A 60,948-nucleotide genomic window follows, 5' to 3' on the forward strand; every position below is an offset into this window, starting at 1 on the left:
TTTTTTTACTTTTGATATTTTTTTACTTTTGATATTTTTTTACTTTTGATATTTTTTTACTTTTGATATTTTTTTACTTTTGATATTTTTTTACTTTTGATATTTTTTTACTTTTGATATTTTTTTACTTTTGATATTTTTTTACTTTTGATATTTTTTTACTTTTAATATTTTTTTACTTTTGATATTTTTTTACTTTTAATATTTTTTTACTTTTGATATCTTTTTACTTTTGATATTTTTTTACTTTTAATATTTTTTTACTTTTGATATTTTTTTACTTTTGATATTTTTTTACTTTTGATATTTTTTTACTTTTAATATTTTTTTACTTTTAATATTTTTTTACTTTTGATATTTTTTTACTTTTAATATTTGTTTACTTTTAATATTTTACTTTTGATATTTTTTTACTTTTGATATTTTTTTACTTTTAATATTTTTTTACTTTTAATATTTTTTTACTTTTGATATTTTTTTACTTTTAATATTTTTTTACTTTTAATATTTTCTTACTTTTAATATTTTTTAACTTTTGATATTTTTTTACTTTTGATATTTTTTTACTTTTAATATTTTTTTACTTTTTATATTTTTTTACTTTTAATATTTTTTTACTTTTAATATTTTTTTACTTTTGATATTTTTTTACTTTTAATATTTTTTTACTTTTAATATTTTTTTACTTTTAATATTTTTTTACTTTTAATATTTTTTTACTTTTAATATTTTTTTACTTTTAATATTTTTCTACTTTTGATATTTTTTTACTTTTGATATTTTTTTACTTTTGATATTTTTTTACTTTTAATATTTTTTTACTTTTAATATTTTTTTACTTTTAATATTTTCTTACTTTTAATATTTTTTTACTTTTGATATTTTTTTACTTTTGATATTTTTTTACTTTTAATATTTTTTTACTTTTAATATTTTTTTACTTTTAATATTTTTTTACTTTTAATATTTTTTACTTTGGATATTTTTTTACTTTTGATATTTTTTTACTTTTGATATTTTTTTACTTTTAATATTTTTTTACTTTTAATATTTTTTTACTTTTAATATTTTTTTTACTTTTGATATTTTTTTACTTTTGATATTTTTTTACTTTTAATATTTTTTTACTTTTAATATTTTTTTACTTTTAATATTTTTTTACTTTTAATATTTTCTTACTTTTAATATTTTTTACTTTTGATATTTTTTTACTTTTGATATTTTTTTACTTTTAATATTTTTTTTACTTTTGATATTTTTTTACTTTTGATATTTTTTACTTTAAATATTTTTTTACTTTTGATATTTTTTTACTTTTGATATTTTTTTACTTTTAATATTTTACTTTTGATATTTTTTTACTTTTAATATTTTTTTACTTTTAATATTTTTTTACTTTTAATATTTTTTTACTTTTAATATTTTTTACTTTTGATATTTTTTTACTTTTGATATTTTTTTACTTTTGATATTTTTTTACTTTTAATATTTTTTTACTTTTAATATTTTTTTACTTTTAATATTTTTTTTACTTTTGATATTTTTTTACTTTTGATTTTTTTTTACTTTTGATATTTTTTTACTTTTGATTTTTTTTTACTTTTAATATTTTTTTACTTTTGATATTTTTTACTTTTGATATTTTTTTACTTTTGATATTTTTTTACTTTTAATATTTTTTTACTTTTAATATTTTACTTTTGATATTTTTTTACTTTTGATATTTTTTTACTATTTGATATTTTTTTACTTTTGATATTTTTTTACTTTTAATATTTTTTTACTTTTGATATTTTTTTACTTTTAATATTTTTTACTTTTAATATTTTTTTACTTTTAATATTTTTTTACTTTTGATATTTTTTTACTTTTGATATTTTTTTACTTTTGATATTTTTTACTTTTGATATTTTTTTACTTTTGATTTTTTTTTACTTTTAATATTTTTTTACTTTTGATATTTTTTACTTTTGATATTTTTTTACTTTTGATATTTTTTACTTTGGATATTTTTTACTTTTGATATTTTTTACTTTTAAAATTTTTTTACTTTTGATATTTTTTACTTTTGATATTTTTTTACTTTTGATATTTTTTTACTTTTGATATTTTTTACTTTTAATATTTTTTTACTTTTGATATTTTTTACTTTTGATATTTTTTTTACTTTTGATATTTTTTACTTTTGATATTTTTTTACTTTTGATATTTTTTACTTTTAATATTTTTTTAGTTTTGATATTTTTTACTTTTAATATTTTTTTACTTTTGATATGTTTTACTTTTAATATTTTTTTACTTTTGATATTTTTTACTTTTAATATTTTTTTACTTTTGATATTTTTTTACTTTTGATATTTTTTTACTTTTGATATTTTTTACTTTTAATATTTTTTTACTTTTGATATTTTTTACTTTTAATATTTTTTTACTTTTGATATTTTTTACTTTTAATATTTTTTTACTTTTGATATTTTTTACTTTTAATATTTTTTTACTTTTGATATTTTTTACTTTTGATATTTTTTTACTTTTGATTTTTTTTTACTTTTGATATTTTTTTACTTTTGATATTTTTTACTTTTGATATTTTTTTACTTTTGATATTTTTTTACTTTTAATATTTTTTTACTTTTAATATTTTTTTACTTTTAATATTTTTTTACTTTTGATATTTTTTTACTTTTGATATTTTTTACTTTTGATATTTTTTTACTTTTGATATTTTTTTACTTTTAATTTTTTTTACTTTTGATATTTTTTTACTTTTGATATTTTTTTACTTTTGATTTTTTTTTACTTTTGATATTTTTTTACTTTTAATATTTTTTTACTTTTGATATTTTTTTACTTTTAATATTTTTTTAATTTTGATATTTTTTTACTTTTGATATTTTGTTACTTTTGATATTTTTTACTTTTGATATTTTTTTACTTTTGATAATTTTTTTACTTTTGATATTTTTTTACTTTTGATATTTTTTACTTTTAATATTTTTTTACTTTTGATATTTTTTACTTTTAATATTTTTTTACTTTTGATATGTTTTACTTTTAATATTTTTTTACTTTTGATATTTTTTACTTTTAATATTTTTTTACTTTTGATATTTTTTTACTTTAGATATTTTTTTACTTTTGATATTTTTTACTTTTAATATTTTTTTACTTTTGATATTTTTTACTTTTAATATTTTTTTACTTTTGATATTTTTTACTTTTAATATTTTTTTACTTTTGATATTTTTTACTTTTAATATTTTTTTACTTTTGATATTTTTTACTTTTGATATTTTTTTACTTTTGATTTTTTTTTACTTTTGATATTTTTTTACTTTTGATATTTTTTACTTTTGATATTTTTTTACTTTTGATATTTTTTTACTTTTAATATTTTTTTACTTTTAATATTTTTTTACTTTTAATATTTTTTTACTTTTGATATTTTTTTACTTTTGATATTTTTTACTTTTGATATTTTTTTACTTTTGATATTTTTTTACTTTTAATTTTTTTTACTTTTGATATTTTTTTACTTTTGATTTTTTTTTACTTTTGATTTTTTTTTACTTTTGATTTTTTTTACTTTTAATATTTTTTTACTTTTGATATTTTTTTACTTTTAATATTTTTTTAATTTTGATATTTTTTACTTTTGATATTTTTTTACTTTTGATATTTTTTTACTTTTAATATTTTTTTACTTTTAATATTTTTTTACTTTTAATATTTTTTTACTTTTGATATTTTTTTACTTTTGATATTTTTTACTTTTGATATTTTTTTACTTTTGATATTTTTTTACTTTTAATATTTTTTTACTTTTGATATTTTTTTACTTTTGATATTTTTTTACTTTTGATATTTTTTTACTTTTGATAATTTTTTTACTTTTGATATTTTTTTACTTTTAATATTTTTTTACTTTTGATATTTTTTTACTTTTAATATTTTTGTAGTTTTAATATTATTTTTTTACTTTTAATATTTTTGTACTTTTAATATTTTTTACTTTTGATATTTTTTTACTTTTAATATTTTTTTACTTTTAATATTTTTTTACTTTTGATATTTTTTTTCTTTTGATATTTTTACTTTTGATATTTTTTACTTTTAATATTTTTTTACTTTTAATATTTTTTTACTTTTAATATTTTTTTACTTTTGATATTTTTTTACTTTTAATATTTTTTTACTTTTAATATTTTTTACTTTTGTATATTTTTTTACTTTAGATATTTTTACTTTTGATATTTTTTTACTTTTAATATTTTTTTACTTTTGATATTTTTTTACTTTTAATATTTTTTTACTTTTAATAGTTTTACTTTTGATATTTTTTACTTTTGATTTTTTTTTACTTTTGATATTTTTTTACTTTTGATATTTTTTTACTTTTGATATTTTTTTACTTTTGATATTTTTTCACTTTTGATATAGTTACTTTTGATATTTTTTTACTTTTGATATTTTTTACTTTTAATATTTTTTACTTTAGATATTTTTTTACTTTTAATATTTTTTTACTTTTGATATTTTTTTACTTTTAATATTTTTTTACTTTTAATATTTTTTTACTTTTGATATTTTTTTACTTTTGATATTTTTTACTTTTGATATTTTTTTACTTTTGATATTTTTTTACTTTTAATTTTTTTTACTTTTGATATTTTTTTACTTTTAATATTTTTTTAATTTTGATATTTTTTACTTTTGATATTTTTTTACTTTTGATATTTTTTTACTTTTAATATTTTTTTACTTTTAATATTTTTTTACTTTTAATATTTTTTTACTTTTGATATTTTTTTACTTTTGATATTTTTTACTTTTGATATTTTTTTACTTTTGATATTTTTTTACTTTTAATATTTTTTTACTTTTGATATTTTTTTACTTTTGATATTTTTTTACTTTTGATATTTTTTTACTTTTGATAATTTTTTTACTTTTGATATTTTTTTACTTTTAATATTTTTTTTACTTTTGATATTTTTTTACTTTTAATATTTTTGTAGTTTTAATATTATTTTTTTACTTTTAATATTTTTGTACTTTTAATATTTTTTACTTTTGATATTTTTTTACTTTTAATATTTTTTTACTTTTAATATTTTTTTACTTTTGATATTTTTTTTCTTTTGATATTTTTACTTTTGATATTTTTTACTTTTAATATTTTTTTACTTTTAATATTTTTTTACTTTTAATATTTTTTTACTTTTGATATTTTTTTACTTTTAATATTTTTTTACTTTTAATATTTTTTACTTTTGATATTTTTTTACTTTGGATATTTTTACTTTTGATATTTTTTTACTTTTAATATTTTTTTACTTTTGATATTTTTTTACTTTTAATATTTTTTTACTTTTAATAGTTTTACTTTTGATATTTTTTACTTTTGATTTTTTTTTACTTTTGATATTTTTTTACTTTTGATATTTTTTTACTTTTGATATTTTTTCACTTTTGATATAGTTACTTTTGATATTTTTTTACTTTTGATATTTTTTACTTTTAATATTTTTTACTTTAGATATTTTTTTACTTTTAATATTTTTTTACTTTTGATATTTTTTTACTTTTAATATTTTTTTACTTTTAATATTTTTTTACTTTTGATATTTTTTTACTTTTAATATGTTTTTACTTTTAATATTTTTTTACTTTTGATATTTTTTTACTTTTAATATTTTTTTACTTTTGATATTTTTTTGCTTTTAATATTTTTTCACTTTTAATATTTTTACTAGTGCCAATTTCACATTTGCTCGTTAAAAGAATTGGTCAAACTATCAGAAAGCATTTTCATTTTTTACCATTGACCATGATTAGCTCCTATTAAAAAACCTAGTCCCACTCCTCGTACCTGAGTAAATGTCTACTAAAATATTAATTTGGAGGGGGGACGGGGTTGGGAGGAAGTAGTCCTGTTTGAAACTAAAGGAATGAGAGCTTAACCCGCACGTCTCGAGTGGTCCTACTTTTCTGTTGTCAACGTGCAATTTTTACCTATTTATTTACTTTTGCTATTTTCACCTGAATGCGTCTATCTCAATATCCTATCCTAATCTGTTTCGAGTAAATAATTTTTTAAAAATCACTGAAACTCGATAGCCAAATATGGTTCAATGAAACCTGCAGGTTGCCAACTCTGTTAAAGAAAGGTTAAGGTTAGTTTTAACTCGGCCAAACAAAAAAGGAATGAAAAGTAAATGAAATGAGGTCTCGATAATCGCTTAAAATTCAAAAAGTTTTAAAAAATACTAGTAGAGAAGCATATCCTATGAATCGTGCGAAAATTTTATGTTCTACCAGTGTTTTGGCCAATTTTCAGCTTTTGAACAATTATAGAGGATCAACAAGGCTGTAACGAGACCGCCATTAACTCAGCAAACTTTACACTACTTTTTTTCTGAAGTAAATAAACGCTTTAAAATAACCTACTCTCTTTTAATAATTACAAGATGCCTCTCCAACCATCGATATCCATGACAAATAATACCCTACCTGAGAATTGTTCCTTCAAACTCTTTAGCTTAACATTCACGGGCAATATGAACCGGAACGAACAAATACATTGAAGACATTGAGAAGGCTGCTGCCAAGAAGGTGGATTCTCTCTATCGTGCTAGAAAACTACTCATAGCTGAGAGTATCCTCTACCTCTACAAGGCCACAATTCGCCAATGCATGGAATATTGTTGCCACATCTGGGCTGGTGCATCTAACACTAGCCCCCCTCTTGGATAGGGTTCACAAAAGAGTCTTCAATCTAATAGGTCCCACTTTGTCAACTAAGCTCTAACCCCTGTCCCATCGCTGTAATGTTGCATTTCTGTGCATGTTTAACAAATATTTTAATGGAATGTGCTCTGATGAACTCGTTGCACTTGTGCCCCCTCGACGTACATATCCTCGGCAAATCCGCTTAGCAACAAAATCTCACCCCTTCACGGTTGAGGTGCCTAAATGCCAGAAAGCGTTATATTCTAATAGTTTATTCCCTTGAACAGCTAGACATTGGAATTCCCTTCCTGCTAATGGCTTCCCTGACTATACTGATATGCAGAAGTTCAAATGTAACATAAACCAGTCTTGTAAATCTTTCCTAGGTATGGTACCAAATAGTAGCCTCTTACGTCCAAGTGTCGATGTAACTTGTTAGGGGTGAACGCGAGTAAAAAAAAAGTTTAATTAAAAATAAACTTATCTATATAGGTAGGAGCAATTTATCTTGCCGTTGGTAACGTTTATTTGTTGTGTATTAATTTTTTTAGTCTGTGTGTGTGTGTGTGTGTGTGTGTGTGTGTGTGTGTGTGTGTGTGTGTGTGTGTGTGTGTGTGTGTGTGTGCGCCTAAGTCGCCCCCTACTGGAAAATGTCAACGGGGCTGCCAAAGTATTTTTTGCCGCCCAAAGTTTTCTTACTCTAAGGCGCCGTTTTTTTTTGGGGGGGGGGTATTTTTTCAAATTCTATTTTCCGATACTTGTGTCACATCATCTAACCGTGGGAGAGAAATAAATATCTTCAAAGATTATGTTCTTGCGATGAAATTACGCCCCGCCTAAGGCCTTATGGAATGGCCTTATGGAATGGCCATAGGCTCCGCCCCATTCGCAGTCACAAACAAAAAACGAGACCCAGGCAATTGATTAGAAGCAAACATGGATTTCCAACCATGGAAAGATTATCTCAACTTGAAAGATCTTTTTTTTTTTTTACTTCGATGGAACAACTAAAATTCCTTATTCTGTTTTTGGTAAATATTACCTTTACGCTACAACAGAACACTGACTACTCTAATTTGGATTTTTAGGGGTATTCGAGGTCGCTGACAATGAGTCTGATAATCAAACCCGTCGTAAATTTACTGTTTGCATTGTATGAACCCCTGGACCCTGGGACTATTTTACGCCATTTCACCGCCTTGAGTAGTGTTTTCTTACATGAGGCGTTCGCGTGCTCCATGCGCGTAGTGAATGACCTTATCACATTCGCGGAGAAATCTAGAGCGGACACTTTTACAAAATACTGTTAGAAACTCACTCAATATATGTTACCGTGACATTGGGTTTCTAACAGTATTTTGTATAATTTGTTTGTTTGAACTCATTTTCCCAAACTAAACGTGTTCAACAGCGAGCGTGCCGCCATTTTTCTTTTTAAAATATATCGATACACACTGATTTTCGAACCGATTACACGTTTTAAAGTGAGTAAAACCACTAAAAACATTTGCAGATAGGTAGAAGAGTAACTTATTTTGTTTTGTTTTTTGTTTGTTTTTTTTTTGTTTTGTTTTTTTTTGTTTTTTTGTTTTTTGACAACGTTTTCGAATCTATGTGTATAGTAAGACAAACCCAAGGATTTTTTTTTATAAAAATAAAATTTTATTAAAAGGAAATAATTCAATTTTTAAACGAAAAAAGTCAATTTGATATAACTTTTTGGGGTTTGTATTACTGTACACATAGATTCGAAAAATTTGTCAAAAAATAAATATATAACAAATAAATGTTATCAAAGGCAAGATAAGTTACTTTTCTACCTAACTGGATATATTTTTCGTGTTTTTATTCAATATAACATATTTATTCAGCTCGAAAACCATACAGTGTTTTACCAATGTATTGGAAAATTCAAGATGGCGCCTGACTCTGTCTTTAATACGGTAAATTGTGGAAAAGGTGTTATAAATAAGAAAAACTAGACAAAATACTATTAAAAACCCGCTCAATATGTTACCGTCACATAGAGTGACATATGTTCAATACAAACCCGAAAAAAACTCTTTTTGGTATTTTTTACACAAGTCCGACTCCATCGTTCATATTGGAAATATCGACTTTTATAGGTTTTCGGGTATGCTTACAACAAATAAACACCCCAACCTCCCTATGTCAAGAACGGCTGCGGCGTACACGCGTGATGCTCCCATAGTGAAATACGCATCGGCTCGGATAGTGTACGCAGCGATCTTCTTGCGATGAAATTACGCCCCGCCCAAGATCGTAAAGGAATGGCCGTAGGCTCCGCCCCATTCGCAGTCACTAACAAAAAACGAACCCCAGAAATATATTTCATTTATAAAACCACAAGCCGATTAATCAATTTATGAAAGAAAACATGGATTTCCAACCATGGAAAGATTATCTCAACTTGAAAGATCTTTTTTTTACTTCGACGGAACAATTACGGTGAGTTAACACACTATATTTATTGATTGCCATTTTTTAAAATTCCTTAACCTATCTAGTTTTTTTTTTTTTTTTTTTTTTTTGACCCCAAACAAGGTAGCACTTCCTCTGGTAACGTAAAGGGCTATTATTTGGGATAATGTCTAACAGGTTCCGCATTGTTAACTAAGCTCCAACTGCTGTCCCATCCCCGCAATGTTGCGTCCCTGTGCCCGTTTTACAGGCATTTCAAAGAAATGTGGCGTTTGTATTACTGTACACATAGATTCGAAAAAGTTGTCAAAAAACAAATAAATGTTATCAAAGGCAAGATAAGTTACTTTTCTACCAAACTGGATATATTTTTCGTGTTTTTATTCAATGTTACATGTTTATTCAGCTCGAAAAGCATACAGTGTTTACCGATGTATTGGAACATTCAAGATGGCGTCTGATTCTTTCTTTAACACGGTCAGTTTGGGAAAAGGTGTTATAAATAAAAAACCGAATAAAATACTGTTAAAAACTCGCTCAATATATGTTACCGTGACATAGGTTGACATATATTCGGCGGGTTTTTAATAGTATTTTATATAGTTTATTATTTATAACACCTTTTCCCAAACTTACGGTGTTAAAGAGGGTGTGAGAGACGCCTTTTCGAGCTGAATAAACATGTTACATTGAATAAAAACACAAAAAAATATATCCAGTTTGGCAGAAAAGTAACTTATCTTGCCTTTGATAACATTTATTTGTTTTATATTTGTTTTTTGACAACTTTTTCGAATCTATGTGTACAGTAATACAAACCCGAAATGTGCTCTGATGAACTCATTACACTTGTGCCCCCACGACACATTCTTAACAAGCCCGCTTAGAAACAAAATCACATCCCTTACCCTTCACTGTTGAGGTCCCTATGTCGCAAAGTCTTTCTGTTCCCTCGACCAGCTAGACTTTGAAATTGCTTCCGGGGTCCCTCCTCCCCGGACCGTACTGACGTAAATAAGTTCAAAGTGTGATATGAAAGCTATCTCGCTGTATATTTGGTCCCTGTACCTCCTTGTTTGAGGTAGAACAACAGTAAAATAAATAAGATTTGGCGGATATTTGTGAAATTGAACCCCCACCCCCACCCTTGATTCCACAACACCTTTTTTGGTAAATTTTTACGACGTGCCCCAGCAATAAACACCCCAATCTCCCCATGTTAAGAATGGCTGTCGGAATAACAACCCCCCCCCACATCAACCTCAAAAGCCGTTCTAAATATGGGATGGTTGGGAGTGTTTATACTACGCTGGGGCAGATCCTAAAAAATACCCCTTTTTCTTTTCACGTTTGGGAAAAAATATGACTTTAATCGTCGGGGATCAATTTTTCAATTATAACGTTCTACTAGTTGAACACCCACTTTGTGACCATTTCTTTTACGTGACTATTTTCAGTTTTAAGAAGAGGTTTGGGAGGAAACTTTCGGGTTTGTATTACTGTAAACATAGATTCGAAAAAGTTGTCAAAAAAAAAAACAAATATATAACAAATAAATATTATCGAAGGCAAGGATAAGTTAATTTTCTACGTAACTGGATTGGATACGTTTTTAGTGTTTTTATTTAATGTAACATGTTTATTGGAATTTAGGAAAACTCGTCTCCGGAAAACTCGATCCAGGAAAACTCGTCCCCTTTTCTTAGGTAGGAAAACTGGTCTCTTATTGGATAAATATCGATTGAAAACACATTTTATCACCGTTCTTGAAGATATTGTCTTTAAAAGAGAATACACATTCCATAATATTTTTCAAAATATTTGTACTTTTTACTGTTGTTTAAAAAAAATTAAATTGAGTTTTCTTCATTTTTGTTTTCGGTACTCCTTGGGCGTTGAGTTCCAAGGCGACCAGCAGAAAAATTTAATGTGTAAATGTTTACACCGACCAATAAATTTTTTTTTTTTTTTTTTTTTTTCGAGGTCGCTGACAACGAATCTGATATTCAAACCCGTCGCAATTTTACCGTTTGCATGGTATTAACTCCTGAACCCTCGCATTATTTATGTTACATTATGGGTAATCTCCAAAAATACCGTTAGGGCTTACAACATGGCCGCCAGAAGAGTCAACAAAAAACTGCGAATAAAATATATAAAACTCGTAATTTCTGTTTTTAAAGTGGGTTGTCAATTTTCTTTATGAAATATACTTCCAAAATAAACTATTACAGTCGTTTAAAACATAATAGAAGTATTATTTTTTATTTTTTAAAAACAATGTTTACAAAATGTCTACGCACGTTCGTAGACATTTTGTAAACATTGTTTTTAAAAAATAAAAAATGGGTTTGTATTACTGTACACATAGATTCGAAAAAGTTGTCAAAGAACAAATATGTAACAAATAAATGTTATCAAAGGCAAGATAAGTTACTTTTCTACTAAACTGAATATATTTTTTGTGTTTTTATTCAATGTAACATGTTTATTCAGCTCGAAAAACATGCAGTGTTTTCTGATGTATTGGAAAATTCAAAATGGCGCCAGACTCTATCTTTATTTAACACAGTAAGTTTGGGAAAAGGTGTTATAAATAATAAACTAGACAAAATACTATTAAAAAACCACATAATATATTTCAACCTATGTCACGGTAACATATATTGAGAGAATTTCTAACAGTATTCTGTCTAGTTTATTATTCATAACACCTTTTCCAGAACTTACCGTGTTAAAGAGAGAGTCTGGCGCCATTTTGAATTTTCCAATTACATCGGTAAACACTATGCTTTTCGAGCTGAATAAACATGTTACATTGAATAAAAACATGAAATTATATTCAGTTTGGTAGAAAAGTAACTTATCTTGCCTTTCATAACATTTAGTTGTTATATATTTGTTTTTTGACAACTTTTTCGAATGTGCACAGTAATACAAACCCATTTGTTCTATATATGCTTTGCGAGAACTTTTTCGAATCTATGTGTACAGTAAATTAAACCCTTATTTTCTTGGGGGCGAGAGCTCGTTTTAAATCTATATCTACCTCAGCATTTTCTTTAATTTATTTATTTTTTAGCAATTATCGAGACTCCTAAGTCGTGATCCTCTTACGTCGGACATTTTTTGTTCATAAGTAACACTCGACATCACTTTCTTTTGTTTTTTTTTTAAATTAAATAGACTATTTAAAATAAGTTGAAACACCAAAAACTTTCAAAGTTACGTAGAAAACGAGGTACTCATTGGGCGTTGAGTTCCATGGCGACAAGCAAAAAAATTTAACAGGTAAATGTTTACTTTAACTACAACAGAACACCGACAAATAAAATTTGGATTTTTTTTTTACGGTTATCGGTGTCGCTGACAACGAATCTGATATTCAAACACGGCGCAAATTTACCGTTTGCAAACCCCTGAACCCTCGCACTATTATGTGCCAACTCACACCGCCATCTAACGGTATTTTTGGAGATTACCGAAAAATGAACCACATTTTGTTTTTGAAAACTTTCTTGTTATTTTAAATGTCTGCTAAAAAATCCTTCCGCGACGTGACAAGTCACCTCACTATGCGCTTCCGTAACATAAACGATGGCGGTGTGAGTCAGGGGGGGGGGGGTGGTAATCTCCAAAAATACCGTTAGGGCTTACAACATGGCCGCCAGAAGAGTCAACAAAAAACTGCGAATAAAATATATAAAACTCGTAATTTCTGTTTTTAAAGTGGGTTGTCAATTTTCTTTATGAAATATACTTCCAAAATAAACTATTACAGTCGTTTAAAACATAAAAGAAGTATTATTTTTTAGGATTTGTATTACTGTACACATAGATTCGAAAAAGTTGTCAAAAAACAAATATATAACAAATAAATTTTATCAAAGGCAAGATAAGTTACTTTTCTACCAAACTGAATATAATTTGCGTGTTTTTATTCAATGTAACATGTTCATTCAGCTCGAAAAGCATAGTGTTTACCGATGTATTGGAAAATTCAAAATGGCGGCCGACTCTCTCTTTAACACGGTAAGTTCTGGAAAAGGTGTTATAAATAATAAACTAGACAAACTACTGTTAGAAATTCTCTCAATATATGTTACCGTGACATAAGTTGACATATATTCTGTGTTTTTTTAATAGTATTTTGTCTAGTTTATTATTTATAACACTTTTCCCAAACTTACCGTGTTAAAGAAGAGTCGGTCGCCATTTTGAATTTTCCAATACATCCGTAAAGACTGCATGTTTTACGAGCTTATAAACATGTTACATTAAGTAAAAACACAAAAATATACCCAGTTTGGTAGAAAAGTAACTTATCTTGCCTTTGATAACATTTATTTGTTATATATTTGTTGTTGTTTTTTTTTTGGGGGGGGGGGGGGGTTTATAACTTTTTCGAATCTATGTGTACAGTAATACAAACCACGTCTGTCTATTGTAATCTCACTGAACCATATTTGTATATCGAGTTTCAGTGTTTTGTATTTATTTTTTAATTATTTACTCGAAACAGACTGGATAGAATATTAAGATATATCTTCGCATTATTACTGCTTTTTTAGTATTATTAGACTGGAGTCGCATTGAGGAGAGCTGAAAAAAAAATAGAAGATTCTATGTTATTAGCAATAAAGATAGTTGTCCGTTACCACCGGAGTCGATATGTCTAGAAATCGCCAACTCAAACCTTGAACGGTCATTTCAAGTCTTTTACCGTCTAAGTGCCAAGTGTTTTGAACCTCCGTCGAACACATGAACTTATTTGCCTTTGATGTGATTCCAATTCTAACGTCAATGCGCGATGTCTATTTTATCATTTCCTTGTTAAGCAAACGCAGTTTGAGTGTTTTTTTTTTGTTGTTGTTTTTTTATTGAGATTACTTTTTCTTATTTTATTTTTCCTTAATATGAAACATTTAATAAAACAAATAAGTTAAAAACACTAAACCCACAACTTTCAAGAAAAAAACTACTTGGTTAAATTTAGTGAATTTTTTTATAACTTTTATTTATTTATTTATTTATTTATTTATTTATTTTTTTTTTTTACATTTTCACTCCAAACAAGGCACATTGCCACTTTGGTGTAGGGGACTACTATCAGGAGCAGCAACCTGTGGGGCACTATGTTGGGATTTGGGCAGCAAGATGTCGGTTCACGTTACACTTGAACTTCTCCATGTCAGTACAGTTAGGGAAGCAGGGGCCTGGAATGGAATTCCAGAGTCTAGCGGTTCTGGGGAAGAAACTACTGGAATAGAAAGATCTTTTACATCTAGGGATCTCTACTGTGGGGGGGTGATTTAGCTGCCTGTCGGGTTTGTCGAGGGTGTCTACGTCGTGGGGACACAAGTGTCTGCAGTTCGTCAGAGCATTCACCATTAAAATACTTGTAGAACAGGCAGAGGGAATGCAACGTTTCGTCGATGGGACAAAGGATGAAGCTTAGATGCCAGTTCAGGAGTCCTGAACTTCAGGACCTATCAGATTTGCGACTCTCTTTTGAACCTTGTCTAGGAGACAGAGACTAGTAGCAGATACATCAGCCCAAATGTGACAACAATACTCCATACATGGGTGAATGGTGGCCTTATTGAGGTACAGGATACTTTCAGGTGTCAGTAGTTTTCTAGCACGGTAGAGAGAGCCTACCTTTTTCGCAGCGGCGCTGGCAATGTTTTCAATATAATTGTTCCAACTCCTGTTTCCTGTGAACGTTAGGCCAAGCAGTTTGAAAGATGTACTCTCAGACAGGGAGTCACTGGCCATTGCTATTGGTGGCAGAGAAGGTTTCTTGTAATTATTGAAGGAAACCATTTTAGTCTTGGCAGCATTGAATGTGACCATCCATTTATGTCCCCATTCCACTACATAATTTAGGTCATCCTCTAGTGTTTTTGCCATTTCTTTAGATATGTGTTCATTTGTTTTCCTGTCATGTTTGTTATAGAGTGTAGTGTCATCAGCATATATACCATCTCAGAGGCAGTTTTGTCGGGGAGGTCATTAATGAATATTAGGAACAATAGAGGTCCAATGATAGACCCCTGGAGCAGTGTGGGGCACTCCCGCATTTATATCACACTGTTTAGATGTACGACCGTCGAGGACAACCTGGATTTTTCTCTTATCTAAGAAGAATTTAATTATGTTAAGTATTCTACCAGTGATTCCGTATGATTTAATTTTCCTGTCAAAAGCCTTAGATATATCTAGAGCTACCGCTCTGCCCTCCCCCGCTTTTTCCAATGAATGGTATATACGTTCAGAGATTACAGTTAGGATGTCAGCTGTGGAACGGGCTTGTGTAAATCCATATTGTTTGTCAATCAGAAGTTTAGCATCTGTAAGGTGCCGGACTAGAGCATGGTTAATTATGGTCTCAAATATTTTGGCGAAAAGTGAGGGGGCTAATGGGGCGATAATTTGATGGGTCAGTTCTTTCGCCAGAATTCTTGAATACTGGTACCACAGAAGCATTTTTCCAACAGCCTGGAAAGCATGATTCATTAAGGCATTTGTTGTAGAGTTTGGAGAGAACTGGAGCTACTTCGGCTGAGCACTTTTTTAATAGCAGAGCTGGGATGAGATCAGGTCCACATGCTTTGGAAGTGTCAAGGTTTTTTATGATAGCGTGTACCTGATCAGGGGTGATTTTTAGATCGTCTAGCATGGCGTCTGTCTGCAAAGGAAAGTCAGGCAGGGGGTGGTTGGAAGGGTCCAGTGTGGAGTTCGAGGCAAACCGGCTGGCAAGCATATTAGCCTTGTCGGTTGCTGAGCAAACAACCTCATGATTGTTGGTTAGTGGGGGAATTGTTGATTGCCCATTATTTACTACACTGTTGTAGATTTTCCAGAAATCACGAGTTCCTAATTTTTGTACTTCGATGCGTTTTTTAGTGGTTTCAGTAAATTCTCTCTTAGCTGTCGCTATTTCTTTCTTAACGTTACTTCTAGCTTCTATATACTTCTGCCTGTTTGAACTGGACTTATGTCGGTTAAATCTGTGGTATGCATGCTGCCTTTGCACAAGTCAAAGTAAACCATTGGAGAGAGTGGGGCTTGCTATAAAATTTCCATGTGGGAACATGTGCTTCAATTGCTGTTTTGAACCATTCAGTGATCTCATTTGCGCACTGTTCAGCAGGAAGAGAAAAAATATTTCCCCATGGGGCATCTCTGATAAGATCTCTGATGGCTTCCCATTCAGCCTTTTTATAATATCTCGTTGTTTTGAGCACTGGCTCGTCAGTTTTGGGTCTAGAATTTAGGGCGATTTCTACCATTATCACTGCATGGCCAGCGTTCCCGAGTGGGCTGTCAGCATTTGTTATACAATCCTCGGGAACTGTGGTCAGAAACAGATCTAGAAGTGATGCGTGTTCTTGCTGGTCAGGAAAATGGGTTGGAAACGTAACCATTTGTGATAGGGAGTGAGATATAGCAAAACTATGTGTTGTGCTGCCCGCTGCATCTGTGTAAGAATCCAAGCCAGTTTTTGTGGTGAACATTAAAGTCACCAAATATATGTACTTGTGCGCTAGTGTTGAGGGAGAGTGCTGTGTCTATGCTGTCAGAGACTTTGTTTATTATGGTGCAGTCCTGAGTCGAGGGAGAGCGGTAGAGAAAATAAAAGTAGCTAATGTTATGTTGTATGTTTAGTCTAAAGCACATAAAGGCTTGATCGTCCGTTTCTAGGTTTGTTTCTCTTGTCTGGGGGAGGTTGTTACGAATGTAGACTCCAAGTCCGTGCATATGTCTGTCAGAGTCCTTACGGCAGAGTGGGAGATATCCAGGCATGTTAAAGTAGTTAGAGGGGATGGAGGAGTGTAGATTAGTCTCGCTTAGTGCTAAGATATCCGGGGTATTTGTTAGGAGAAATGCTTCAACATCAGCTAAATTAGTTCTAAGCCCACGGATGTTAGTTATTCCATGACGGATACGTATAATATAATTCGGTACTTGGTGACGAGTGTGAACCCTGCGCAAACATTGGTCTATTTAGCCATGAAAAACTTTTTCATGCCAAAAAATAAATAAATAAAAAAGGCCAAAGAAAATGCTAAATTGATTTTAAACTCCAAATTAATCGAGCGTGTTTTCTGTTTTGACTTTTCTTTTTCTTTGAGGAAATTTCATTCATATTTTTATTATGTGCTTGTGGTAATTTTTAGTTTACCGACCCCTCGGCATTCACCTTTAATTTGTCGACTTTTAAAGGTTTTCAGGTACGCTGAGAACGAACATCGCATTTATTTTTTTGCGCAATCACGTAGTTATTCATATTTGAAGACATTCAATATCCAACGTAATCCTTATCATTTTAATGGCGGACATCTTGTTTTCCAATAACGAAAAAACGCCAAAAGAAGCTAAATATGCCACATGTAAGTGGAATCCCCCCCCTCCCTACCACTAGGTGTATCAGAATTTTGGGTGAATTTTTGACACCCCTAACACAAAATTGCAAATAAAATATTAAAAAAAAAAAAAAACGCGTAATTTCTGTTTTTAAAGTGGATTGTTTATTTTCTGTGTGGAATATACTTCCAAAATAAACTATTAAAGTTGTTTAAAAAATAATAGGAATATGGGTTTGTTTTACATAGATTCGAAAAAGTTGTCACAAAACAAATATAGAACAAATAAATGTTATCAAAGGCAAGATAAGTTACTTTTCTAACTAACTGGATATGTTTTTAGTGTTTATATTTAATGTAACATGTTTATTCAGCTCGAAAAACATACAGTGTTTACCGATGTATTGAAAAATTTAAAATGGCGACCGACTCTCTCTCTCTCTCTCTCTCTCCCCCCCCCCGAGACAGTAAGTTTGGGAAAATGAGTTATAAATAAAAACCACTCTAAATACTGTTAAACACCCGCCGAATATATGTCAGCCTATGTCACGGTAACATATATTGAGCGAGTTTCTAACAGTATTTTGTCTGGTTTTTTATTTATAACTAATTTTCCCAAACTTACCGCCTCAAAGAGAGAGTCGGCTACCATTTTAAATTTTCCAATACATCGTATGTTTTTCGACCTGAATAAACATGTTACATTAAATATAAACACTTAAAAACATATCCAGTTTGGTAGAAAAGTAACTTATCTTGCCTTTGATAACATTTATTTATTTGTTATATATTTGTTTTGTGACAACTTTTTCGAATCTATGTGTACAGTAAAACAAACCCATAAATATTATTTAAAAAAAAAACAGTGTTTAAAGTGCCGACGCGCGTTCAACTAGCCATTTTTTAAATTTTTTTTTACGTATGAATTTTACGAGTGAAATTTGTTTCAATTTTTAAACTGTAAAAATCTATCAAAATTTTTCTATTGGTTCAATTTTTACGATATTTTCCGGGTCAATGTGAAATTTTATGCTCTTTCCAATAAACTGAATATAATATTTTAGACAAAGGTTTGTTGTTTTTTTTTAATCCCCCCCCCTCCCATTTCGAAATGTCTATTAAAATTTAAATAATTAATTTATTCACCAAAGTTTATATATCACAAATTGGAGATAATAATAAATAAAATATTCTAATTAAAAAAAAAGAAGAAAAAAAGTGTTTTTTAGAAAGAAAAAAAAAAAAAAAAACACGTTGATTTTTTTTTTTTTTTTTTTTTTTTTTTTTTTTAATGAAAGCTCATGTTATGCTTATATTGTCAAGTAAATACCGGACACTGACGACAATTTTTTCTATTACATTCAATGTTTTCTTTTTTTTTAGATATTAAAAAAAATCATTCGATAATAAAGTAGAAACAAAATATAATAATAAAAAATCTCGTGTATTTCATTAAGCGAATTAAAAAAAAAAAATCGGTTGACTGGATTTTTTGTTTAACGGCAAAAAATTATAAGTTAATGTGTGCTTTATTTTAACTACAGAGGTCCCAAAATACTAATTTTGGTTAACAGCACGCAATAAAAAAGAGACATTAATTATGTCCTTTTGACGAATCTGTATTTGATAATTTGCAAAGTATCAACAACACCGTTTTCAGCTAATGGCGCAAAATGAGTTACGAAAATTCGATTTTCTGCGACGCTTGCTTTAAAAAATCCTTTTATTTTAAAAATACATGGAATATAAAATATAACTATGGACAATTTTTATAAATGAAGAATTGAAGCAGCCATTGCTTAGTTTTTTTTTTTACAGGTAAGTGATTTTTTGGCATTTATATATATATTCATTAGATTTTGGTATCAGTTAAAATTTGTTGAATTTTGTGAAATCTTTTTGGTTAATATTCAGATACGCTACAACAGAACACCGACCACTCTAATTTGTTTTTTAAGGGGTAATCGAGGTCGCTGACAACGAATCTGATAATCAAACCCGTAGCAAATTTACTGTTTGCATGGAACCCACGAATTACTTTCCGCCGTTTACGCTACGCGAGAGCGCGCGGAAACATAAACGACGGTTGTTAAATATGCCTTCATGGAGCAAACTGGCAGTTCACATGGCGTATGAATCATTTGTGCAACATTTGAACTTATACGAAAAAGAAGAAAAGCACTCCAAGTGGAAGGGGGGTAATGTCGATAAGACTTTTTTTTTTTTTTTTTTCATTGGCGAACAATTTAAAATTCGAAGAAAAAATTAAAATAAAAAAAAAAACACATTATAGTACTTTTGGGTTTTTTTTTTTTTTTTTTTTTTTTTTTTTTTTTGTCTTACATAGTTTTTACTATGGTTTACAAAAATATAAGCACCAAACATTTTTGTTTTTTGTACAATTTTTTTTTTTTTGCGGGAGGGGGATTCAATTATAGAACTTGTGTGGCTTAACAGGTGCTTTTGCAGTTTAATTAACCGTTTTTCCGTAAGTAACGCGCCGACATTTACCGATTAGAATAAATTCAAACATTTTTAAATTTTACTGCTTTCTGTTTACATTGGGGGAGGAGGCGGGGTGGTGTTGAGCCCCAATGTATGAGCACGATTTAACATTTTTCAGAGATTTTACTGTTTACATTGATGAGGGGGTTGGGTGTTGGGGCGCGCGCAATATTTTTACTCTTAAATCAGGTGAAAACTTTATTTTATGAAAAATATTTCTTGTCATTTAAAATGTCCGCCATGCAGTATGCACCGTGTAAAACGGCAAGTGACTACGCGCATGCGCATATTTTAGTAAGAAAGTTGAAAAAATTAATATAATTAAGTGAAAAAAATTAATGTAATTAAGAAAGTGAAAAAAAAGATTGTCCGTTTCGATATCGGGAAGCGGAAAAATATCCGGAAGAGTGTGGGGGAGTCATTTCGGCATTGAAGCCGAAAATTGAGTACTCCTTGGGTGTTGAGTTCCATGGCGACCAGCAGAGAAATTTAATGAGTAAAAGTTTACTTTAACTACAACAGAACACAGGTTTTCGGGATCGGACAACGAATCTGATATTCAAACCCGTCGCAAATTTACCGTTTGCATGGTATTAACCCCTGAACCCTCGCACTATTTTGTGCCAACTCCCCGCCATCGTTTATGGTTCGCGGGACACCACACGTCCCCCTTATCACTCCACGTCACTCCATCGTCCCCCCCCCCATGTAAACAGAATTTTTGTGAAAAATTAAACAGTAGTTTTTCTGCTCGGTGTATGTTGGCGCGTTACTTACGGAAAAACGGTAAATTAAACGGCAGAAGCACCTGTTAAATGCTGTATTGTACAAGTTTTATAATTGACCCCCCCCCCCAAAAAAAAGGAAAAATAAAAATGCTTTTGTAGACCCGCTCGTGAAAACTTAATTTTTTAGATCAATTAAAAAAGCATCAAAAACTACGTAACACAGAAAAATGAACCACATTTTGTTTTTGAAAACTTTCTTGTTATTTTAAATGTCTGCTAAAAAATCCTTCCGCGATGTGACAAGTCACCTTACTACGCGCTTTCATGCGCGAACGCATCCTGTAAGAATAGCATAAACGATGGCGGTGAGTTAGCACAAAGTAGTGCGAGGGTTCAGGGGTTAATACCATGCAAACGGTAAATTTGCGACGGGTTTGAATATCAGATTCGTTGTCACTGACCCCGAAAACCTGTGTTCTGTTGTAGTTAAAGTAAACTTTTACTCATTAAATTTCTCTGCTGGTCGCCATGGAACTCAATGCCCAAGGTGTACCGAAAATGTTTTTTTTTGGGGGGGGGGGGCATATGTTTTCGCTCTTTTGGCTCCATTTGACTCTTTTTGGCGTTTTTTCCTAAATGGGAAATAAGATAACCGCCAGCAAAAACAATAGTGATTACGTTATGTTGTGTACTGACTACTGAATGTCTTCAAATATGGATAAACTGCGTGTTTGCGCAAAAAATAAATCCGATATTCGTTATCAGCATACCAGAAAACGTATAAAAGTCGATAAATTAAAGGTGAATGCTGAGGGGTCGGTTAACTAAAAAATACCCATTTAACATTTTTTCATTGTTCTACTGATCAATTTCAACGTCCTAAATTATGTCTTGTAAAATATGCTTATTTTTGCTGTGTCTTTGCTGGTTATCTCCCTTAGATTTAATGATCCGTGGACATAAACGCCTATATATCTATAGGATAATTCTCTCTCCTCTGATCTTAAGCACGTGGTACAATGAATGAAGAGGTGGCTGGTTACTTTTAACGCTCTGATCCCCATCTGGCATTAATTGAAATGGATGGCTCTTGTCTTGGGGAGGCTCCATGTTTTGACAAGCTTCTGGGCTTGACCTTTACTCCTGATCTGAAATGGAACACGTACATCAAATCTGTTGCCAGGGACACTGGGAAGATGGTGGGATCCTTCTACCACTCCAGAAGATATCTCACTACTGATGCAATTCTCTATCTGTATAAAATCCAAGTATGTCCAAGGATGGAGTACTGCTGCCACATCTGAGCAGGAGCTGCTAAAAACAGCCTATCCTGCCTTGACAGAGTACAAAATAGACTTTGTGGTTTAGTGGGGGATGCCCCTTTCTCTTCCCTGCAACCTCTCTCCCACAGAAGAGACGTTGCGAGCCTGTCTTTGTTTTTTTTTTTTTGTTTTTTTGTTTTTTTTGTTTGTTTTTTTTATTACATTTTCACCCCAAACAAGGCAAATTGCCACTTTGGTGTAGGGGGCTACTATCAGGGGCAACAACTACTGGGGTGCTATGTAGGGATTTGGGCAGCAAGGTGTCGGTTCACGTTACACTTGAACTTCTGCACGTCAGTACTGTTGGGGAAGCAGGGACCTGGAATGGAATTCCAGAGTCTTGCGGTTCTGGGGAAGAAACTATTGGAGTAAAAAGATCTTTTACATCTAGGGACCTCTACAGTGTGGGGGTGGGATCTAGTAGCCTGTCGGGTTTGTCGAGGGTGCTCGCGTCGTGGGGGCACAAGTGATTGCAGTTCATCAGAGCATTCACCACTAAAATACTTGTAGAACAGGCAGAGGGATGCAACATTTCGTCGATGGGACAGAGGCTGAAGCTTAGATGCCAGTTCAGGGCCTATCAGATTTGCGACTCTCTTTTGAACCTTGTCAAGGAGCGAGAGACTAGTAGCAGATGCACCAGCCCAGATGTGGCAGCAATACTCCATACATGGGCGAATGGTGGCCTTATAGAGGTACAGGATACTTTCGGGTGTTAGTAGTTTTCTAGCACGGTAGAGAGAGCCTACCTTTCTTGCAGCGGCCCTGGCAATGCCTTCAATGTAATTGTTCCAACTCATGTTTCCTGTGAACGTTAGGCCAAGGAGTTTGAAAGATGGACTCTCAGATAAAAGGTCGTTGGCCATTGCTATTGGTGGTAGAGAGGGTTTCTTGTAATTATTGAATGAAACTAGTTTAGTCTTGGCAGCATTGAACGCGACCAACCACTTTTGTCCCCATTCCACTACAGATTGGAGGTCTTCCTCTAGTGTTTCTGCCATTTCTTTAGAAATGTGTTCATTCGTCTTCCTGTCGTGTCTGCCATAGAGTGTAGTGTCATCAGCATATATACCCATCTCAGAGGCAATGTTGTCGGGGAGGTCATTTATGAATATCAGGAACAATAGAGGTCCAAGGATAGAACCCTGGGGCACTCCCGCATTTATATCATATTGTTTAGATGTGCGACCGTCGAGGACTACCTGGATTTTTCTCTTATCTAAGAAGGATTTAATTATGTTAAGTATTCTACCAGTGATACCGTAAGATCTAATCTTCCTGAGGAGACCCTCATGCCATACCCTGTCAAAAGCCTTAGATATATCTAGAGCTACCGCTCTGCCTTCCCCCGCTTTGTCCAGTGATTGGTATATACGTTCAGAGATCACGGTGAGGATGTCTGCTGTGGAACGGGCTTGTCTAAATCCATATTGTTTGTCAGTCAGTAGTTTAGCATCTGTAAGATGATGGACTAGAGCATGGTTAATTATGGTCTCAAATATTTTGGCAAAAAGTGGGAGGAGGCTAATGGGGCGATAATTTGATGGGTCTGTCCTTTCGCCAGAATTCTTGAATACTGGTACAACAGAAGCAGTTTTCCAACAGCCCGGAAAGCAAGCTTCATTAAGACATTTGTTGTAGAGTTTGGAGAGAACTGGAGCTACTTCGGCTGAGCAATGTTTTATCGTTATTTCCATGGCAGGTGCTTGTCTGAGCTCCAATCTCTGGTCCCCCCTCACCAATCTTTCACGAGAAACACCCGTTTGGCTGAAACTACTGTCAAAAATTTCCCCCACTCTTTATCTGTACCTAAATCCAAATGTAGATTCCATGAGCAAAGCTTCTTTCTTAGAACTGCACTGCCGCTTGCCTGTTTCCCGCCTGACTACAACTTGGACGTCTTCAAGTCCAACATAAACAAACTCCTGACAAAACGCCCCCTTAAGTAAGACACTCTATCAAAACCCCCAATACTAATGATTACTACAATACTATCTCATTGATTACTGTACATGCAATAACCCTTATCCCTGAGTGGCCTTCGGGCCTTGATAAGTGGTGACCCCCATGTAAAAAAAAACACACACACTTATATATATTGAAGAGTTCAGCTCAAATATTTGGGTCTTTTTATTACGACCTCCCCCCCCCCAAGTATTCCTTGGTCGTTGAGTTCCATGGCGACCAGCAGAAAAAATAATGGTCGCTTCTTCTGAAAAAAAGTTTTACTCTTTATGAATATTAAAAGAAAAAAGTTACTAAACATTTATTAATAATTTCTCACTTTTACAAACATTGGTTTTTTTTTTTATTTCTTTTTAAATGAGATCGACTTCTTTTTTTAAATAGTATTTGCGGATGGGTATGCTGACAACAAATATCAGTTAAATTTTGCAAACCCAAAGTTTATTACAAAAACAATTTGTTTTCCCACTATTCAACAATATGTTGTTCATCCGCGCATGTAAATTAAAAATATTTGTAAAAGTTAGAAATTATCAGTAAATGGTTCAGTTATTTTTTATTTTATTTATTTTTTATTTATTTTACATTAGATCCACCTCCACAAATGTTAAGAACGGCTTTCAGAATAAACACCCTCATCCTTTCCATGTTAACAACAGATTTTGGAATAAACCCCATGGGGGGGGGGTGAAAAGATATTTGCAAAATTTAACTGATATTTCTTGTCAGCAAATACTATTTTAAAAAAAAGTTGATAATAAAAGTCATTTAAAAACAAATGTTTGTAAAAGTGAGAAATTATTAATAAATGTTTAGTAACTTTTTTCTTTTAATATTCATAAAGAGTAAAACTTTTTTTCAAAATAAATAAATGTTTGTAAATGTGACAAATAATCATTTAGTTACTACGGCAACGTCAGTAAATAAAAAATGTTACGTGCGGAGGGGGGGGGGACTAAGGGAGCGACCATTAAATTTTTCTGCTTGTCGCCATCGAACTCAATGCTCAAGGAGTACAAAAAATATGGAAAATTTCTTCTTTCCCCTCCACATGTCTATCTTCCATGACCTTAGAAAGATCTTTAAGTTGTAAGCGAGTGCCTACTGTCAATAATTTTGTGTATGTCTCAACAGATCTTCCTACTTTAGTGGTTCTGTGTGTAGCATCCTACAATTCATCATTTTTTCTTCTGTAGCAATGTCCGATATATCGTGTTCTTCTTTCTCTTATTACTGAAGAGATTCTGGGCAACTGACGATACAGAAGGTAGATTTCCATAAAACTTTCAGTCGGCTAAAAGTTATAGTCACATCTATCATTTGAAATAAGGAATTTTTTCCCCAAAATATAATGGATATTGTCACAGACATAACAAGTAAGACATTTATACTTAATACAATTGAATCATTCCTCACATTGTAATAGCCTTCTAAATTACTACATACCTATCCCACACAATGCTTCAAGCAAACTACATATCAGTTTTGAAAGTTATATGTTTTATGTTGTTTTTGTTAAATCTTAATAAATGAGGAATTATTTCGAATTAAAATCCATTTAATATTACGCATGAAAATGTGAGAAAAACACGCTTGAAATGTATCAACATTTTATGTATAAGCCCAATCAACAACAGAAGGCAACTGAATTTGACTTGATGTCATGTGATTTCATTTCAACACATTTTAATTTTCTCATGTTACATGCGCAATAATAACTGGATTTTAATTAATTTATTAATATTTAACAAAAGCAACATAAAACCATGTTTCATACAAATTACAGAATTTTTTCTCCATCCATGATCTTTAACGCTACTTTTTTTTCTTTTTTCAGGTGTTTTACAAAAATTAATTTAAATGAAACAAAGAATGAAAACTGTGTAAGTAAATCTTTTTCATCTAAGGAAACAGGGAGCAAGAGGGAATACCAAAGGCAAGCGGTCCGAGGAAAAAAGCTATTAGAGTAGAAAGTTTTCTGGCATCTACAGTAAAGGGGTGGGATTTTGCTGCTTGGAATTTCACAAAATTTAAGCATTTCTACGCCCATAACTTCAGTTTTGTTATCAAATATTTATTTTCACACACTTTACCACGGCAATAAATACCTTTCACTGTTTTCTTTGTTTATTTTTTGGTGTCTTATTTTGTGAACTGATTTAAATCTTATGATTAATTTATCCGGGGGGGGGGCGCTTTCCATGTGTCTATCTAATATATGAAGTTATCTTGTGGATTTTCAGAGATAGCATCGATAGCAAGTAATCTGATAAATTAATATTTGATTCTTAGTAGCCCATTTTTTTAAGCCTTCTTTTGTGAAAACACTGATAGCTTAATTCCACAAAAGAATTTTCTAAACCCATAATTTCAGTTATGTAATCTTTATTTTTACACATCTTTACTTTTTTATATATTTTTAGGTTATGGAGTTGGAATATATATGGTTTTACTCTGACTCCAAGGATTGCAAAAATTCGGCGCTTATGTCAACAGAAACTCAAATCTAAGGGAGATAACCAGCATAAATATAGCCAAAAATAAGCATATTTTTCAAGGTATAATTTGAAATGCAAAACAAAAAAAATCAGTGGAACAATGAAAGAATTTTAAATGAAAAAATGATTATGCAAATACTGTAGCCGAGTCCCGGAAATTGCCAAAACAGTTTACGAAAACGAAACAAGTTAACGATCTAACTATACCTGAGTGAGGTTAAACCCGGCAATTTCCAAAGCAGTTTTCAAAAATCAAGTTAATTAACGAACTTAAATATAACAATGTTAAGTAACAAAATAAACTTATTGCTTAACATACACAAAAATAAACTTATTAATTAATGTATTACACAAAATAAACTTATTAATTAATGTATTACACAAAAATAAACTTATTAACGTACACAAAAATAAACTTATTAATTAACGTACACAAAAATAAATTTATTAATTAACGTACACAAAACAAAATTAAACAACCTGTTACAATGAAATGATGTTAATTAATCAACAAAAATTAAATAAACTTGTTAATTAATGAAAATAAAAAATCATCTGAAAAGTCATCTCGTGGACTTTCTTTGGGGGGAAAAAGGAGAAGTATCTGATATGATTTTTTTATTTTTGTTGATTAATTCACATCATTTCATTGTAAGAGGTTGTTTACCTTTGTTTTGTGTATATTAATTAATAAGCGTGCCAAATTATACCTTTTGAGTTTCTGTTGACATATGCACCAAAAATTGTCTCTGCCCCCTAGAATTCCAAAGTATATTCGACTGATTCCTTATTTTAAAGACTTTCAATCAAGAATTTGCACAGACTTGAAAAGTTCTTGGATTTTGACTTTTGCCTTAAAAAGGCCTAATTTCTATTATTATTATTATCTTCAAAATCCTTGAAAATCTCGAAGACGTTTTCAAATTAAAAATATCTTGAAAATCATATTCATCTTTAAAGAGTCCTGTTCGAGCAAGGAAAGTTTGTTTTAGCGGAAAGGGTCGTTTTTATTTCGCACTTTTTTTTTTTTTTTTTTTTTTTTTTTTTTTGTCTCTTATTTATAATTTTGAGGGAAAGGGGTAGTAGTGGTCATGCTAAATAAAAATGACTAAAACAAAAAAAAACTTTCCTTGTTTAGTCGGGACTCTTCAAGAGTAAATACATATAGTAAGTATATATATATATATATCTCAAAATAACGAAGATTAAAATATGAAATAAAATGCCAAGCTAAAAGCTAAGTGGTTGACTGTAGTCTAGGGCAACCCAAAAATTCCTTTTCTGTTTAACTGCTACATCGAAATGTAGGGGAGAGCACCATAATATTGTAGTAATATTATTGTTATACCATGTTATTGACATTGTAATAATATTATTGTTATACCATGTTATTGACATTGTAATAATATTATTGTTATACCATGTTATTGACATTGTAATAATATTATTGTTATACCATGTTATTGACATTGTAATAATATTATTGTTATACCATGTTATTGACATTGTAATAATATTATTGTTATACCATGTTATTGACATTGTAATAATATTATTGTTATACCATGTTAATGAGACTAATAATATACGTTACTATAGTTTATTTGTTATTGCCTGGATAGTTTCTAATATCGAAAGTTATCAGTTATGATTGGATAATCTGAATCAAGCATATCAGGAGAATAACTTGCATTTAATTGAAGTGTATAAAAAGAGTTGATTGCCTTACAATTAGCATTTTATTTTTTTATTTTTTTTTTATTTTTTTTTTTTTTCTGTACAAATTTTTAAACTGTGGAGACAAATTAAAGTTAAAACTAAAACTACTTCACTGCATCTAAAGAAACAGAGAGCAGGTGGAGGTAGGTATTTTTGTGGGAATGCCAAGTGTTTTAGTGAAAGCAGAGAGTTGTTCTTTTCAACTGCAAAAATAATTGTGGTGCTAAATGTATACTTTGTCCATTGTCCATTTAGTCCATAATCAAAATTCATGCTTCAGAAATTGATGAGACAATCTTTTTACTTGTAGATTAAAGTAAAGCAAATCCCTAAACTTGTGATGAGAAACTTGGAATCAAATAAAGGAGAAGAAAATGAAAATAAAACAATAATGAAGTAAGTTCTTCTTTTCATTTGAGTCCTCACTGAATAAGTCCCCAGTTATCAAGGCCTAAGGCCACTTGAGGTTAAGAATTAAATAGTTTTAGTTTGATGATGATTAGCGTGAAGAGAAGATCAGAAATAGTGGGTGTGCAAATTAATTAAGATTGAATTTTTAAGAGGACGGCTTATCAAGTATTTGTTTATACGAGACTTGAAGATGACCATTCTGTAGTCGGTTAGGAAGAGGTCTCATTATATCCTTTTCCACAGTTAGGATGCCCTCATTAAGAGATTTAGTTCAAAGAAGTTTTGTTTGGTTTTTAATCAAGAAAGACAGGAAAATTCTATGCTGTGGGTTTTCTACTTTTTATTAGAATTGAATTTTTTTTTCATTAAATCTAGACAAAGTGAAAATTAAATCACTGTTCTCGTATGGATGTGAGTTTAAATTTGATTTTTTATTTTTTTTATTTATTTTTTATTTATTTATTTATTTATTTTTTAAATAAAAAAAAATAAAAATTATATTTCTGTAAACGGTTTATTTCCTGTTTGATTGGATTTTACTTTTCATTCTTCCACTCCTGATTTTTGTTTTTCATTAAAGAATTACGTCCTGCCTGCCCTCAGTATCTTTCTCTTAGTTTTGGTTTGCTTTTCTATCCAGATTGATAAAGGGCTCTTTTAAAGATTCTGTTTAGTCTCTGTGAACCCCAGATGGAAACATCTGATTTAGAATTTCAATCACCACCTTTGAATTTTAAAGGTGAAACTTAATTTAGGGTCTTGACTCAATTTTCCGTATTCTAGACACAGTATTTGAGTTAATGCAGATTATGTTTTTGTTCTTATTTGTTGTCAACAAATTTCCAGAATAATAAAAAAGGATACAGTGATAAAAATCTTAATGCCATTAAACAACTATTTTGATAATGTTTTTTTTTTTTTACCCCCTTCTGCAGTTCTTTTAAAAGTTCATTATCCTTAGCCTAACGCTCTATGAGGAATATCGTCATGAAATTTGGAAACCAATCAGGAAATAGCATTAGTCTCACTTATTATTGAAGTACAAAATAAACTGGTCTATTCCTTTTTTGTTTTAAAAATAAGACATCAACATGATGACTATCAGACACTTGTTTTTGCATATTTTTCGTACATCAACTTTATCAATCAATCTTTTTATGCATGAAAATTATAATTCTAGTTCCATTCTACATCCAATTTAATCAGCAAACTTGCATTACATCTAAAAATGAAACTAATGCATTTAATTATTATTATTATTATTATTATTATTATTATTATTATTCACTAGGAAATTTCACACAAGCTATCATCAAAGAATTCATTTTGAAAACAAATCATAAGACTATTTCTTACAGCATCTGCATGATGTCATTTCTTGCTCACACCATTAGAGCAAGTACTCTCACATCATAATATAGTAATTTCTATCTGAAATAGCCAACGTTGTGCCGTAAATATTTACCTAAAAATCAAGTAAAAACTCATTATCGAAATCCACCTCTAACAATTTATGTAGAGTTTTGGAAATAAAATAATTATTGATTGGAACCATTTGCAAAAGTTAACGCACGAAAAAATAGTCTACCTGTGTTATAAAATGGGGCCCTATGATGACAAGCGAGCAGAAATTAGCTAGTAGATATATTTGATTCCAATATATTTCTAAAATAAATTATTAACTAATGGGCTGCTAAGGGCAGATAGCTGGTGATGACAGACAAGAATTATATAAGGTAGTCCCAAGATATTGCAACATGGCTCAATCCAACCACAATGTTCCAGTGTTGAATCCAGAAATAAAGTCGATTTAAGCTACGAGAAAGTGTCTTGCATTCCATTGATATGCTATCTGCTTTCGGAAAGATGTCTATTCCAGCGTTGATAATCAGATATGCACCATTGCAAGAATCAGCAACATAAATTTAAAAAAAAAAAAAAAAAAAAAAAAACAGGCTAAAACGATGTCCATTTATTTGTGTCATGCACGCCTGAAGTTTTATTTCTGTCACCGCTTGTGTATTTGGACTGGAGTTAGTAATCCATTAAAAGACTAGTTAAACATTCTGTCATTTTAATTTGGAATGTTTAACTGTTAGTCTCTTGCTTCTTGATTGCTCACACATAAGAACATAACATATGATCAAAAAAAAGAATCATACATGCATTATAAAAACATATAAAAACACACATTGAGATGCAGTATATAAAACCAGTGAATAAACACGAATGTGTGGATACATTTGACAGCAAAGTCATACAGTTAACGTTTGCATGAGTGTCACTGATTGTTGTATAATACTTGAAATATATATTTTCAGTCGATTGAGAAAACCACCCATCATTTTCCTGTGTATGTGACCCCCACCCATTCACCCACATTAAAGATATTTTTTTGTACATTAGGTCATCATTCTTTTTAGCACAGCCAAAATAAAACCATATCACACATGTATTCTAAATTTTTATTATAATAAACTGTATTCCGTTTTCAAGTTTTCTCTTTGATGGCAGAATCGTTTTGATAAAATGAATAAAATGTCATTAGTTTTATTTTCAACAATAAACGAACTTGAAATAATTGACAACTAATTTTGTTTTACTTTTCAGATTTTTGCCAAACTTTTATTTTAATGAAAAATCAACGCATGAAAAATTTGTAAGTGAGTCTTTTTCTTTTCTTTTTTTTAATTCCACAAAATTAAAACATTAAAAAAAACCTCATAACTTTGTCGATTTCTATTTTTATGCATTTCTGTCATATCAATGTTTTTAATTGCTTGGTTTGGCAGAGAGATCTTAATTTTTGCTATTATGTATTGAAATGAGAAACATGAATTGTTTTTTTGTTTTGAATTTGTTTATATTTCTACCTCTGACAAAGTTTAGCATTTTGGTGATATCAGATATGGTGTCATGCGTAAACTTGTTCCTTTCAACTGCAAACATAATTGTGGTACTGAATTTACACTTTGTCCATTCCATCAATAATCAAACTTCATGTTTCAAAAATTGAAGATTTTTTAATTTTCCTTGCAGATTAAAGCAGAGCAAATTCCCAACTGTGTGATAAAAGACAAGGAATTCAATAACAGAAAAGAAAAAGAAAATAATCCAAACATAACGTAAGTTCTTTTAATTCTAATTATTTTTCACAGATACATAATTTCGTAATTAGAATTCTCATTAAGTGATTATTTTTGTTTGGAATTTAGTTGATAAGAAAAAGTTTTACTGCAGGATACTTTTGTTATGACATCTTTAATATCTTAAATTATGTCAGCCGAATTTTGGAATTTCAGCCTTGGATACATCAATATTTGATTCAACCTAGCATGTTGGTCTTCTTCTTTCAAAGTTTATTTACAAGACTAAAATCCCTTTTGCTTCAGTTTGTCTAAAAAAAAAATAAATAAACCTTGTTACAATGGCAACAGTTTTACATAATGACTTGAATGAAAAAGTTACAATCCAATTGTCTAATATCTAAATTAGTGTAAATTGTGTACAAAAAAAATGTAATACACTTGAATTTTCACAAGTAGTTTATACGATAAAATTAAATATTTAATAACCTATTTTTGAGTTATCAGTTTTTTTTTTTGTTTTTTTTTTACACAGTGATCACCACTTATCAAGGCCCGGAAGCCACTCAGGGATAAGGGTTATTGCAAGTACATCACGTTAGTGAGGAGATTTTATGAAGTGTTTAATTAGGGGGGCGGTTCATTAGGAATTTGTTAACATTAGACTTGAAGACATCCAAGTTGTAGTCCGGAGGGAAGCAGGCAGACGGAACAGAGTTCCACAGGCGTGCAGTTCTAAGAAAGAAGCTTTGCTCATGAAATCCGCGTTTTGATTTAGGCACAGATATAGAGTGGGGGAAATTTTTCACAGTGGATTCAGCTAGACGGGTGATTTTCGTGAAAGTTTGGCGAGGGGGGACCAGGGATTGGAGTTCAGACGAGCACCTGCCATGAAAATAACGATAAAACAAGGATAGGCTCGCAACGTCTCTTCTGTGGGAGAGGGGTTGCAGGGTAGAGAAAAGGGCATCCCCCACTAAACCACGAAGTCTATTTTGTACTCTGTCAAGGCATGATAGGCTGTTTTTGGCAGCTCCTGCCCAGATATGGCAACAGTATTCCATCCTTGGCCGTACTTGGCTTTTATATAGATAGAGAATTGCATCAGTAGTGAGATATCTTCTGGAGCGGTAGAAGGATCCCACCATCTTTCCAGCGACCTTGGCAACAGACTTGATGTACGTGTTCCATTTCAGATCAGGAGTAAAGGTCAAACCCAGAAGCTTGTCAAAACACGAGGCCTCACCCAGACGAGAGCCATCCATCACAATTGATGCCAGCTGGGGATCAGAGCGTTGATGATGTAAGGATAGGAGTTTGGTTTTAGATGCATTAAAGGTAACTAGCCACATCTTCCCCCACTGAACCACGCGCTCGAGATCAGAGGAGAGAGAATCCGAGAGAACTTTGTCATTTACAGCCTTTGATGTGTTGCCGTAGATGGTCGTGTCATCAGCATAGATGTCAACGAATGATTTAAGTATGTGTTTAGGGAGGTCATTGATGTAGATCAGGAAGAGAGTTGGGCCGAGGATTGACCCCTGAGAGACTCCAGCATTTATATTGCAGGCCTCCGATTTTTGTCCATCTACCACTACTCTTATGAGCCTATCGGAGAGAAATGATTTAATGATTGAGAAAACATTTCCAGTTATACCGTAGCTGGAAATCTTGTGAAGTAGACCCTTATGCCATACTTTGTCAAAGGCCTTTGATATGTCATGAGCAATTGCCCTAGAAAGGAAGCCTTTGTCAAGAGATTCACTAATCCTGTGGGATATAACCGTCAGCACATCTGCAGTAGATCTTGCAGAGCGGAAACCATATTGTGTGTCACTAAGAAGGTTGTTTCTGCTGAGGTGGTTGACTATTTCTCTATTTAATATTGATTCCAGTAACTTACTCATAACACAGAGAAGACTTATTGGTCTGTATTGAGAGGGAGATGACTTATCACCTGAATTCTTAAATACAGGGCAAACTGATGAGGTCTTCCAGGGGGTCGGAAAGCACTTCTCCTTAAGGCAGCGCTTAAATAGTTTCGTAAGTATGGGAGCAAGTTCTGGTTGAAGCTTTTTTAACACTATAATTGAGATGCCATCAGGGCCAGTTGCTTTACTGGAATCTAGGTTTTTTATTAGCTTGGCGACCTCATGCACGGATATTTGTATATTACCTAGCTTGTTCTGTGTTATAGGAGGAAATATGGGGAGTTGATGGCCTTCGTCGCATAGGGTAGAATTAGCTGCAAAGTTCTTTGCAAATAGTTTGGCCTTGTCTGACGCTGACGAGATAACCTCTGGTCCATTGATAATGGTTGGGATAGAACGCACACTTCTGTTCAGGATCCTATTTGTTATTTGCCAAAACTGGTGGGAACCAAGCCGCTGATCAGCTACCTTGGATTTAACAGACTGGGCATATAGCTCTCTTGCATTTTTTATTACTCTTTTACAGTGGTTGCTGGCAGTCCTGAAAGCAGCTTTAGTCTCAGTGCATCTATTACGTTGGTTTACGTGGTTTAGTTTAAACAAAAAGATTGCAGGAATGCGATGCTATGGCATTAATAACAAATTAGTCATGAGATATTTTAACATCTAATTTATTATGTACTGTCTTGCTGGTCATTTTAATTTTTATTTGTTTCAGCTTTTAAAAAATTAAACAGAAAAAAGAAATTCAATTTTTTCTATAAGGGAAACAACTCTTTTTATATTCTTTAATTAAAAGTAAGAATTATTCCCCTTGCTGATTGCATATTAGTAGTAATACCAAACGACATACCGTTTAGCGCTGGACAATGTACATTATGTTACTTAATCCGACCCGTCATAGTTTTTAAATCAGTAATTAATATTCTCCTACGTCAATCAATACAAAACTTGACTGGATTCAAAATAAAATTTTCTTTAAAATGGTGTTTTAATATTTTTCTTGTGATTTGAATATTCCAAGAAATTGCAATTAAATTCCATCTATTAGCAATGAACCTCACCATCATGGCATATCTGCGAACAGTAGATGACTTTTCAAATGCGCGCATTTTAGGTCTATTTATATAAATACATGACACGGAAGTTCTTCTCGTCGATGACGTTTCATATTTTTAAAACAATAAGAGAAAAGAATTGTCTTTATCATCGAATTCAGACAAAACAGCTGTGACTTTCCAGTCAAAAGTGAGAACATCTTGAAGTTGAGGCTTTCTAGTACAAAAATAAATCAAGATAAAAACTTCATTCAAACGGTATGTAATAACCAATCGATTTATTTCTTTTCTTATAAAATTTGAAAAGAATTGGTTAAGAACATTTTACATGCGCATCGATAGAAATGATAGTGGGCGTCAATATTTTTTTTTTTTTTTTGAGTGTTGTACATCACGAGCGACATAAATTCATAAAACGTTTGTTTACAAAGTGGTTTACAGCAATGAGGTATACATTTTTATTTTCATTTTTAATTATTTGATTTTGAATTTAGAAAATATCAGTTTTAGATTTTAAAAAGAAAAAGAATATTTTTGGTAATGTTCTGTTTTAGTGTCAGAAAATTTTTTTTTTTTTTTTCAAAAATATTCAATTCAAACAAAAAATTGAATAGAAGAAAGTTTGGTGTTATGTTACTCTGCTTTTTTTTTTTTCTTCTTTTTTTTTTTAAAGTATTTTCAAGTTAAATTCAAATAATTGTAATCTGTACAAAATTTCCTTTCATTTGATATGCTACAAGCCTTATTTTGTTAATAATTTCTTTGAATCATGTAATGGATTTCCCGGTTGCCATCTTAAATTTTCCACGGTGTAATGATGACAAATGATAATGTCCATCAGAATAATGCATGGTGATAAAGCCTTACATCCCATTTTTTTTAAGCTGTTTTTATGATATTTCCATTTAAAGCCGTTAAAATTAAACTTAATTATGCTAATTAGTTTAATGTACTTCAAACATAATTCTAATCTGTATAAAATTTCCTTTAATTTGATATGCTACAAGTCATATTTTGTTAATAATTTCTTTGAATCGTGTCGTGGTGGCCATTTTGGATTTCCCAGTCGCCATCTTGGATTTTTCATGATGTAATAAAGACAAATGATAATGTCCATCAGAATAATGCTTCATATGACGATACAACCTTATTTACCATTTTTCTTAGCTGTTTTTATGATGTTTCTACTTAAAGCTGTCAAAATGAAACTGATATATGCTATTTTGTTTCTGAATTTTTGAGATGAGGATTGGTTATCCATATTATTTGGATTCATCGGACTACTGTTCTCATCTTGAGTGTTATTTTCACAATGTTTTGGTCAATGTAACTTCCAACCTTTTTCAAGTTGTATCTTGTCGAATTCAAACCGTGGCGCAGTGGTTAGAGTACTTGGAAAAATCAACTGTAAAAAGGGATATTCTCTTAAAGGTTGAAGGTTCAGTCCTCACTGGGCAATCCAAAAATATAATTGCGAATTACTTAGGACCTCTATCCAGCCATGGCTGACAGAACAAGAGCATGCTACTCCCATGAAGTAAATAAAAGGTTCCACTCGAAATTCAATCCAGATTCCTGAGTTTGACAGAAACATTCCTGAATTTGACAAGATACACCTGAAGTAAGTCAGAGGTTATATCAACTGAAATGTTGTGAAAATCACACTCAAGATGAGAACAAGAGTCCAATGAATCCAAATATGATATATGCTAATTAGTCGATAACTTACCAAGTGAGATGATCGTAAACACAGCCATCTGGACCTTCATGTTATGATATGTTCAAAATTTTGTCATAATATCTTAAAAAGATCTGAAGACACAATTTTTTAAAGATGAGTTAATCTGTAAATTGTGCAAATTTCCTGTCTTTTCAGTCACAAGCTTATATGCATTTGAATAGGACTGACTTAAGGCAAAATGTCCAATGAACCATGCATTTGTTGATACTTTGAATGATCATAACTCTGGGCCGATTAAAAAAAAAACTAAAGATAATATTTCTTTGCTCTTTTTAATAATGCTGGATTTGAGTTTATTTGACGGAAAGAAAAAATGGTGTGGTATTGTTAATATTAGCAGGATATGAATTTCTGCTTTTTATTATTTTTTTTACTCAGAAAAAGCAGATTTCTGTTTGAATCAGTAGCGCCTCTCAGTAATGGAAGTTCTCCGCTTTCACTTGATGTCTTTGACTTAATTTTGACTTTCCTACTTAAAACTGAATTTGTTTCACATTTCTGTGCAATGTTGGTTATTTTCCTGTTCACTAATTATCATCTTGTATTATTATCATCAATGCCACTGTTTATTGCAATTCAGTTTGATTTTATCAATTAATTTCAATAATTGTTTCTTTTCTTTTTCTCTTCTCCAGCTTCCCGTGTACATTTTGCCGGAAAAATGGAGAACAAAAATGTATATACTTGTCTCACAGCTTGAAAAATGAGAAAGGCCTTGTGACGTGTCCGATTCTTCAGAAATACGTTTGTCCAAAGTGTCAAGCCACAGGACCATATGCACACACACTTCTCTACTGTCCCCAAAATGATAACTATGAATCACCAGCTGTTGTTCATTTGACCCCCAAAATGAGTTCAGGAGTCAAAAGACGCAATTTTAGACACAGTTGACTCAGAAAATGTATAATTTTTGCAATTCTTATTTTTATGAAGTAAATTTTTATTGATATAAAAACAAACTTTATACTGTTTTAAATTATTTAATAATCTGTTTTTTTTTGTTTTTTTTTTTGTTTTTTTTTGCAGCTTCTGATGGGGGGGGGCATTTTGTGCTAAATTAATACTAATAAAAGTAACTAGGGTGAAGCTTGCCATTCATATGCCACTGTTAAGCACTAGGTTTGCTCAATTCAAATTTATGACTGCCCTTCACTATTGAAAAAAAAAATATCTTGAAAATGCTGGGGAGAGTAATGGCGATTGCCATAAATATAATTTCCCTCTCTCTAAAAGATACTTTCCTTGCATGAATGGGTCTCTCCAATGATGAATCCCCACCCCAAAAAATCAATTGCGATAATTTAAAATTAGGCCGACCTGGCCTAAAAAAATAAAAATGGATAAGATGGCACCTATCTTGGTTGGAAATTAAAAACTGTAAAGAGATTTAAGATTTGAAATGAAATAAATAATGTTTAAAACTACTTGAAAACACTCCAAAATGATGCAGGTATGTTGGAAAGTAACTTTTATTGGCTTTGGTAACATTTATTTGTTGTATAGTTGATTTTTACCACTTTTTCAGATCGCTGTGGATTGTAAAACAACCCCTAAATTTTATTTTGAAAACTTGAATTTTATCTTGAGAAGACGTTGAAAATGGACATTGAAAATCTGTATGAATCCTGCACCCACCTCCCTTCATAAAATAGTCTATTAGGAGTGAACATACTGGCTCTCTCTAGATTAGGAAACTGAGAAAATCATCTTGATAACAAGTTTTAATTACTTAGAAAGAAACTTCTCCAACTCTACTTCTCTTTCTGGAATGAAGATAGACCGTAATTGTAACCAAATTCGAAAATCGAAATATTGAATTTCAATTGAAACCAATGAATTAAGTGTAGCTACTGAATGGTCATGTCACAGTAATAAAAAAATATCCAAAAATTATGATAGAAAATTAATTAATAAAACCCGTTTTCAAAGACAATTAGCAAAAATTAAGTTTTGCTAAATTAACCAAAGATTGTTTTTAGAAAAGATTTGCCCCCCCCTCTCTCTCTCTCTTTTTTTTTTTTTTTTTTTTTTTTTTTTTTTGCAAAGCTCAATTTCCACTAATTGTCTTCAAAAATTATTTTCATTAATAATTAATTTTATACCTTATACCTTATCGTTTTTCATAATTTTGGGATATGTTCATTACTGTGACATGATAATTCAGTAGATATTGATTTTACTTGAAATGTAATATTTTAATTTTCGAATTTCACTATAATAACAGAAGAACCAACAAACCTTGGTGTAGCAAATGAATCAGCGTTGCCAGATATGGGTTACTTCCCTTGAAGTACTATACCAGAAGTCGTAACTATTAATTAAGATATTTTTATTTCAGCTAACATATTTTCTAATTTCCAGAAGCGTTGACAAGGCAAATCAGTTCCTTCATTTTTATTGTTCTTCAGTATTTCTATTATGAAGTGATTCATTGAAATAAAACATGAGAAAAAGGCATTATTAAAAATATACAATAAAAATTAACAAAATTATAAAAAGATAAAAATAACATAATTAGTGTTTATTTGTACTTTTAATAACAAAATTAAAATAAAAAATTTTTTATTTTATTTGAAATTTTATAATAAGTATATGTTTATAAAAGTACAAAAATAAAATTATTAAAGTCAAAATAACAAAATTTCAAACATAAAAAAGTATCCGATACATATTTCAAAATAGTTTTAAAAGATTTTAAAGTAGTTTCAATAATTCTTGAAAAAAAAAGTGCAATCGGTGTTTTCAATAATTCTGTAAAAAAAAATAAATAAATAAAACTAATTTCAATAATTCTTAATTAAAATAAGACCAAAACAACTTTCAATGATTATTAAATAAAAGAGAAAGATTGGACAGATAAATAAAAAAAAGAGTACATACACAGGGGAGATAATATTGTGTCCGAGATGGGTATATGTGATGATACAATGCTCTATAACATGCATGAGAGACGAACAGATGTACACAAATCTGAGACAATATCTGAATCCTTAGAAAATTACCTCCAGACCGTAGTAAAATGGAGACATAAATAAATGGTAACATTTAATGCTAGTAAGACTAAGATGCTCTCTTTTAAAGATTACAAGAAGCCTCTCCAACCACCGATTTGCAAAACAAATACCACCCTACCTGAGAATTCTTCCTTCAAACTCTTTGGCTTAATATTCTCAGGAAATATTAACTGGAGCAAATATATTGAGGACATTGCGAAGGCTGTTGCAAGGAAGATGGGCTCCCTCTATCATGCTAGAAAACTACTCACACCTGAGAGTGTCCTGCACCTTTACAAGGCTAGTTTCTCCCTCTTGGATAAGGTCTAAAAAAGAATCTCCAATCTAATAGGTCCCAATTTGTTAGCAATGTTGCATCCCCGTGACTGTTTTACAAGTATTGGGTTGGTGCAAAAATGAAGTTTTATTATGTATAGGTGAACGTCAAAAAACGACATTATGAAATGTGCTCTGATGAACTTATTCCACTTGTGCCCCTCGATGTATATATCCATGACAAACCCACTTAGCAACAAAATCACACCCCTTCACTGTTGAGGTTTCTAAATACCAGAAAGCTTTCTACTCTAATAGTTTCTTCCTTTGAACAACTAGACTTTGGAATTTCCTCCCTACTACCTGCTTCCCTGACTGTACTGATGCAAAAGTTCAAATGTAATGTAAACCAACATCTTAATCTTTCCAAGACATGGTCCCAAATCGTAGCCCCTTATGTCCAAGTGGCGATATGCCTTTTTTGGAGTGAACGTGAATAATAATTTAAAAAAAAAAAAAAAGGGATCGCTGTGAGAGAAAAAAGCAAATGAGCTGATTTGTCTTGTCACTACTTCCGGTAGCACTATGCTGGAAGTTAGAGGTATGTTAGTGGATTATAACCCTTAATTCTCAGTGTGTGAAAAAAAGTGGACCAGTGAATGACTAGAGATTGAAGGAATTATTAACATTTAGTAGCAATTTCAAATGTTAATAATTTTTAAAGCTTCCACAAAATTAATTATTGTAAAAATAAATGAAACCATCCAGATTAAAAAGAAATTTGACTGACGATTAAGGAAATCTTATAGAAATTTTCACTTTTTTTATTTTTATTTTTTATTCTAAATAAGTTTTTAATTTTTTTTTTTTCAATTGAGAAAATATGTAAATTTCCTCAAGGAACCTGAGGGGTTGGCTTGAAATCTCTGTTAAATTCACCTTCCGCATCCTCGTGTTTACAAAGCCATTTGGCAGAAGTGACGTCAGACAATTTTTAGCTATAGATGACCAAAACCGTATTGAATGTATTTTTTTTTTAAGCAAATATAAAAATACAAAATTATAACCTTTATTTTAAAAATGTTTATGAGCTGTTTTTTTTTTGTTTTTTGTTTTTTAATATTTATGAACAGTTTTTTTTTTTTGTTTTTTTTTTGCAATAGTCAAATGAAATGAGATTTTTAATAGTCATCTGCCAAAATTCCTCTACCGACGTTTACCATAAATGTTTTGTTTTTTCAAATATTTTATGTTTGAAAAAAAAAAAAGAAATCTTGTTTATTACTTATTTGTTGTGTTATTTGACCAAGAGGAGTTTTTTAGTCGCGTGAAAGCGACTCTTAAGTCGGTTGGTCTATCCGTAACACTTTTGTGCTTGGCCTTTTTGGTTAAAATCAAAGGTCTGTTGTTAATAGATGCTGTTCTTAGCTTTTTAAGTTTTTCTTGGCCTTTTGGCCAAGATCAATGTGTAGTATCTATTCTGGCAGATACTGCAAGCAAAGACCATATGTGGGGGATACCTCACATATAAGACCTTCATACCATATGTGGGGGATACCTCACATATAAGACCTTCATACCAATTGTCACTATCCAGCTCCCCTACTCCCCGGGGAGTTGGTCCCCATTTCCCCTTCACTCCTCACATTAAAAATCGGCCTTGTGCCTTATTTGCTCAGTAGGGGAGCAAATAAATACCCTTTTCTTGGCCTTTTGACCAAGATCAAAGTGTAGTATCTGTTCTTACTACACGCTGTACTTATGTTTGTAACTTTGTGATATAAAGTGGGGGATCACTTTTCTGTATTAATTTAATGTAAAATGATCACCCACTTTACAAACAGTCAGTCTCAAAATCATTTTCCAGATCATTCAAGTTGTTTTTGAAGGATTCCAATTATGTTTTAAGCATTCAAGTCATCCTTAAGTTCATTAAAGTTATTCTAAGTCATTTACTTTTTATTTATTTAAGTCATTTGACATTGGGATTTGGTCAGGGTATTCCAATATTGACATTTACCTAACTTTAATTATAAAAGTTGTATTTTTATACTTTATTATTTATAAAAATTACCAACAACTGATGGAAAACAGTTCATAATATATATATATATATATATATATATATATATATATATATATATATATATATATATTTTTATTTTTTTTTTCAATCTTCACCCCAAACAAGGCAAGTGGCACTTTGAAGTAGGGGGCTAGTATCGGGGACATAAGTTGCAGGGGTATTATGACGGGAGATGAGTAGCAGAATGTCTGTTCACATTACATTTGAACTTCTGCATGTCAGTACACTTGGGAACGCAGAATCCCGGAAGGGAGTTCAATGTCTAGCAGTTCTGAGGAAGAAACTATTGATGTAGAAGACTTTCTTACACCTAGACATCTCTACAGTGAATGGGTGGGATTTAGCTGCTTGTCAGGGTATTCACGTCGAGGAAGTACAAGTGTTTGTAGTTTGTCAGAGCATTCACTATTAAAGTACTTGTAGAACAGGCAGAGGGATGCACCATTTCATCGATGAGACAGAGGTTGAAGCCTAGATCACAGTTCAGGACCTATCAGGTTGGCGACTCTCTTTTGAACCCTGTTGAGAGACAAGCAGCAGATGCACCAGCCCAAATATGACAACAGTTCTCCATACATGGGCGAATGGTGGCCTTATAGAGGTACAGGATACTTTCAGGTGTAAGTAGTTTTCTAACACGGTAGAGAGAACCCACCTTCGCAGCAGCCTTGGCAATACTCTCAATGTATCTATTCCAGTTCATGTTCCCTGTAAATATTAGGCCTAGGAGTTTAAAGGAAGTACTTTTGGGTAATGTTTTCTTGGCCATTTCTATTGGTGATAGAGAAGGTTTCCTGCAATTATTGAAGGAAACCAGCTTAGTCTTGGCAGCATTGAATGTGGCCATCCATTTTTGTCCCCATTCCACTACAGATTTGAGGTCATCCTATAGTGTTTCTGTCATTTCCTTAAATATGTGTTAATTTGTTTTCCCCTCATGCCTGTTATAGAGAGTGGTGTCATCAGCAAATATACCCATCTCAGAAACAATTTTATCGATAGGTTCATAAGAGTAGTGGTTGATGGGCAGAAATCAGAGGCCCACAGTATTAATGCTGGAGTCCCTCAGGGGTCCATCCTGGGTCCAACTCTCTTCCTGATCTACATCAATGATCTCCCAAAACACATACTTAAATCATTCGTTGACATCTATGCTGATGACTCGACCATCTATGGCAACAAATCAAAGGCCGTAAATGACAAAGTTCTCTCTAATTCTCTCTCCTCTGATCTTGAGCATGTGGTACAGTGAGGGAAGAGGTGGCTGGTCACTTTTAATGCATCCAAAACCAAGCTTCTATCTTTACATCATCAACGTTCTGATCCCAATCTTGCATCAATTGAAATGAATGGCTCTCGTCTTGGAGAGGCTCCATGTTTTGACAAGCTTCTGGGTTTGACCTTTACTCCTGATCTAAAAAGAACACGTACATCAAATCTGTTGCCAGGAACGCTGGGAAAATGGTGGGATCCTTCTACCGCTCCAGAAGATATCTCACTACTGATGCAATTCTCTATCTTTATAAAAGCCAAGGATGGAGTACTGCTGCCACATCTGGGTAGGAGCTGCTAAAAACAGCCTATCCTGCCTTGACAGAGTACAAAATAGACTTTGTGGTTTAGTGGGGGGTGCCCTTTTCTCTTCCCTGCAACCCCTCTCCCACAGAAGAGACATTACGAGCCTGTCTTTGTTTTATCGTTATTTCCATGGTAAGTGCTCGTCTGAGCTCCAATCTCTGGTCCCCCCTCACCAATCTTTCACGAGAAACACCCGTCTGGCTGAAACTACTGTCAATAATTTTCCCCACTCTTTATCTGTGCCTAAATCCAAACGTAGATTCCATGAGCAAAGCTTCTTTCTTAGAACTGCACGCCAGTGGAACTCTCTGTCGCTTACCTGTTTCCCACCTGACTACAACTTGGACGTCTTCAAGTCCAACATAAACAAACTCCTGACAAACCGCCCCCTTAAGTAAGACACTCTATCAAAACCCCCAATACTAATGATTACTACAATACTATCTCATTGATTACTGTACATGCAATAACCCTTATCCCTGAGTGGCCTTCGGGCCTTGATAAGTGGTGAACCCCATGTAAAAAAAAAAAAAAAAAAAGGTGATTTATGAATATCAAGAATAATAAAGGTCCAAAGATAGCCCCTTGAGGTACTCCTGCATTTATATCATATTGTTTAGATGTACCACTGTCAAGGACAACCTGGATTTTTCTCTTACTTAAGGATTTAATTACATTATGTATTCTTCCTGTGATACCTAAGCATATTATATGGTAAAAAACAGTTCATAAATATATATTTAAAAAAAAACAGTCCATAATATATTTTTATTAAAAAAAAAACTACATGAATTTAAAAAAAAAATGACTTTGTAAACACATTATTATAAAGGTTATAATTTTCTCATAAAAGTTCAAATAAAAACTGTTTGAATAAAACTTCTATTTTTATTTTTTTTGCATTTAAAAAAAAGAAAGAAAAAAGTACTTTCTATACAGTTTTAGTCATCCTTAGCTAAAAATTTGTCTGACGTTACTTCTGCCAAATGGCTTTCTTTGTATGCAGAACCTAAATTTAACCGAAATCTCTAAGCTCAAGAAAGTTAATGCAACCCGACAAGTCTGCATCAAAATTAGTTTGTTAGTTAAACGTAGAAGAATTCATGTAAATAAAACTTTTCTTTTTGCATAAATTGTGTCTAGAATTGTTTTAGGCAATAATTGTTTTCGTTTACAAGAAAAGGACCTCCGAGTTATTGATTATTTTGATTGTGGAGAATAATCCAATAATCTACGCTGAACCTGACACACAGCTGTAGCTGCAAGATGCTCATGTCTGCTGATCAGTGTACCTGTAAAGGAAGAGCGCAAATCTGACTATTGGCAACAAATGGCCAGCATATTAAAGGCATTGCCACACGGACTGAACGTCGTGCAATCTGAGCATCAGTAGTGATTTTCAATGACCACTGAGTGTCTGGTCACATTTGGAAGGGTCCATCACTAGATTAAGATAAAAGGCGCAGCCAAAGGAACTTATAGTTAGACCTGGTTACGTTAATTGGTCCTGTGAATCAGGATTGTGTGACCCCTCCCCACCCCCCCAGACACGGAGCTCTAAAACAACTGCACTTCAAACATATGGACAAATGGTACAAGCACAAACCAGAGACAATACTGGTAAACAAAACTACAAAATTATTTTCGACATGGAGGGACATACAGAAAAATTAATCTGACCAGCAATAACAAGAAGGAAAGAAATTGCCAAATTATAGATTTTGCTGTCCCAGCAAACCACAGGGTTAAGATCAAAGCGACAGAAAACGGAACTTGCTAGAGAACTGAAAAGAATATGAAACAAAGAAAATCAACATAATACCAATAATTGTAGGAGCACTAAGAACAGTCTCAAACAACATGAATAAAATACTAGAAGAAATCAGAATGAAGGGGAAGATTGAAAATTGTACAACAGATCATAATATTAAAAAACTGTGTTGAAATCTTTATTAAAATACTTGATGTGGAAATTAATCCACATGAGCTACAAACGTTAATCGGTCATGTGGAAACTGCAATAGCATCAAAGCAAAAATAGCAGAACCCCATATAGAACCGAGAAAACTGAAACTGCAAAATTGTAAATAAAGCTAACTCTCACTCCCCCCCTCCAAAAAAATTGTAGTGCTAGAATCAACTGGCACCACACCAAATAGTTGTGAAGGGTCAAGGATGGTGGAAAGACTGATGAGAGAAAGTACTAACCAGACCTCCACTGGATGAGTGCAAAGAGAAGTTAGACTAATGGTCATTGTCAGTAAAAAGTCATTGGCAAACGACTGTTGCTATAATGCAAATTCATTTGCAAAAGTTCTCGGAAGAGGTGGATAATACTGGAAATCTGGAGAGACTTTGCTGCTTAGACTCCAGGGAAATGAAACAGTTGCATTTGCAAGTGATTTTTCAAAGTGGTAACTAGAAATAATGAAACGCTTATCTTTTGGCGATTGTATTTCTTTCACTGACAATCTTCCAAATCTACTGAGTGAAAAATGTTTTCAGCTTCTTTTTAATAAAACAGTCAAAGTCAAATTATTTAAACAAAAGGTTTAATATAACAATATACTCTTTTTTAACGAATATTTCAAAAAAACATCTAAAGAAATTCGAATGTTTATATTTTTAAGTCTCAACATAAAATTCGGTGTATACTTCAAATTACGCTTATTTAAAAAATAATCAGAAAAATATTTCTGATGTACTACACACTTATCACAGAATGAAGATGTCATATTCTAAAAATCACGTGGTTTTGGTTAGTAAATGAAAATGTTTAGTTATCAAAGGTCAATTAAAGATAAATTTGTCTGTAGAGCTCTGCCTAATGGGTACAGATAATAATGAGATAAAAATTCGCTGAGGAGAAGGAAATGATTCAACATCCCTAACTGTAAGTGTTTATGTGGAACAAATTTGATTCAAACTTGTGCATCCAGATTGTTAGTGTGACACTGTTTGACTGAGGATTTCCATTCTGAAATAAAAGCTTATTTCTACTTTCAAAAGAACTAAGATAATGGAAGACAGAGGAGATTTACTCGACTTGATCTTCATTTTGAATCACTGACCAGTAATGAAAGGAAGTGATATTGATAATCATTGTTTAATCCTATTTTTTCATACCATTTTATTTTTCATATCTGATCATTGCATATTTCTATATGAACTGCTGTCTCTCTATTTGTGTCATCTGACGTCATGTCTGTTTTTATATTAATTACCACAGTCTAGCAATCTATACCTCGAGTTCAGCAAATTGACCCCCGTTTGACCTTTTATTTCTTGTTATTCTCAGCTAACCATTATATATACTAGCGAGTTCACATGCCTAATATCTAGCATCTATATGTAATTATATCAACTTTACGATGTTGGAACAAGCACAAGAAAAGAGTTGATGGAGTCTAGATCAGGGTTTCTCAATGGGCCCATACCTGCCCCCCCCCTAACGAGTTCTCAAGTGGGCGATGGACAAATTTATATAGGGGGTTCCTGAGATCCTTTAGTGGGGGGGGGGGATAGAAGACTGAGAGCTTCATAACATTACCAGGTGTTTCTCAACCATTTTATTTGAGATTCACAATTCATGTGGAAATTGATTGCATCACATTTTAATTGGAAAAAATAATTCAAGAATCACATCGTAATTTTGACAAAACTTCTTAAGTGTTTCCTAAATCTGATTGATTTCTGATTCACGTTTTTAATGAGTTTATCTCATCTATCTAATGGGTTCTTGGAATCGAAACTGAATGAATGTAGTGAAACGTGGTGATCTGAAACTTTTTTTTTATCAACTATAGAACCAAATATTCCAAAACTTATTGTTGATCATCAACAACAATCTGCACAATGATGGATGATTCCTGCAATTATTATTCTGATTTTTATTTTTATTGATTATTGTATTAGCAATGTTATGATATATGAATTGACCCACTTGATTTATAGTTGTTACTGATCCCATTTGATCAACAGAATTTTATTGAATAATACATCTTTCATCTTCTTTGTCATTATCTCTTATGCATTCGCAGATGTTGGCAAGGCGTGCATGGGTTCACAAGTCTAAAAATAAAATCAAACAAAGAAAACATTGACTTTGAAACTTAATGTCGATAGTATTACAAATCAATAATTGTCTTTTAGTGTTTGCCGAGATGCCAATAGTCAAACAGTTATGGCTAGGTATGATTCACTTGCAGTCTGTGTAGTAATGTTGCAACTGACAAGAGTTGAGTCTAACTACTTGAGTTCTTGTTATTTAGCTGCTGTTAGAAGGTGCTCGGCTCCTAGCACAATTCTTTTTGATTGGCTGAAGTTTGTTATGGGCAAACTATAAAGATTTTAGTGGAATTGACCAATCAGTATTAAGTATTTTAAACAATAAATATCAACTATTTTGCAGAGATTTTTTTCTTCTCTGTTATTACTGCTGCTTAGGTAGGGGTTCCATAATAAAATCTAGGTTGGCAGTATTTTGCGCGAACAGTTGGCAGAGGTGACGGAAATTTTCTGTTTCTATGTCTATTCTTGTAGCCATGTCACTAGTAAAGGTGCTGGACGTAAACGTTTTATCTGGGCTGATGTTATCTGCATGATAGTCAGGGACCCGAACCTTGGATTAACCACTAAGGAGGCTGTCCTATCAGCAGGTACAAAGTACTGGGGCTGCTGTATTGCCATTTGGTGAATGGATTCTGGACCATGCAGTAGCTTCTGGTGGGACCTCTCGATGCCATACTAGTGGGTAATTGTTACGGCTTTACCTTATCATGTCCTACAAAAAAAAAAATTTCTTTGTTTCTTTTTCTCTCTCTTAGTTTCCCCTCTCTGTCCTGCTCTAAGCAAGTCTGACGACCTAGTCCACAAATTCCAAAATTCCATCATGACAAGTTTCAAGAAAAAATACACGATTAAACCCGGATCTCCAACTTCCAACGCAGACCCCCACTACCATGTCTCCTTCTCCAACATCAGGCGTCTACGTTCTAACATTCCAGAGGTTGAAACCCAATTACAGGAGACTAAACCTGACCTTTTATTTTTAAGCGAAACTGGCATTGGACAGGCTATTTCCCTAGGTGAGTTTATGATTAAAGGATACACTAACTTAACTTCTAAATCTGACCTCCAAGATTGCCAAAATCGAGAAGATCCTAATTTACCCTATATGTGCTTCTGGGTTGCACTAGTTCACACTACTGCATTTATATTTACTCTCTGTCGCCCCCCCCACAACAGCAGAGTTACTATCTTTAAAAACATATCTGAGAAAATTGACCACGTCCTATCTGCTTATCCTTCAGCTAACATTCACATATGTGGAGACTTCAATATTCACAGTGTGGAATGGTTGGCCCACTCAAACAAGACCGATGATGAGGGGAGGTTCTGTCATAATTTCTCCATTGCTTATGACCTCACTCAGATTGTTCTTGAACCCACCCGTATGCCCGACAATGACGGCCAGTATGCAAGTCTACTAGACCTTTTTCTCACAACTTGACCTGAACTATGTTCAGTTTCTGTTCTGTCTCCTCTTGGATCTTCCAACCACTCTGTTGTATCAATTAAGATAAAAATGAAATGTAATAAGTCCCCAGACGTACCTCTCCATCGTACAGTATATCAATACACTATGGCTGACTGGAATAGCTTCCGTACATTTATATTAGATCTACTTCTGCTTTCCATGTTTAAAAAGGATGTGTCCTCTATAGTATCAGACCTGACGGAATGGTTAATTGTAGGTAAAGACCGTTTCATACCCTTGAAAAGTTCCAGTAAAAACCTAACAGCCACCTATAGTTCTCTCCAGAATGTGCTGCTGCCATTGCGCACAGAAATCACTTTTTCCACTGCTTCCAACGTAATAGATGTATGGAAACTAAAGCCGCTTTCAGGACTGCCAGCAACCATTGTAAGAAAGTAATAAAGAATGCAAGAGAGTTGTATGTATTTCAATGGACCTGAGGTAATCTCGTCAGCATCAGACAAAGCCAAACTCTTTGCTAAGAACTTTGAAGCTAATTCTACCCTTTGCAACCAAGGCTGCCAACCTCCAATATTTCCTCCTGTATCAGAAAACACGCTATGTGATATACATATATCTGTACTTGATGTTGCCAAGCTAATCAAAAACCTCGATTCCAGTAAAGCAACCGGCCCTGACGGTATTCCAATTATAGTACTCAAAAAACTTCAACCAGAACTAGTGCCCATACTTATGAAACTGTCTAAACGTTGTCTTAAGGAGAATTGCTTCCCATCACCCTGGAAAATCTCATCAGTATGCCCTGTATTTAAGAATTCAGGTGATCACTCATCTCCCTCACAGTACAGGCCAATAAGTCTCCTGTGTGTCATGAGTAAGTTGCTGGAATCTGTGTAAAATAGAGAAGTAATCAACCATCTGAGCAAAAATAACCTTCTTAGAGACACGCAATATGGTTTTCATTCTGCTATATCTACAGCAGATGTGCTTACAGTTATATCTCATAGAATTAGCGAATCTCTTGACGGAGGCAACCTTTCTAGGGCAATTGCTCTTGACATATCAAAGGCCTTTGATAGGGTATGGCATAAAGGTTTACTTCACAAGATCTCCAGCTATGGTATAGCTGGAAATGTCTTCTCAATTATTAAATCATTTCTCTCTGATAGGTTCATAAGAGTAGTAGTTGATGGGCAAAAATCAGAAGCTCACAGTATTAATGCTGGGGTCCCTAAGGGGTCCATCCTGGGCCCAACTCTTCTCCTGATCTACATTAATGATCTTCCACATCACATCCTTACATCATTTGTAGACATTTATGCTGATGACACTAACATCTAAGGTAGCACATCTAAGACAGTAAACGAACAAGTTCTCTCCAATTCTCTCTCCTCTGATCTTGAGCACGTTGTACAATGGGTAAAGGAGTGACTGGTTACCTTTTAATGCATCTAAAACCAAGCTTCTCTCTTTACATCATCAACGCTCTGATCCCCATCTGGCATCAGTTGAAATGAATGGATTTCGTCTGCAGGAGGCCTAAATTTTTGACAAGCTTCTGGGCTTGACCTTTACCCCTGATCTTAAATGGAACAGGTACATCAAATCTGTTGCCAAGGCCGCTCGAAAAATGGTGGGATCCTTCTATCGATCCAGTAGATATCTCACTGCTGATGCAATTCTCTATCTATATAAGAGCCAGGTACGTCCAAGAATAGAATACTGTTGCCACATGTGGGCAGGAGCTACTAGAAAGTTCTTGTCCTGCCTTGATAGAGTTCAAAATATACTTCGTAGTCTCATAGGAGATATCCTTTTCTCTTCCCTGCAACGTCTGTCTCACAGAAGAGATGTTGCAAGTTTGTCTCTGCTGTATCGTTATTTTCATGGAAAGTGTTCAACTGAGCTTCAGTCTATGGTCACCTCTCGCCAAACTTTTACAAGAAACACCCGTCTAGCTGAAAACACTATCAATAATTCCCCCCACTCGTTATCTGTGCCTAAACCTAGACATAGATTCCATGAACAAAGCTTCTTTCTTAGAACTGCATGCCTATGGAATTGTCTTCCGTTTTTCTGCTTTCCAGCTGACTACAATATGGCTGTCTTCAAGTCTAATGTAAACAAGTTCTTGATGAGCCTTCCACTTGTTAAATTTACCGAATTTCCATTACTAATGATTACTATACTGTCCAATTTCTACTGTACACACTTTAACCCTTATCCTCGAGTGGCCTCTTGGCCTTGATAAGTGATGATGCCTATGTAAAAAAAAAATCTAAAACTTCTGTGAGTTTTGTTTTCTTGCTCTCATTTTTCACAATGTCACAAAATGATGACGTCATTTTTTTTGTTAACGTTCATTCATTTTGCAAAAAAAAACAAACATTCCCAATAGATGACGTCATAAAAAGTGTTATGGAACATAGAGTGGAAGGAATAGATCCTTTGTGACATCATGATGCAATTAAAAGGTGATTGATAAGAGAAGTAGTGAGGAAAGGAAAAGGTGAAGTCAGAGAGAACAGAAAGAGGGAGGTAGTAAGAGAGAAATAGCGGGAAACGTATACACAAAAAAATGAATGATTATTATCAAATAAGAAATATATATAAATATAAAAACGTTTCTACAAAGCATTACTTTCAACAAAGCCTTCATCAGATGATGATTCTGGATTCAAATATGGTTTTTGGGGCTGAAGCATCATTATCACTTACCCAGAAGGACCCAGCAGTATCTCACAATACTTTGTTGGACTGTCATCACTGTGTGATCACGATATTCACACTGATGTAGATAGAGCTTTGTCTTTTTATTTTCTTTACGCATTTTTCTTGGCCACAGGGGAGACAACCGAAGCAGCAAAACCGACAAATGTAGGGAAGACAACCAAAGCAGCAAAACCAGCAGCAAATGTAGGCAAATTTGGGCATATTTTATTTGTTTGAAAATATAGGTTCTATTTACTAATTGTCATAAAAATTTTAACCATAGAATAGTATTGTAATCTTCAAAAAACCTGCAAATTTTCGTGTAGTTTCGTCCCATAGAACCAAAGATATGAGTGTTTCAATATTCAATTTGGCAACAAGTATAGATATATCCATATACAGATATACCACTTCTTTGGCAATTTTATGTTCGAAATCTTTGTGACTATTGATCAGAATTTAACAAATGAAGGCTCACTGGAAAGGTAATGACCTAAATTGTGTAGTGAGCTATCTGACATTTGCCCTTAAGGTCGCACCTTTTTGTTCTAAAAAGTGAGGGATCACTTTTCTATGATAATTGAATGTAAAATGAGCACCCACCATTGGTGGGGGTGGGGGGTATATTATTTTTTTTTAGAAGTGGTGTTTATTGTGTCCTGGTAAACCTACATCAAAATCTACCTTTTCTATTGGTTTTCACATGTGCTGAAAATAAATATCACATTCAAATTCTCTGCAATTAAGTATTTTTCCTGGTATTAAGCAAAAATATGCAGTCGCTTGTGTGTACAACAATGGCCACCACTTAAAACATTCTGAATTACATTGCTTAACACCCTAATTTCTAGTTCTGTGGTCTGAAATGTTTAAAAAGTTGTTACAAACCTGCCTTGTGCAACTTGTACAAATCTTGGCGGACTAAAAATGAAGAAAAAAAGAAATAAAAATGGCTGCCTTATCTCTTTTTATACCTACAATGTTACCACCTGATATGCAAATGAGATGCTCCTGGTTGCAGATAAAAGAGGCCTGATTTTTCAGAGAGGGTGTTCATTTTGGAGTTGGATTTTGAAGAAGTAATTCAATCAGCAGAAGTGCTTTTGAAGTTGAGAGAGTAATAGCCGAGAGTTGAGTTTTTGGACAAAGGAATTTTGGCAGCAGTGTGTCAAATCTAACGATTGAGACTTGACTAATTTAACCACACGTTCCACGGATAATAATGAAATGATGAAATTCTCTTTGACTTTGGTTTTCTTATCCATAAGTCTGGATAAAGCATCTGCATGTCTGATTGTAGCAGATGAACAATATCTGAGGAAGAAATCATAATCTAGCAACATAGTAGTCTAGCTTTGCAGGCGGTTAATTTGCAGACTGGGATATGTTTCTTGAATCCAAAAATGCTAATGAGGTTTATGATCTGCAATCAAGTTAAAGCGATACCTATATTGTGAATTTTTTCCCCCACATTATTGCAAATGCTTCCTTATCTATCTGACTATGGTTTCACTTGACCTACAGATTTATTTTTTAAAAGTTGATTTTTAGGGGTAGGCGGCTCTGTTTTGAACGAATATCAAGTTTAAAATTGTTGCCAATAAGTAGGTTTTATAATATTAAGGCCTTTATTATCCAATGCATCCTCTATTGTTTCCACTGGTTACCATGTTTGTTTTTGCATATGCACATTCAATTTTTGCAAGCATGATTCTATTTTTAAAATATATATACGTCGCTCTCCACTTGGGGGTATCACACTGGTAATAGAAAATTATTCCCAATTAGCATTTAGGTAATGCTGTCTGTTCAAAAGTATTACAGGCAAAATAAATAAATGCCATCAACAAAAAGGCAATACATTTATTACTAGCAGGGATTAGCTCAGTGATAGAGTTTCAGGCACCAAATTCTTGCTTTCGGATTTTGCTGTGTGTGTGTGTGTGTGTGTGTGTGTGTGTGTGTGTGTGTGTGTGTGTGTGTGTGTTAACTAGCAAGGAGATGCAATGTTACCCGGGATTGAATGGTGATAAATGAATGCTTCACACTCCCATATTTTTATTGTCATCGAAATCAGTGAAATCACTCATTTTTTAATCAAATTGATTGATTGCCTGCTCTAGTTGGGGACCCATCGCAGTGCACCAGGAGGAAGCTTCACATGCCTCCCTGCAGTGTCTTAGTCCACAATACATTGTAGTCTACATCTCACTGCAGAGAACCTACTGTTGACTTTATAAAATTATTTTTATGTATATAATGGCTTACATTAAAGCTTAAAATGCAAAAGTCAAGTGTCATGGTTCAATTCTGTTTTAAACAGAAACATTCATTTTGAACGCACCCCTGTCATATCAAAAACGTACTGTTGATTTTATATTCCTGGCCTTTCTGCTTGTGCAGTGATAATGGCTTGAATTTAAGTTTAAAATAAAAAAGTCAAGTATCTTGGTGTAGTTGTGCTTTAAACAAGAGCATTCATTTTGACTGCCTCCCTGTCATATCTAAGAACCTACTGTTGATTTTATGTCAGGTCTTTCGGCTTGTGTGGTAATAAAACTTCTCAAATGCATTTTTGATGTTAGGCTGTGTAAGGTGTTAACTTTCGTCAAAATCGTCTGTTCCTTTTTTTATTGGATTATTTCGATTATCGATACTTATCGAAGACATTTCGATACAAAAGCTATCTAAGAACACTGTCAGGCAGATAAAGTACCTTTGTGTGAAATTTCATAAAAATTGGCCCAGCCGTTTTCGAGTCAATAGGGAACGAACTCACACACAATCTTCTTTTTATATAATAATATATATATATGAGAGAGAGAGAGAGAGAGAGAGAGAGACAGACAGAAAGAGAGAGAGAGAGGAACACATTGGTCTTTATTATAGTGAGGATTAATCATAAGTATAACGATTTTGACCCTTCTCCTACCTTTTAAGACATCCAATCTGAAGTGCTGCATGGCTTCTTTGACCTTATTTTTGACCTTTTATGACCTTCATGAATGAAGTAGGTCAACTTTTCATACCCACTGACATTTCCTAGATCAGGTGAGATCTGCATTCCGAGTTTTGCTTACCATGTCCACAACATCTTAGTCTCTCTGCCTATAAACACGCAACAAGATAAGCTGTCACTTTGTGTTATATAAAAGTATCTGTATCTGCTCGGCGTTGGTTGGAAATCGTTTTATTTCCATTTTCGTTTCGCTTTTACTTTTTTTTTTTTTTTAATTATACCGCTTTTAGTGTTTTTTTTTAATAAATTATTACCATTTTTTTTACCACCGTCATTCCAAATAGGCAAGAACGAAGAAGACAATAATGACGCCTAAGGGAACGAACATCGATAAGAAAGGTTAACACCTCATCACTAATTCTACATTGCTAAAAGTCAGTGAAGAGGGAAGCACTCTGGCTCTGCAGAAGATGCCTGTGCAGTCTAGTCGGCATTCTTCAGCAGAAGCGCCTCAGGCGATTAGCAATACGCTAACTTCTTTTCAAACAGAGGAGGCAAAGCTTGGGAGGGTGGACCTCCTAGAACTACACAGACCCAGTATTCTCAAAGGCAGGAATTTGTACAGAATTTTGAATGAGATCTATGCAAGATCGTTCACACTTACTAACTTGCGTACATCTTCCTTCATGGATTAAATAATCGATGAGGGAAGATGTAAGCAAGTTGGTAAGTGTGAACGAGCTTGCATCGCAAGAAAAAGAGAGAAAAATACTCGCGTGATCGGAAGAGAAGCAAAGTGTCCATTGGACATGTGAAAGTCGAGAGCGATTAAGCACTGGCATGGGATTTTTGTTTCTTTCCTGCATTTGGGAATCTCTACAGTAAAGGGGTGGGATTTTGCTGATTATTGGGTTTGTTAGATGTATTTATGCTGAGGGACCACCAGAGCAGAAAGTTCATTGGAGCACATTCCATTAACGTATTCATAAAACAAACACAGGGATGCAACATTACAGTGATAGGACAGGAGCTGGAGATTGGTAGACAGTGTGGATCTTTTTTGAACCTTGTCTAAGAGGAGGTAGGGCTAGTGATACCAGATCTGACGTGATAACAATATTCCATGCATGGGCGAATTGTGGCTTTGTCGGTACAGGATACAGAAATCCCTTACAAATGTCAAAGCGTCAAAATATAACTCATTCAGTTTCTATTTTTGTTAATTATAAACAAAAGAGTAAAATCACAAAATCTTGTGAACTTCCAACACATCACAGAGTTCCAATATGCAGAAGACAACACAGCCGTTAGCCACTTCAAAGATCCATAAACAACTTTATGCAGCCTACGACCGCTTCAGACTCACTGTTAATATCAGGAAATCAAAATTCCTTTGACCTTCCCTGACCATGGTATTAATATTTCTTTATCTATCCACTTCTCAACGTCCTTCTCAAACTGCGACCCTATATATATATATATATATATACATCTCCTGTTAGCATGCTTTTGTAGCAGTTAAACCGATTTGTCAACACAGGTGGTTCTGTGGTTCAGTGCCACTCTACCATCCATTTATCACCATCAAAGTAAGCCCGAAAGTCCTCATTTTCAATCAGACATGGCCATTGGGTTTTGATGGTTGGATGGCATTGCTCCTGGTTGCACTTCTTATCATTCTTGGTACACTCTGATTGCCAAACTTCACCTGGCCTTTAGCAATCGTTTTATCACATTCAGGCCCAGTACCACAATAAGCCTATTCAGTACTGTAATATCTGGTTGTTGCTCCTTACAGTCTTTCATCAGGTGGGGTCTCTGACATCTAAAGCATTTACCAGTAAATCTACGATGTTGGTATCATGAGAAAGTTAAATATGTTGGTATCATTAAAAAGTTAAATATGTTGGTATCATTAGAAAGTTAAATATGTTGGTATCATTAGAAAGTTAAATATGTTGGTATCATTAAAAAGTTAAATATGTTGGTATCATTAAAAAGTTAAATATGTTGGTATCATTAAAAAGTTAAATATGTTGGTATCATTAAAAAGTTTAATATGTTGGTATCATTAGAAAGTTAAATATGTTGGTATCATTAGAAAGTTAAATATGTTGGTATCATTAGAAAGTTAAATATGTTGGTATCATTAGAAAGTTAAATATGTTGGTATCATTAGAAAGTTAAATATGTTGGTATCATTAAAAAGTTAAATATGTTGGTATCATTAAAAAGTTAAATATGTTGGTATCATTAAAAAGTTAAATATGTTGGTATCATTAGAAAGTTAAATATGTTGGTATCATTAAAAAGTTAAATATGTTGGTATCATTAGAAAGTTAAATATGTTGGTATCATTAGAAAGTTAAATATGTTGGTATCATTAGAAAGTTAAATATGTTGGTATCATTAGAAAGTTAAATATGTTGGTATCATTACAAAGTTAAATATGTTGGTATCATTAGAAAGTTAAATATGTTGGTATCATTAAAAAGTTAAATATGTTGGTATCATTAGAAAGTTAAATATGTTGGTATCATTAGAAAGTTAAATATGTTGGTATCATTAAAAAGTTAAATATGTTGGTATCATTAGAAAGTTAAATATGTTGGTATCATTAGAAAGTTAAATATGTTGGTATCATTAGAAAGTTAAATATGTTGGTATCATGAGAAAGTTAAATATGTTGGTATCATTAGAAAGTTAAATATGTTGGTATCATTAGAAAGTTAAATATGTTGGTATCATTAAAAAGTTAAATATGTTGGTATCATTAGAAAGTTAAATATGTTGGTATCATTAGAAAGTTAAATATGTTGGTATCATTAAAAAGTTAAATATGTTGGTATCATTAGAAAGTTAAATATGTTGGTATCATTAGAAAGTTAAATATGTTGGTATCATTAGAAAGTTAAATATGTTGGTATCATTAAAAAGTTAAATATGTTGGTATCATTAAAAAGTTAAATATGTTGGTATCATTAGAAAGTTAAATATGTTGGTATCATTAGAAAGTTAAATATGTTGGTATCATTAAAAAGTTAAATATGTTGGTATCATTAAAAAGTTAAATATGTTGGTATCATTAGAAAGTTAAATATGTTGGTATCATTAGAAAGTTAAATATGTTGGTATCATTAGAAAGTTAAATATGTTGGTATCATTAGAAAGTTAAATATGTTGGTATCATTAGAAAGTTAAATATGTTGGTATCATTAGAAAGTTAAATATGTTGGTATCATTAAAAAGTTAAATATGTTGGTATCATTAAAAAGTTAAATATGTTGGTATCATTAGAAAGTTAAATATGTTGGTATCATTAAAAAGTTAAATATGTTGGTATCATTAGAAAGTTAAATATGTTGGTATCATTAGAAAGTTAAATATGTTGGTATCATGAGAAAGTTAAATATGTTGGTATCATGAGAAAGTTAAATATGTTGGTATCATTAGAAAGTTAAATATGTTGGTATCATTAGAAAGTTAAATATGTTGGTATCATTAGAAAGTTAAATATGTTGGTATCATTAGAAAGTTAAATATGTTGGTATCATTAGAAAGTTAAATATGTTGGTATCATTAGAAAGTTAAATATGTTGGTATCATTAGAAAGTTAAATATGTTGGTATCATTAGAAAGTTAAATATGTTGGTATCATTAGAAAGTTAAATATGTTGGTATCATTAGAAAGTTAAATATGTTGGCATCATTAAAAAGTTAAATATGTTGGTATCATTAGAAAGTTAAATATGTTGGTATCATTAGAAAGTTAAATATGTTGGTATCATTAGAAAGTTAAATATGTTGGTATCATTAAAAAGTTAAATATGTTGGTATCATTAGAAAGTTAAATATGTTGGTATCATTAGAAAGTTAAATATGTTGGTATCATTAAAAAGTTAAATATGTTGGTATCATTAAAAAGTTAAATATGTTGGTATCATTAGAAAGTTAAATATGTTGGTATCATTAGAAAGTTAAATATGTTGGTATCATTAGAAAGTTAAATATGTTGGTATCATTAAAAAGTTAAATATGTTGGTATCATTAGAAAGTTAAATATGTTGGTATCATTAGAAAGTTAAATATGTTGGTATCATTAGAAAGTTAAATATGTTGGTATCATTAGAAAGTTAAATATGTTGGTATCATTAAAAAGTTAAATATGTTGGTATCATTAGAAAGTTAAATATGTTGGTATCATTAGAAAGTTTAATATGTTGGTATCATTAGAAAGTTAAATATGTTGGTATCATTAGAAAGTTTAATATGTTGGTATCATTAGAAAGTTAAATATGTTGGTATCATTAAAAAGTTAAATATGTTGGTATCATTAGAAAGTTAAATATGTTGGCATCATTAGAAAGTAAAGTTGAAAGAAAGAATTCCCAACTGTTATTCTCTCCTTCTCACAATCAAACCCCAGCACACATCTGTCAGAACTTACTTCTGCCAAAGAGACCCCCCCTCTCTCTCTGACACAAAGGCTTTTTATTTAAAAAACCGAATACATCTAATTTGCATATTTCCCCAACTCTCATTACCTCCTACATTCCTGATGAACCGCCCCCTTAAGTAAGACACTTTATCAAATCTGCAATACTAACGATTACTACAGTACTATCCCATTGATTACTGTACACACAATAACCCTTATCCCCGAGTGGCTTCCGGGCCTTGATAAGTGGTGACTTCCATGTAAAAAAAAAAAAACCCTCACATGACCACCAGTCCATAAATAGCAGGAGCAACCATATTTTTTCTTTCTTTATCCCTTTTCTGAAATGGACGGGATGTTGTACAAGGTCAGGTTTGTACTACTTTTTAATCACATTTATTGCGAAAGCCGTTCTTAACATGGGAAGGGGGGATGTTTATTGTGAAAGCCATTCTTAACATGGGAGGGGGGATGTTTATTGCGAAAGCCGTTCTTAAAATGGGAAGGGGGGATGTTTATTGCGAAAGCCGTTTTTAACATGGGAAGGGGGGATGTTTATTGCGAAAACCGTTCTTAACATGGGAAGGGGGGATGTTTATTGCGAAAGCCATTCTTAACATGGGAAGTGGGGGGATGTTTATTGCGAAAGCTGTTCTTAACATGGGAAGGGGGGATGTTTATTGCGAAAGCTGTTCTTAAGATGCGGCAATTCTTTACAGGTAAGTCTTCTTTATTAAAAAAAAAAATTTTTAAGAGCAAACTGGTTGAATTCTTTTTAAGGGGACTTTCTTCAATTACAGGTATTCAGTAAGAATAGTGCACTTGTCGTCTGCTGCAAAACTAGTGCACTTGTCGTCTGCTGCAAAACTAGTGCACTTGTCGTCTGCTGCAAAACTAGTGCACTTGTCGTCTGCTGCAAAACTAGTGCACTTGTCGTCTGCTGCAAAACTAGTGCACTTCTCGTCTGCTGCAAAACTAGTGCACTTGTCGTCTGCTGCAAAACTAGTTCACTTGTCGTCTGCTGCAAAACTAGTGCACTTGTCGTCTGCTGCAAAACTAGTGCACTTGTCGTCTGCTGCAAAACTAGTTCACTTGTCGTCTGCTGCAAAACTAGTGCACTTGTCGTCTGCTGCAAAACTAGTGCACTTGTCGTCTGCTGCAAAACTAGTGCACTTGTCGTCTGCTGCAAAACTAGTGCACTTGTCGTCTGCTGCAAAACTAGTGCACTTGTCGTCTGCTGCAAAACTAGTTCACTTGTCGTCTGCTGCAAAACTAGTGCACTTGTCGTCTGCTGCAAAACTAGTGCACTTGTCGTCTGCTGCAAAACTAGTTCACTTGTCGTCTGCTGCAAAACTTGAACAGCATTTGCACATGCTCCATATGCTTCCTTTCATTAAGGAACATGGAGGACAATTCAAAACACTAGAAAATAACATTGCACACTGAATACATTAATACTAAAAAAACTATGTGTTGACGAAAAATTTAAAGGCGATATTCATTTGTAGCGGGCTGAATTACCCCTAAATATCCTTAAAAAGTCAACATTATAAACGTAGGTATTCGGTTGGACAAGCAGCGCACATTGACTGAAAAGTTTAATAGAATGTTATAATTTAAAAGTGACCCCCCACCCCACCCCACCCACGTTAAAAGTCATTAAATAAACTTAAAAAAAAAAAATTTTCTTGCGAATATGAAAGTTAAGTCTGTTATCGATGATAAGAATTTTACGGCAGGAAGGAAAGCTCATTCAGGTTCGCCCACTACTTGATTAATTTATGTAATTTTTGGAATACGACATATCTAAGGAAATGGCAGAAACACTAGAGGAAGACCTCCAATCTGTAGTGGAATGGGGACAAAAATGGGCGATCACATTCAATGCTGCCAAGACTA

General features: G+C 32.3%; 1 protein-coding gene and 1 pseudogene across 1 annotated transcript; both read left to right on the forward strand.

The window, feature by feature from the left end:
• Positions 1-25,673: 25,673 nt before the first annotated feature.
• On the forward strand, positions 25,674-37,488 carry LOC145294254 (uncharacterized). The gene is made up of 5 exons (XM_080141353.1): positions 25,674-25,946; positions 28,591-28,676; positions 31,302-31,350; positions 31,731-31,816; positions 37,143-37,488. The coding sequence occupies exons 1-5, from the start codon at positions 25,830-25,832 to the stop codon at positions 37,396-37,398; spliced, it is 594 nt and encodes a 197-aa protein (XP_079997479.1). The 5' UTR covers positions 25,674-25,829; the 3' UTR covers positions 37,399-37,488.
• A 3,984-nt stretch (positions 37,489-41,472) lies between these two features.
• Positions 41,473-41,610, forward strand: LOC145294418 (U2 spliceosomal RNA; annotated as a pseudogene).
• Positions 41,611-60,948: the final 19,338 nt, after the last annotated feature.

Source organism: Euprymna scolopes, chromosome 15 (assembly GCF_053919585.1).
Source record: "Euprymna scolopes isolate OS-2025 chromosome 15, ASM5391958v1, whole genome shotgun sequence".
NCBI lineage: Eukaryota > Metazoa > Mollusca > Cephalopoda > Sepiida > Sepiolidae > Euprymna > Euprymna scolopes.

Excerpts from the sequence above, each read along its gene's own strand:
- LOC145294254 (XM_080141353.1), top strand. The coding sequence starts at position 25,830 with ATGTTTCATACAAATTACAGAATTTTTTCTCCATCCATGATCTTTAAC. Across the intron at positions 25,947-28,590 it reads AAACAAAGAATGAAAACTGT|ATTAAAGTAAAGCAAATCCC; the intron begins GTAAGTAAATCT and ends TTTTACTTGTAG. Across the intron at positions 28,677-31,301 it reads GAAAATAAAACAATAATGAA|ATTTTTGCCAAACTTTTATT; the intron begins GTAAGTTCTTCT and ends TTTACTTTTCAG.